Raw genomic sequence first — 72,089 nt, forward strand, 5'->3', positions numbered from 1 at the left:
GGCCACCATTACCTTGATCCCAAAACCAGACAAAGACCCCATCAAAAAGGAGAATTACAGACCAATATCCTTGATGAACATGGATGCAAAAATTCTCACCAAAATGCTAGCCAATAGGATACAACAGTACATTAAAAGGATTATTCACCATGACCAAGTGGGATTTATCCCTGGGCTGCAAGGTTGGTTCAACATCCGCAAATCAATCAACGTGATACAATATATTAACAAAAGAAAGAACAAGAATCATATGATCCTCTCAATAGATGCAGAAAAAGCATTTGACAAAGTACAGCATCCTTTCTTGATCAAAACTCTTCAGAGTATAGGGATAGAGGGTACATACCTCAATATCATAAAAGCCATCTATGAAAAACCTACAGTGAATATCATTCTCAATGGGGAAAAGCTGAGAGCTATCCCCCTAAGGTGGAACGCGGCAGGGATGTCCACTCTCACCACTGCTATTCAACATAGTATTAGAAGTCCTAGCCACAGCAATCAGACAACAAAAAGAAATCAAAGACATCCAAATCGGCAAAGAGGAAGTCAAACTCTCACTCTTTGCAGATGATAGGATACTTTATGTGGAAAACCCAAAAGATTCCACCCCAAAACTGCTAGAACTCATACAGGAATTCAGTCAAGTGGCAGGATATAAAATCAATGCACAGAAATCAGTGGCATTCCTATACACCAACAACAAGACAGAAGAGAGAGAAATTAAAGAGTTGATTTACATTTACAATTGCACCCAAAACCATAAGATACCTAGGAATAAATCTAACCAAAGAGGCAAATGATCTGTACTCAGAAAACTATAAAATACTCATGAAAGAAATTGAAGAAGACACAAAGAAATGGAAAAATGTTCCATGCTCATGGACTGGAAGAACAAACGTTGTGAAGATGTCAATGCTTCCTAGAGCAATCTCCACATTCAATGCAATCCCCATCAAAATACCATCCACTTTTTTCAAAGAAATGGAACAAAGTATCCTAAAATTTGTATGGAACCAGAAGAGACCCTGAATAGCCAGAGGAATATTGGAAAAGAAAAGCAAAGCTGGCGGCATCACAATTCCAGACTTCCAGCTCTCTTACAAAGCTGTCATCATCAAGACAGTATGGTACTGGCACAAAAACAGACACATAGACAAATGGAACAGAATAGAGAGCCCAGAAATGGACCCTCAACTCTATGGTCAACTCATCTTCGACAAAGCAGGAAAGAATGCCAGTGGAAAAAAGACAGTCTCTTCCACAAATGGTGTTGGGAAAATTGGACAGCCACATGCAGAAGAGTCAAACTGGACCATTTCCTTACACCACACACAAAAATAGACTCCAAATGGTTCAAAGACCTAAACGTGAGACAGGAGTCCATCAAAATCCTAAAGGAGAACACAGGCAGCAACCTCTTCGACCTCAGCCACAGCAACTTCTTCCTAGAAACATCGCCAAAGGCAAGGGAAGCAAGGGCAAAAATGAACTATTGGGATTTCATCAAGATAAAAAGCTTTTGCACAGCAAAAGAAACAGTCCACAAAACCAAAGGACAACCGACAGAACGGGAGAAAATATTTGCAAATGACATATCAGATAAAGGGCTAGTATCCAAAATCTATAAAAAACTTATCAAACTCAACACCCAAAGAACAAATAATCCAATCAAGAAATGGGCAGAAGACATGAACAGACATTTCTCCAAAGAAGACATCCAAATGGCCAACAGGCACATGAAAAAGTGCTCAACATCGCTCGGCATCAGGGAAATCCAAATCAAAACCTCAATGAGATACCACCTCACACCTGTCAGAATGGCTAAAATTAACAAGTCAGGGAACGACAGATGTTGGCGGGGATGTGGAGAAAGGGGAACCCTCCTCCACTGTTGGTGGGAATGCAAGCCGGTGCAACCACTCTGAAAAACCGTATGGAGGTTCCTCAAACAGTTGAAAATAGAGCTACCCTACGATCCAGCAATTGCACTACTGGGTATTTACCACAAAGATGCAAATGTAGGGATCCGAAGGGGTACGTGCACCCCAATGTTTATAGCAGCAATGTCCACAATAGCCAAACTGTGGAAAGAGCCAAGATGTCCATCGACAGATGAATGGATAAAGAAGTTGTGGTATATATACACAATGCAATATTATGCAGCCATCAAAAGGAATGAGATCTTGCCATTTGCAACTACGTGGTTGGAACTGGAAGGTGTTATGCTGAGTGAAATAAGTCAATCAGAGAAAGACATGTATCATATGACCTCACTGATATGAGGAATTCTTAATCTCAGGAAACAAACGGAGGGTTGCTGGAGTGGTGGGGGGTGGGAAGGATGGGGTGGCTGGGTGATAGACATTGGGTAGGGTATGTGCTATGGTAAGTGCTGTGAATTGTGCAAGACTGTTGAATCACAGATCTGTACCTCTGTAAAAAATAATGCAATATACGTTAAAAAAAAAAGAAAAAAGAAGAAGATAGCAGGAGGGGAAGAATGAAGGGGAGTAGTTGGAGGGGGAGACGAACCATGAGAGACGATGGACTCTGAAAAACAAACTGAGGGTTCTAGAGGGGAGGGGGTGGGGGGATGGGTTAGCCTGGTGATGGATATTAAAGAGGGCACATTCTGCGTGGTGCACTGGGTGTTATGCACAAACAATGAATCATGGAACACTACATGAAAAACTAATGATGTAATATATGGTGATTAACATAACAATAAAAAATTTTAAAAAAAGAATGCTAATAACAGATTATCCAAAGGTCATCTTTGTCTTTGGAGCATATAATGTAATTTCTTTTGTAGCACATCTTCTTCCTGCTGTGTAACTGAACAGCCAATTTTGTTTTTATTTCTGGAGAATGATCGGTTTAAGGTGAAGGAATCAGGGGCACATTTGGCTCCCCAGCAATTGGGCTCACAGTCCCAGCCACAGGAGAGGGTCCAAATGAAGATAATCATGAGCTAGTGCATATAGTCACATTTACAGAAGCAAGGGATTTCCCAGCATGGCCATGGGAAAGGTTGCATTATTCAGCATTTTGTTTCCTTAACATGTTTCATACCCTCATTTGTTATATCACCAAAGCAAATGCCCAATATAAGTGCCAAGACAGATGTTCAAACTTCAAACAAGTTTGGTCATGGTGAGAAGAAAATAAAAGCATAAAAACAAAAACAAAAACAAAAGTTAAAAAAATAAAAAGGAGAGGTAAAGTTAACTGTGGATGAGCTGGACAGCCCTCCAGTGCACGTAGTCAGCAGGGCTAGACTGAAGGGGAATTGGGCTCACCTGATCTCTGAATAATCGGGCAAATCTGCTTTGTGCAACAACTAGCCCTTGCTTAAGAAGTTACATCAGGGGCACCTGGGTGGCCCAGTCGGTTAAGCGTCTGCCTTCGGCTCAGGTCATGATCCCAGAGTGTCGGGATCGAGCCCCACATCCGGCCTCCCTGCTCAGCAGGAAGCCTGCTTCTCGCTCTCGCACTACTCCGCCTCCTTGTAATTTCTCTGTCTCTCTCTCAAATGAATAAATAAAAAAGCTTTTTAAAAAAAGTTACATCGTACTGGTAGAGGGAGGAGTGAGCTCTGAAAAGAATCACGCTTGGGTTCAAATCTTTGCTCTGCCTTTCTCCTGGTATTTGACCTTTGGCAAGGTATACATGCTCCCTTTGCCTCAATTTCCTTATCTGTAGAATGAGATAAATACTACGAAGGGGCTGAGGTGATGAGTAGATGAGGTGTACAGAATGCCTGGCATTACCAAATTAAAAAGGGGGGAGGGGGAGAGAGGGGAAGGAAGTAAAGGGAAGAAAAAAAAAGAATTTAAGGATCTCTATTACCCTTAAGGACAAGACAAATAAAATTCTCAAATCATAGACTTGAAAGACTGAATATATAAGTGGAAATGGCCAGAATTTATATAAAAGTGGAACTTGGCACAACTTGGAGCACCCAGCCCAAGAAACCAACCTCTCATCTCCAGCAGCCGGCCCAGGAAGGCAGCCCGCTGCACATCGGACTTGTGGGAAGTCAGACTGTCTCTAGCAACAATCCAGGAAACCAAACAATAACTCCTGTCACAATCAGCGCCAAATGGCCAGGACTTGATTAATGACTGGCAGCTTCTCTAATTTCTGTCCCCTCTTCCAACTTGGGACTAAGAGTGAAAGCCAAACATGCTCCCCCAACTAATTACTTAGGATGCCCTGCTCACCTTGAGCTTCCCCAGGCCAAAAGCGTCCATCGGGCGCCCCTGAGCCTTCTCCCCTTGTTCCATTGTAAAGCTCTCCCACTATGCCTGCCTCTGGGTCTCTGCCAAACACAGGTGCTGGTGGCTGACTTCCTTGCAAGAGCAAGATCTGACTAAATGGTCTTTGCTTTGCTCCTTTGGTTGGTCTTCACCACCATGGTTAGCTTCACGTGGACATGGTATGTTCTAAGATACATAAAGGCCATCAGCATCCTTGTCCGGGACCTCACCTCTCAGCTTCAGGTTAGATTTTGTGAGTAAGTCTTTGTTTTGAGCACATTCTCCCAATGCCTCTGCCCTCTTCAAAATTTAAAAGGCAGATCAGATTTCCAGTCAAAGTCCTACAGCGCCTTCCTGAGAGTCCTCTGAATTAAAAGTAGAGAAGTTCAGGAACCATTATGACTCTAGTAATTAAAAGAACAGGAGGGGATTTGTCTTTCTTTGAACGACTTATTTTGCTTAGGGTAATACGCTCTAGCTCCATCCATGCTGTTGCAAATGGCAAGATTTCATTCTTTTTTATGGCTGAGTAATATTCCATTGTGTATATAGACCACATCTTCTGTATCCATTCATCAGTCCATGGACATTTGGGTTCTTTCTATAATCTGGCTATTGTTGATAATGCTGCTATAAGCATTGGGGTGCATATATCTCTTTAAATCTGTATTTTTGTATCCTTTGGTTAAATACCTAGTAGTGCAATTGCTGGATCATAGGGTAGTTCTATTTTTAACCTTTTGAGGAACCTACATACTGTTTTCCACAGTGGCAACAACAGTCTGCATTCCCACCAACAGTGCAAGAGGGTTTCCCTCTCTCCACACCCTTGCCAACAACTGTCGTTTCCTGTGGTGTTAATTTCAGGCATTCTGAGAGGTGTGAGGTAATATCTCATTGTAGTTTTGATTTGTATTTTCCTGATGATGAGTGATGTTGAGCATTTTTTCATGTGTCTGTTGGCCATCTGGATGTCTTCTTTGGAAAAATGTCTATTTGTGTCTTTTGCTCAATTTTTAACTGGATTATTTGGTTTTGGGGTGTTGAGTTTTACAATTCTTTATATGTTTTGGATACTAACCCTTTATATGCGGAATTTAGGAAAGAAAACAGATAAGCGTGGAGGGAAAGTAGAGAAGCAAACCGGAAAACAAACTCTTAACTATGGAGAACAAACTGAGGGTTGCTGTGGGGAAGCAAGAGATGGGCATTCGGGAGGGCCCTTGTGATGACGAGGTGTCGTATGTAAGTGATGAATCGCTAGATTCCGCAGCTGAAACCAGTATTACACTGTATGTTAACTAACTGGAATTTAAATAAAAACTCGAAATGGGGGAAAAATAAATAAATCAAACAACAGAAGAGGGAGAACCACCAGTTTCAACGAATTTCCAGAAGATGTGGACGAGGTGTAAGAGTGTTGACAGGTGATGCAGGTGGGGCAGCCCTGAGAGGATAGAGAGAAAAGGGGGGTCCCTAAGTGGGGAAGTTCCATGTAAAATGTGAAACCAGGGCGGGGGGTGGCAGGAGGTTCACAAAGGTCTGTGCTTGGCGGGTCTGTTGGCACCAGCAGCCCCACCCCATATGCACAGCCCAGGTGGCTCCTATTTATCCCATGGGCAAAAAAAAAAAAAAAAAAAAAATCTTAACCATCTCTTTTTCTAAAGAAACCAAAAGTACTTGTCAAAAATGTTAAGTGTATGGGGCACCGGGGTGGCTCAGATGGTGAAGTGTCTGCCTTTGGCTCAGGTCATGATCCCGGGATCCTGGGATCGAGTCCCGCATTGGGCTCCCGGCTCCTTCAGAGCCTGCTTCTCCCTCTGCTTCTCTCTCTCTCCCTGTCTCTCATGAATAAATAAATAAAATCTTTAAAAAAAAATGTTAAGTGTAGTCCAAAGCGTCTTTAGAAAAATGGTTTTTTTACATTTTCTTTAAGCACCCAAAATCTGCCTCACTTGCCTGGCAGGGGCTGCTAGAATTGCAAATTCCCTCCAAGGGGGATTGAATTTTAAACAAACCAATGTGCCTTTTAGGGAATTGGCTCGATGCGATTTGGTCTGTTATCCTCAGCCTGGATCTAGGCTGTTGCTACTTCAAGTTCAGGCATATCCAAGCATCCGACACAATGGAGGCTAAAGGCCAGATGTGGATTTTCATGAAGCTCGAGGAGGTTCTAGGGAGAATTGAATTGAAGGGAATTCCAGGAGACCGTGTGACCCCATGACAAGGACTTCCTGATCCGAGGACAGAAGTCAAGTCCAGACTCACGTTTTTAGAGAGAAACTGAAATCTTCAAGCTCTGTTTTCACTGAAAGCTCCCAAAGCCCTCCCAGTGCCTGGAGGGGCCACATTGATGAACCCACCCTACACCACAACCAACCCCCCCCCCCCTGCCCCAGGAGTAGCTTCCAGTGCTCCAGGTCGGGGACAAAACCCAGCACACAGCGGTTATCAATTCAACTCAGTGAAAGGTGAAATAAAGCAGAGCCCCTTATGTCCAGGAGTTTTTTTAAAAAATGGAGCCTGGCGACCATTAAGGAGGTGGGCCTGATGCATGTCCTCCCTGGGTGGAACTGTGTACTTTTGAACTAGGCCAAACCTAGAACGTTCCGAGGACTCTGCTGGAATATCAGCAACTTGCTACAGTGAGTGGCTTTTGCTTAGTGATTGCCTTGGCAACTGTAAACCAAGAAGGCCTGTAGGCTGAAAAGCAACCAGAAGCATTCATTTGGGGTCTTAGGGATGGCAACCCAGGAGACCCAGAGGAAACCAAAACTCAAAGCATGCTCCAAGGGAGCAGGGAGTGCAGACTTAGAAAGGCAAAAACCACAAGGTTGCATTGTCTTGAAGGAATTCTGATTGGTGCTGGCAGAATTAAACTGAGTATCTAATGCATGATTGGTTATTAATTTAGCTAGCAGGTGTTGCGTTATCTCTATTTCAACCCAGAGTAGAAGGATGTATTCCAGGAGGGGGGCCAGGTGCAACACAAGTTGCAATTGACAAAAGTCAAAAGTCCACGGTGTTCTGAGAATTGAAACAGGAGATGTGTGCAAGGCTCCCTCCTCCATGTCCTCCCCGCCCTGTTCTGGATGGTTCTCAGCAATGCTTCTTCACTGTGGAATCTTTGTTCACATAAAAAGTTCTGTTGAGCAATTCATTTTCTGCCAGCAACGCCAATCGAAATGATTTGTGAACAGTGTATACAAGCATTCCTTTTTGTTTTTAAAAACGCTTCTCTTGGGTTGCTACCCAAATCTGCACCCCCCGAATTGTAATCCTGAGACCCAATAAATGTCTTTGTTTTATTTCAGTTCGCTTTTCTCCCATCTACAACTGATAGCAATAATCAATCAATACTATATGTAAAGAACAAAGAAGGAAAACCTGCCTAAGCCAAACCTGACAGTCCACTTATTTCCAGCAAAATTATCTATAACTGGGGTGCTGGCTGGCTCAGTCAATGGAGCGGGCAACTCTTGATCTTGGGGTTGTGAGTTCGATCCCAAAGTTGGGTGTAGAGATTATTTTTTTAAGATTTAGTTATTTATTTTTTATCTATAATCAAATTCTCATGCAAAAAGAGAATTTTAATAGCCCTGTAGTTTTGTTGTTATTAAAGAAGTGAGTTCTGCTAAGAAAATAACTGTAGAATTCAAGTCTGTAAGCTAGGTAAATATATTCCAAATAAAAGAAAATGTTACATACTTGTGCAAAATAAATATTTGCTACTTGTTGGTTAATGATAAGTGATCTTTATTCCCTCATTGCCTTATTCCCCATCTCTGTTATGACCTCCTAAAGTCAGCAGTCAAGTGTCATGGTGAAGAACAAAGCTCTGGATCCGTGATGCCAGGATGAGAATCCCATTTCTGCAAAGCGAACTTGGAGGTTTCATATTCTTTGTCTTCAGGGCCTCATTTGTAAAATGAAGGTGAAAATATTCCCTCCATCCAAAGGTTGCTGAGAGGAGTCCATGAGTTAGTATAAGCCTCGCACTTAGCACCTGGTCACTGCGAAGGGTCAATAAACATCATCAACATTATTAGCATGATAGAAGTCAGAACTGATAAGTAGGTTAGGGGCAACCCGGCCCCTTTAACTACCAGCTGAGGGATCTAAATTTCAAAGAACTGTTCCCATCCAGAGCCTGGACTTCCAATCAAGTTTCCTTTCATGCTTAACTGAGTATCCAGGTAAAACAGAAAGCAAGAGTTGTTTATTCTACCAGTACTTTAAAGGCTGTCTTGAAAGAATTCCATGACAACGGCTTAAGATGTTATTCTCTTAGGAAACAGGAGACAAACAAACCTCTTCATCAGGTCTAAGGGACTGTGGGGCACTGTCTCAGAAACCAGATAGGGCAGGGGATTTATATGGCCTCTGAGTGTTACAAACACCCCCAGGGCTGGATTTACAACCGAGCAGGAATCCAAGTCCCAAAAGTCCTGCCCACCCAAAATAACTCCTGCTGGTGTTCACAGAGCCTGAGAACCATCTCTTCGGACACATGGTGCTGTTTCCTGAAGACTCTGATTAAAACACGGAAGTACCTACCCAACACCACATGCCTCAACCCGGAAGCTAATTGAACACCTCTGATTTATTACAAAATAATCAGTTTAAGTACCTAAGTTTATAATTTTCTCTTTTCAAAAATTAGAGCAAACCCCGATGTTTGCCAGTATAAATACTGGTGCATTCTGGTGTGCCTTTTCCAGCTGGAAGAAAGGGGAAACATTACAGCAGGCAAGACGAGTTCCTCCCGTCCTTCCCACACAAGAGGAAGAGTGATCTTAAAATGTAAATCAAATTGAAACACTCCATCTGTTTAAAATTCTGCAGTGGCTTCCCATTCACTTAGAATAGTATTTCAGCCCTTTACAATGGCTCTGCCTTTTCTGGCTTTCATTCCTCCACTCTCTCCTGCTGCATCCCTTCCCACTGTCCTCCAGCCCCTCTGCTTGTCCAATTCCGGAACTCTCTTTTCCCACCTGTGGAAATAAATTAAGAACAATCAGATGACAAGTAGAGGCTATTGATTCAGAGCTCGCTCTTTATTTGGGGGGGGGTGTCAGCCACCATCACCTGCATTTTGACAGAGACTCAAAAGTGGGCAGAGGGGTGGGAAGGATCTATAGTGGGGAAAAGGGGAGGCTTCAGGGGTGCCCTGTTGGCATGGGGAAGGTATATGTGGGCTCATTGCAAGTGGGGCATCCTATGTGATAGGTTCACGTGATGTAGCTGTTGTTATACATAAAGAGGTGATCTGGGAGGCCTCCATCAGGAAGGGATATAGCCGAGGCTTAAGGAAGGGACAGACATTGAGAGGAATCCCCCGCACGAGATAGGACAGCGTCTGCAAAGATGCTGACATGAGCTAGCATGCAGTGCAAGCAGGAACTGAGGGTACCTTTTTCCTGTTGGAGATCAGAATCCAAAGTGGAGAGTAGGGATTTAAAGTTGAAGAGGTAAATAGGGGCCAGATTCTCATCTCAAAAGCCACACTAATGAGATAGACCAATCACTGTCTCCCCATCTCAACCCATATTCACACAGCCTCGGTGCCCTGTTCCGTACCGTGCCATTCTCCTGTCGTCCCCCAGTCCTTGCTGGATGAGTTGTCCGTGGACCAAGCTCACTCGCTCAGGATTTTGAACTGAGAAATACAGAGATAGGGAGAACGGCTAGCCAGACAGATTGATGGCTGCACGCCAAGGTGAAGGTCCATGAACTCACAACATAGTTTCCTAAAGTTACACATGCTGAGGCTGTGGGTATTTCTGAGATCTGCACCCTCATAATCAAACTCCCTTTCATATGAACTTCTTTAAACAGGTATCTGTTCCTTGTAATCGAGATGTCCCAGATAAAACAGAAATTAACACCAGGCAATTAGGTTGTGTGTTAAGCATCCAGCTCTGGCAGAGGTGGTGGGGTGGTGGAGAACCTTGATTTGTAACATCGGCTGACTCCATGATGCAAACAGTCCCATCATGGCCAATTGCAAGCTCCCAGCATGACTTCCTAGAAGGTGGAGTTGCAAAGACATATGTGTAGCCAGCCTTGGTGAGCCAGCATGAAATAGTACACATCAGTGTCAGCCTTCTTCAGCATATTTGGGACAGGTTACTGGGTTATTTGTTATTGGTTCTTGATGTTCCAACAGGAAATAAGATGCTTGATTGTGTCCTGGTATCACCAGGAAGCCTCCCCTTTTCCCCACTATGGATCCTTCCTACCCCTCTGCCTGCCTATGAGTCTCTGTCAAAATGCAGGTGATGCTGTCAGCTGAGCTGATAGTCTGAGCCGAAGAAGTTAGTGATGACCTTTTTACCAAAATCCAAGTTCAACTACTCACCACTTGAAAGCCAATATTTGAGAGAGGAGACAACTGTTGGCTGGAAAGGAAAGTTTGCTTTATTCAGGAGGCCACCAACCTGGGGAGATAGCTGACTGATGTCCAAAGACTATCTCCGAGGTTCTGGGTTAAGGAACAGGATTTTCAAAGGGGAAATTCAGGGGCACCTGGGTGGCTCAGTCGGTTAAGCATCTGCCTTCAGCTCAGGTCATGATCCCAGGACTCTGGGATCGAGCCCCGCATCGTGCTCCCTGCTCTGCGGGAAGCCTGCTTCTCTCTCTCCCCCACTCCCCCTGCTTGTGTTCCCTCTCTCGCTGTGTCTCTCTTTGTCAAATAAATAAATAAAATCTTAAAAAAAATAAAGGGGAAATTCAGGGTAGGAGATTAGATGCATATTGATGAAAGGGGCAGGGAAACTTATGATTATTCATGAGGAAAGATGGAACATGCATACTGAGCAAACACATATATAATATACACCCCATGTTCACTTTGGGATGGAGACTTAACACCAGAACGAGGCAATATCCAGCTCCCGACATCAGTAAGTTACCTTAGGACAAGATGGAGCAATGTGCATGCTCCAAGAGCTGGTATGAACTGGATGGGGTCTTGAGCTCCTTATCTCTAGTAAGGAATGCAGGGCCTTGCTTTTTCTTAGGCTGGAACCATACCAGTTGACCCTGAGTCCAGGCTTCTGCAGAGACAGCTAGTGGATTTGCCAGTGGGGTCTGAAAAGACACAACAGCTCATCAGGGAGAAACAGTTCTCTGAAAAATAGGCTTTGAATGTTCTGCTAGTTCCAACCTCATTAACCCTCTAGGGCATGGTTTCCACTCCTCCTTGAATTCTAATAATTCCTCAATCTCGAGGAATTGGGATGTTGACCAACTGCTCTGGCTATTTCCTTATCTCCTCGGGTGAGGTAGGTTTTGGGTAAAGAGCACTTCTTGCAAATCTTAGCTGTAAGCAAAATTCCTTTGATGATTAACATGTTTACATGCAGGGCTAAGCAGAAGTTTCTAACCTATAGGTCACAGCAGCAAGGGAAATAGAAGCAATATGGAGTCAGACATGCTATTTCTTCCCTCCTACACCATCAGCTAGCAAACATTCGGGAAGAATAAGGCTTTGGGGATCTTTCACCGGAGGCTAAGAATATGCATGGAGAGTGAGCCAGGATGGTAACTTCTTACTATACTGGGAAACCAAGAGAAGAATACCACTGGCAACAGAATGCCCATCTCAAGGTACAAAAGGACACTTGAGGCAAAGAGGTTCCCCTATAGAGCCAACACACTCAGACTGCTAACATCCAGGCTTAAAATTTATCACTACTGTTGCTCAAAAGCTCACTGACTAAAATAATAACTGGGTCAAGATTCTTCCTTGTCCCTTTCCTTGGGAAGCAGGGATTTGCATAACTGGAGAGGGAATCTCTTCTGGGAAGTAAAGGGCTGGAAAATCGGATCCTGAACCTCCTCCACAAGGCTTCCCACTGCATCATCCTTACCTGCTTTGACTTATCCTCTTGCTAGGATGCTGTTAGGGGCTCAGTTGTGTCTCCTAAGATTCATATGTTGAAGTCCTAACCCATGATTCAGAATGTGACCCAACTGGAAATAGGATCTGTATGTAGGTATTGAAGTTAAAATGAAGCTGTGGGGCACCTGGGTGGTTCAGTCATTAAGCGTCTGCCTTCGGCTCGGGTCATGCTCCCAGGGTTCTGGGATTGAGCCCCACATCAGGCTCCCTGCTCAGTAGGAAGCCTGCTTCTCCCTCTCCCACTCTCCCTGCTTGTGTTCCCTCTCTCGCTGTGCCTCTCTCTGTCAAATAAATAAATAAAAATCTTAAAAAAAAAAAAACGAAGCTGTTAGGTTGGGCCCTAATCCATTACGACTGGTGTCCTCATAAAAAGGGGAAATTTGGAGGCAGATATACACATGGGAAGAACACCATGTGTGCATGGAGACAGAGACTGGGGTGATGCTTCTACAATCCAAGGAACAACAAAGATTTCCAGCAAACCACTAGAAACCGTGACAGAAGCAAGGAACAGATAGATTCACCCTCATGGCCCTCAGAAGGAACCAGCCCTGCTGACACCTTGATCTTAAACTTCTAGCCTCAAGAATGGTGAGATGATCCATTTCTGTTGTTCAAGCCTCCCAGTGTATGGTACTTTGTGACAGCAGTCCTAGCAACCTGATACAGAAAGCAAAGCATGAACACGGGGTCTCTGAGGCTCTAGAGCATAGCCGGGCACCTAGTAAATATCCACAGAGATTTTATGAATGAATAAATCAATTGATAAATTAAGAGAATGAGGTCCTTTTGTGACCCAAGTCACAGAATGTCTGTACATAATTTATAAAGACTATATGATGTTGCTTCCTTTCCTTTGAGGGACAATTTCTTTCCTACTTATTGTGCTCCCAACAGGATAGAAATCATGGTATCCACTGCCCTCCCACAGGGACAAGTGCATGACCCAGGAGGGTCAGTCAGGAGAACCACTGGCTCTAGGGATTAGTTCAGAGCTGAGCATGTGTCTCAATCTGAGCCAAACAGGTACCCACTAAGACTTCTCTGTTGGAGTTCAGCGAGAAAGTCTGATTCTTGTCTTGGGGATCTTAATGTTGGAAAGATGAGCGATTGGTAGCCACCTAACCCATGTGCATGCAGGTCCCCCACCCTAAGGCAAGGAAACTAGCCAGTGCACACTGGGAAGCATTGTCCAGGGAGAGAGAATAGCAGAGAGGTGGAAGGGAAATGGATATAACATTTTTTTGGCCAGGCCCAAGCCAGATCAACCACTGCTTCCTGCTTGTAAAAGCCAATAAATCCCCTTTTCTGTTTAGGCTAGTTTATTTTATGTTCCTGTCACTTGCAGGCAAAATTGAATACTGGGGAATTCAATGCCAGTTGTCCATAGGCTGTAGGAATCTATCCCTGTAACTTTCTTAGTAAATCCCTTCAGAGAAACACAGTACACCTGAGTTGCTAACACGTTTTTTCCCTTCCAGCTATTCTCATTCCACATGTGGTTCAAATAACACAGAAACATTCCATGGTCCGGTGCCACACACTTTGTTTCAACTTTTACTGTCATTTAAAACACCGTGGCACATTGAGATTCCTGCAGATGTGTGACTAGTGCCAAATAATTCCAGAAAATGGAAGAAAACCCATTTTCACCCTTCTTTGCCCTTCTTCCCATGGAATACCAGCACCTCTTCTAAATATACATGCAAGAATATTGATTTGAAGATGCCCACGTGCCTCAAGGGGCCCTGTTTCAGGAAGACCCCTGGGGCCACCTCAAGAGATGGGGGCTGGGATGTTGGAATTCTGTGCCCCAGGAGACACCTGGTCAACCCAGGAAGGTCTTCTTTGAATTACATTATATATTGGAATATAGAATTACTTAATATACTGAAATATGTTATAATATACTAAAAGAAACTCTTGCTAAAAATAATTGCTTATGACCCTCTTGGGCAGTAGATCCCAATTAAATACTGATTGCGTTAATAAGCCAATGGGTAGGCACTCAAAAACTGAGGTTAGCACCCCCAGTCCAACATCTTCTGTGCATGTACCAGCAGAGTTCTGTGACCATGGGTCTGCCACGGGTAGTAGAGCAGAGGCAAAGCACTGGTGGCTCAGAGCATGGCATGCCTAATGAATCCCCACTCTGCTAGGAACTAATTGTGTGGCCTTGGACACGTCTCACAAGTATCTTGGCTTCCTAGGCTATCAGGTGCAGGATGGTCATCATGCCTCCTCCCTCATAAGATCATTGTAAGCCCTGAATTCCTCTAAACATAGACAGCGTTGACAACAGTGCCTTGCGCACACACAAAACCTGAGGGAAATCCAGAGCATCTGGGGTGGTGGGTCAGCCTCTCACACTCCACCAAAAGCCACTCAGAGCACACAATGTGTTGGGAGGACAACCATAAGATGAGGGTCCTGGGAAAACCAGAAGGAAAGTCCATCGCGTACATCTGCAATTGTATAGTGTGGGACAGAGTGACTTCTTCTCCTGCACACATTTTCCATTATAAAAAGGGAAGAAAGAAAAAAAGAAAGAAAGAAAAAGAAAAACTCTGACACCATCCGGTGCATCTGTCCCCTGGGTTTTATATGGAGAATGGCTAGCAATGACTAATCTAATATCAGAGGTAGCTTGACAGCCAAGGACTTAATTTATGAAGTGTTTAGTACATTCCTGACAAAAATCGGCTCCAAAATATGGACACACGTTCATTCATGCCTTATGGTTCCCAGCTGCAGTGCTATAGCCATAAACACTCCTTGTTGAGAGCTTGGTGGAGGCTGCAAGTGGATTTCCAGGAAGGCCCCCCCCCCCCCGCGCGCCGGCTGGGGCAGGAAAAGGCCTGAGGATTGGGTCTTGCCTGTGGGAAGGGGCTCCTCAGGTTCACCATCTCTGGAATTCAGAGTCTGGAATTCCTTAGAGGGCAAGGGGCAGAAGTGATTTATTTCTCCCCACTTTGTAAATATGAATGCAAGGACTAGGAATGCAAAGGGTGAATTTGTATAACAAAAGGTGTCAACTATTTAATGGGAAGGAAAAAAAAATGTCTTGAAGGCAATTTGGGACGGAGCCTCCTTGGGGCTGAGAATAGGCTGTTTCAGTGGGGAAACGTTAGCTTGAGTTACCCAAGTCACAATCACTGTTGAAGTTCTGGTGAATGAATGAGTAAGTGAATGGATGTGTACAAGTTGCTCTTTGCAGGGAGAAGGAAGTGTTGTGGAAAACATAACTGGCCTGAGAATGAGAATGGATGGAGTCTAGGCTCGTGGATGGTTCATCCTTGTTTTGTGATGTAGGTCAAACCATTGGCCATCCTTAAAACTCCATTTCCTTAACCGTAGAAGAGAGCAATGTATCCTGACTACATCACGGGGTGGTTATTCAGCTCAAACAAGATAATATGTGTGAAGCACATGGTCAACTGTAAAGCCAAATTCAAGCATGAGGGGATGTGATGTAGGTGAACGGTGCCATCCTGTGGCTGTGGGAAGTTCTGAGCCAGCTGGTTGCAGAGAGCAAAGAGCTCAGGGTACAGAAAACACTGGAAACCCTGCTCACCACATACACCAAGAGAACTCAGGACATTGTCAAAGACAGTGTTAGGTTCAAATAATGGTGGACCTCAGATGAAAGTCTTTTGTTGTTGTTCTTGTTATTTATGTTGTTTTGCTGTTGTTTATTGTATTTATTTATTTAGAGGGGGAGTGCACGAGCAGTGGGGAGCAGCAGAGAGAGAGGGAGAAGCCTACTCATTGCTGAGCAAGGAGCCCAATGAGGGGCTCAATCCCAGGACTTCGGAATCATACCTGAGCCAAAGGCAGACGCTTAACCAACTGAGCCACCCAGGTGCCCCAATAAACCTTTTTATAATGAAATGTAAGAAAATGCTACTGCCTTGGCAGGTATCAAGGGGGCATCTGAATTATAAGAACTGTGGATGGATGGTGGAGAGAGGATTCGTCAATCTATTATTAAATTTCCCTTTGCTTTTTATCTTGTGGGTTTTTTGGTTTGTTTCTTTTTTCCGACTCCTGATAAAGTTCTGTTGTTCTCTGACTTCTTTTTCCTGGCAGACATCTTGGTTGTAGTTGAGAATTTATGCAACGATACAAAAGCATTTTTTTAAAAAGAGAAAAATCAGGGAGCAAGATGGCGGAGGTGTAGGAGACCTGGATTTCGTGTGGTCTCAGGACTTCAGCTGAATAGGGATCAAACCATTCTGAACACCTACGAACTCAACAGGAGATCGAAGAGGAGAGTAGCAACAACTCTCTGAACAGAGAAGCGACCACTTTCTGGAAGGTAGGACATGCGGAGAAGTGACTCCGAGGCGATATTCGGGAGGATAGACGGCGGGGGAGGGGCCTCCGGCGGCCGCTTCTGGCAAGTGCTAGAGCCGCGGAGCACAAAATCGGACCTTTTAGAAGTCGGCTCCGCGGAGGGACGTCGCTGCAGTGGCTAAGCGGGGGGTGGAATCCTCCCGGGACAGTGTGGTCTCAGGACCCTTGGGGTCACAGAGATACCGGGGGTGCCTGAGTGCAGCAGAGCTCCCAGGTATCAGAGCAGGGAAACCGGCTGCAGATACGGAGCAGAGTCGTGGGCTCTCAGCTCGGGGTGGCCATAAACTGTGATCCGCGGCCCAGTCGGGCCACTGCTCCTCCAGCAGGGACCCAACAAGCGGCAGAGCCGCGGAGACTCCCCTCCCTCCCCCGGGAGGAGCGGCGCGGGAGCGCACCGCAGGGATCTGCTGGGTTTGGAGACTCCACACGGGGTTGGGTGCCAGAGATAGAAACGCTCGGTCACAGGCCAGGTGAGCACAGAGTGCGGCCGCAGACCGGGGACACGGGAGTGACTGCTTTTCTCTGGGGGCGCACTGAGGAGCGGGGCCCCGAGTTCTCGGCTCCTCAGGGGCGGAGATTGGGAGGCCACCATTTTCGCCCTGGTCCTCCAAAGCTGTACCGAGAGCTTGCAGGGAACAAAGGCTCCTGAGAGCAAACCCGAGCAGCTTGCTTAGCCCGGACTCACAAGGGCGGGGCAATTCCGCCTCCGGCAAAGACATTTGGGAACCAGGGCAACAGGCCCCTCCCCCAGAAGATCAGCACGAACAGCCAGCAAGCCAAGACCAAGTTTACCGACCAAGGAGAACGGGAGAACTCCAGCGCTAGGGGAATACTGCACATAGAATTCATGGCTTTTTTACCATGATTCATTAGTTTTTCAAAGTTAATTTTTTTAACTTTTTTTTTAAATTTTTCTTTTTCCCTTTTTCAGCCAACATCTAATTAATCCCTTTTTTAAAAAAACATTTTTTATTTTTCATTTTTAGAGTCATATTTTATCCCTTCATAGTAGTTACTCTTATTTTTGGAATATATATATAAGTTCCTCTCTTTAAAATTTTGAGATACAGCAGAGCAAGATGGCGGAGGAGTAAGAGACCTGGATTTCGTCTGGTCTCAGGAATTCAGCTGAATAGGGATCAAACCATTCTGAACACCTACGAACTCAAGAGTAGATCAAAGAGAAGAGTAGCAACAACTATCTGAACAGAGAAGCGACCACTTACTGGAAGGTAGGACGTGCGGAGAAGTGAATCCGAGGCGATATTCAGGAGGATAGACGGCGGGGGAGGGGCCTCTGCCGGCCGCTTCTGGCAAGTGCTAGAGCCGCGGAGCACAAAATCGGAACTGTTAGAAGTCGGCTCCGCTGAGGGAGTCGCTGCAGTGGCTAACCAGGGGGTGGAATCCTCCCGGGACAGTGTGGTCTCAGGACCCTTGGGGTCACAGAAAGACCGGGGGAGCCTGAGTGCAGCCGAGCTCCCAGGTATTGGAGCGGGGAAGCCGGCTGCAGAGACGGAGCTGAGGCGCAGGCTCTCAGCTTGGGGTTGCCATAAACTGTGATCCGTGGCCCAGTCGGGCCACTGCTCCTGCAGCAGGGACCCAACAAGTGGCAGATCTGGGGAGACTCCCCTTCCTTCCCCGGGAGGAGAGGCGCGGGAGCGCACCGCAGGGATCTGCTGGGTTTGGAGACTCCACACGGGGTCGGGTGCCAGAGATAGAAACCTTCGGTCACAGGCCGGGTGAGCACGGAGTGCGGCCGGAGACCGGGGACAAGGGAGTGACTGCTTTTTTCTGGGGGCGCACTGAGGAGCGGGGCCCCGAGTTCTCAGCTCCTCCGGGTGGAGATTGGGAGGCCACCATTTTTGCCCTGGTCCTCCAAGGCTGTACGGAGAGCTTGCAGGGAAGAAAAGCTCCTGAAATCAAACCCGAGCAGCTTGCTTAGCCCTGACCGACAAGGGCGGGGCAATTCCGCCTCCGGCAAAGACATTTGGAAACCACAGCAACAGGCCCCTCCCCCAGAAGATCAGCACGAACAGCCAGCAAGCCAAGACCAAGTTTACCAATCAAGGAGAACGGGAGAACTCCAGCGCTAGGGGAATACTGCACATAGAATTCATGGCTTTTTTTTTACCATGATTCATTAGTTCATCAAAGTTAATTTTTGTTAACTGTTTTTTTTTTCTTTTTCCCTTTTTCAACCAACATCTTATCAATCTCTTTTTAAAAAAAAAAAATTTTTTTATTTTTCATTTTTAGAGTCATATTTTATCCCTTCATAGTAGTTACCCTTATTTTTGGCATATATATATAAGTTGCTCTCTCTTTAAAATTTTGAGATAAAGTTTCTTCTAACAGATCAAAATATACCCTAAATCACTGGTGTATGGCTTTGTTCTAGTCTACTGCCTGATCACATTCTCTCCCTTTTTTCTTTTTTTTTTAATCTTCTTTCTTTTTTCAAACAACTTCTTATCTTATGAAGTCCTTTTATAAAATCTTTTATAATTTTCATCTTTACAGTCATCTTCTATCTCTTCATTATATCAACCCTTATTTTGTACATACATGTCTTTCTTCCTTTAAAATTTTAGGAGACACTTTTTCCTAACAGACCAAAATACGCCCAAAATCTAGTGTGTGGCACTGATCTATGCACTAGACTGATCACATTTGATCACATTCTGCTTTTTTTGTATTGCTCTGTTTTTCTTTTTATCTTTTTTTATCTTTTTTTTTTCTCTTTCTTTTTTCTTTCTTTCCCTTTCTTTTCCCCTGGTTTCAGGTCTTTTCTGATTTGTATACAGTATATTTTCTGGGGACGTTGTAAACCTGTTAGCATTTTGTTCTCTCATTCATCTATTCTCCTCTGGACAAAATGACAAGACAAAAAATTACCTCAGCAAAAAGAACAAGAGGTAGTACCGTCGGCCAGGGACCTATTCAATACGGACATTAGTACGATGTCGGACCTAGAGTTCAGAATCATGACTTTAAAGATATTAGCTGGGCTTGAAAAAAGCGTGGAAGTTATTAGAGAAACCTTTCTGGAGAAATAAAAGAACTAAAATCTAACCAAGTCAAAATCAAAAAGGCTATTGATGAGGTGGAATCAAAAATGGGGGCACTAACTGCTAGGATAAATGAGGCAGAAGAGAGAATCAGCGATATAGAAGACCAAATGATGGAAAATAAAGAAGCTGAGAAAAAGAGGGAGAAACAACTACAGGATCACGAGGGCAGAATTCGAGAGATAAGTGATACGATAAGACGAAACAACATTAGAATAATTGGGATCCCAGAAGAAGAAAGAGAGAGAGGGGCAGAAGGTATATTGGAGCAAATAATAGCAGAGAACTTCCCTAATGTGAGGAAGGAAACAGGCATCAAAATCCAGGAGGCACAGAGAACCCCTCTCAAAATCAATAAAAATAGGTCAACACCCAGACATCTAATAGTAAAACTTATGAGTCTCAGAGACAAAGAGAAAATCCTGAAAGCAGCTCGGGAGAAGAGATATGTAACCTACAAGGGTAAAAATATTAGACTGGCAACAGACCTATCCACAGAGACCTGGCAGGCCAGAAAGGACTGGCAAGATATCTTCAGAGCACTAAACGAGAAAAATATGCAGCCAAGAATACTATATCCAGCTAGGCTGTCATTGAAAATAGAAGGAGAGATAAAAAGCTTCCAGAACAAACAAAAACTAAAGGAATTTGCAAACACAAAACCAGCCCTCCAAGAAATATGGAAAGGGGTCCTCTAAGCAAAGAGAGAGCCTAAAAGCAGCAAAGATCAGAAAGGAACACAGACAAAATACAGTAACATTCACCTTACAGGCAATACAATGGCACTAAATTCCTACCTTTCAATAGTTATACTGAATGTAAATGGGCTCAATGCCCCAATCAAAAGACACAGGCTATCAGATTGGATTAAAAAACAAGACTCATCAATATGCTGTCTGCAAGAGACTCATTTTAGAACCAAAGACACCCCCAGATTGAAAGTGAGGGGGTGGAAAACGATTTACCATGCTAATGGACACCAAAAGAAAGCTGGGGTGGCAATCCTTATATCAGACAAACTAGATTTTAAAAAAAGACTGTAATAAGAGATGAGGAAGGACACTATATCCTACTTAAAGGGTCTATCCAACAAGAAGATCTAAGAATTGTAAATATCTATGCCCCGAACATGGGAGCAGCCAATTATATAAGGCAATTAATAACAAAAGCGAAGAAACACCTCGACAACAATACAATAATAGTGGGGGACTTTAACACCCCCCTGACTGAAATGGACAGATCATCTAAGCAAAAGATCCACAAGGAAATAAAGACTTTAAATGACACACTGGACCAAATGGACTTCACAGACATATTCAGAACGTTCCATTCCAAAGCAACGGAATACACATTCTTCTCTAGTGCCCATGGAACATTCTCTAGAATTGATCACATCCTAGGTCACAAATCAGGTCTCAACCGGTACCAAAAGATTGGGATCATTCCCTGCATATTTTCAGACCACAGTGCTTTGAAACTAGAACTCAATCACAAGAGGAAAGTCAGAAAGAACTCAAATACATGGAGGCTAAAGAGCATCCTACTAAAGAATGAATGGGTCAACCAGGAAATTAAAGAAGAATTTAAAAAATTCATGGAAACCAATGAAAATGAAAACACAACTGTTCAAAATCTTTGGGATACAGCAAAGGCAGTCCTGAGAGGAAAGTATATAGCAATACAAGCCTTTCTCAAGAAACAAGAAAGGTCTCAAATACACAACCTAACCCTACACCTAAAGGAGCTGGAGAACGAACAGCAAATAAAGCCTAAACCCAGCAGGAGAAGAGAAATAATAAAGATGAGAGCAGAAATCAATGAACTAGAAACCAAAAGAACAGTAGAACAGATCAACGAAACTAGGAGCTGCTTCTTTGAAAGAATTAAGAGGATTGATAAACCCCTGGCCAGACTGATCAAAAAGAAATGAGAAATGACCCAAATCAACAAAATCATGAATGAAAGAGGAGAGATCACAACCAACACCAAAGAAATACAAACAATTATAAGAACCTATTATGAGCAACTCTATGCCAGCAAATTAGATAACCTGGAAGAAATGGATGCATTCCTAGAGATGTATCAACTACCAAAACTGAACCAGGAAGAAATAGAAAACTGAACAGACCTATAACCACTAAGGAAATTGAAGCAGTCATCCAAAATCTCCCAACAAACAAAAGCCCAGGGCCAGATGGCTTCCCAGGGGAATTCTATCAGACATTTCAAGAAGAATTAATACCTATTCTCCTGAAACTGTTCCAAAAAATAGAAATGGAAGGAAAACTTCCAAATTCATTTTATGAGGCCACCATTACCTTGATCCCAAACCAGACAAAGATCCCATCAAAAAGGAGAATTACTGACCAATATCCTTGATGAACATGGATGCAAAAATTCTCACCAAAATACTAGCCAATAGGATCCAACAGTACATTAAAAGGAGTATTCACCACGACCAAGTGGGTTTTATCCCTGGGCTTCAAGACTGGTTCAACATCCGCAAATCAATCAACGTGATACAATACATTAACAAAAGAAAGAACAAGAATCATATGATCCTCTCAATAGATGTAGAAAAAGCATTTGACAAAGTACAGCATCCTTTCTTGATCAAAACTCTTCAAAGCATAGGGATAGAGGGTACATACCTCAATATCATAAAAGCCATCTATGAAAAACCTACAGTGAATATCATTCTCAATGGGGAAAAGTTGAGAGCTTTTCCCCTAAGGTCAGGAACGCGGCAGGGATGTCCACTCTCACCACTGCTATTCAACATAGTATTAGAAGTCCTAGCCACAGCAATCAGACAACAAAAAGAAATCAAAGGCATCCAAATCGCCAAAGAGGAAGTCAAACTCTCACTCTTTGCTGATGATAGGATACTGTATGTGGAAAACGCAAAAGACTCCACCCCAAAACTGCTAGAACTCATACAGGAATTCAGTGAAGTGGCAGGATATAAAATCAATGCACAGAAATCAGTGGCATTCCTATACACCAACAACAAGACAGAAGAGAGACAAATCAAGGAGTCGATCCCATTTACAATTGCACCCAAAACGATAAGATACCTAGGAATAAATTTAACCAAAGAGGCAAAGGATCTGTACTCAGAAAACTCTAAAATACTCATGAAAGAAACTGAGGAAGACACAAAGAAATGGAAAAACGTTCCATGCTCATGGATTGGGAGAACCAAAATTGTGAAGGTGTCAATGCTACCTAGAGCAATCTACACATTCAATGCAATCCCCATCAAATACCATCCACTTTTTTCAAAGAAATGGAACAAATAATCCTAAAATTTGTATGGAACCAGAAGAGACCCCGAATAGCCAGAGGAATCTTGAAAAAGAAAAGCAAAGCTGGCGGCATCACAATTCCGGACTTCCAGCTCTCTTACAAAGCTGTCATCATCAAGACAGTATGGTACTGGCACAAAAACAGACACATAGATCAATGGAACAGAATCGAGAGCCCAGAAATGGACCCTCAACTCTATGGTCAACTTATCTTTGACAAAGCAGGAAAGAAGGTCCAATGGCAAAAAGACAGTCTCTTCCACAAATGGTGTTGGGAAAATTGGACAGCCACATGCAGAAGAATGAAACTGGACCATTTCCTTACACCACACACAAAAATAGACTCCAAATGGTTGAAAGACCTAAACGTGAGACAGGAGTCCATCAAAATCCTAAAGGAGAACACAGGCAGCAACCTCTTCGACCTCAGCCGCAGCAGCTTCTTCCTAGAAACATCGCCAAAGCAAGGGAAGCCAGGGCAAAAATGAACTATTGGGATTTCTTCAAGATAAAAAGCTTTTGCACAGCCAAAGAAACAGTCCACAAAACCAAAAGACAACCGACAGAATGGGAGAAAATAGTTGCAAGTGACATATCAGATAAAGGGCTAGTATCCAAAATCTATAAAAACTTATCAAACTCAGCACCCAAAGAACAAATAATCCAATCAAGGAATGGGCAGAAGACATGAACAGACATTTTTCCAAAGAAGACATCCAAATGGCCAAGAGACACATGAAAAAGTGCTCAACATCGCTCAGCATCAGGGAAATCCAAATTAAAACCTCAGTGAGATACCACCTCACACCAGTCAGAATGGCTCGAATTAACGAGTCAGGAAATGACAGATGTTGGCGGGGATGTGGAGAAAGGGGAACCCTCCTACGCTGTTGGTGGGAATGCAAGCTGGTGCAGCCACTCTGGAAAACAGTATGGAGGTTCCTCAAACAGTTGAAAATAGAGCTACCATACGATCCAGCAATTACACTACTGGGTATTTACCCCAAAGATACAAATGTAGGGATCCGAAGGGGTACATGCACCCCAATGTTTATAGCAGCAATGTCCACAATAGCCAAACTGTGGAAAGAGCCGAGATGTCCATCGACAGACGAATGGATAAAGAAGTAGTGGTATATCTACACGATGGAATATCATGCAGCCCTAAAAAGGAATGAGATCTTGCCATTTGCAACGACGTGGTTGGAAGTGGAGGGTGTTATGCTGAGTGAAATAAGTCAATCAGAGAAAGACATGTATCATATGACCTCACTGATATGAGGAATTTTTAACCCTAGGAAACAAACTGAGGTTTGCTGGAGTGTTGGGGGGTGGGAGGGATGGGGTGGCTGGGTGATAGACATTGGGGAGGGTATGTGCTATGGTGAGTGCTGTGAAATGTGCAAGACTGTAGAATCACAGATCTGTACTTCTGAAACAAATAATGCGATATATGTTAAGAAAAAAAAAGAAGAAGATAGCAGGAGGGGAAGAATGAAGGGGAGTAAGTCGCAGGGGGAGATGAACCATGAGAGACGATGGACTCTGAAAAACAAACTGAGGGTTCTAGAGGGGAGAGGCGTGGGGGGATGGGTTAGCCTGGTGATGGATATTAAAGAAGACACGTTCTGCGTGGAGCACTGGGTTTTATGCACAAACAATGAATCATGGAATACTACATCAAAAACTAATGATGTAATGTATGGTGATTAACATAACAATAAAACAATTAAGGAAAAAAGAAAAATCATCTTAGTTTGGGTGTCCCTAAGGAGAGGCTGAGACAAGGATTTGTGTGCAAGTCATTTGTCTGGGACGTGATTCTGGGAGGCTCTGTGAGGGTGTGCGGGGAGCATGACTGGGAAGGAAGAAAAGCCAAGTACTTGTCCAGTATGTTGCCATCCGTGGTGAGTAGCCAGGCCTCCATCCTCCTGGGGACCTTTTATAGACTGTGTGAAAGGTGCCTCAGAGTTGTCTGTTCAGGAAGCAAGGAGGCTGGGCTATTTCACTACCAAGAGCAATTTGTCCCTGCTTCAGTGACTCTCCTGAGAATTCACTCCCTGGTGCTTCTGGTCAGCTGCAGCACAGACTAAGAACACTCCAGAGCCATATAAAATCCTTAGGCAGAGAAAGGCAAGGCCATAAGAAGGAAGTTTTATACAAGGTATACAAGAACCATCCACTGAAGATGCAGGTGGAGGTGTGGTTATGTGCAGAGTAGACCAAGGTCTATGAGAGGGGCAGAAGAGAGTATATCAGACAAAGGAAGCAATCTGGGGAAATAGCCTTAAAATTATCAGTGGTGTGGAGAACCTCATAACAACACCCGACCCCATCTATGACTTTAATGGTTCTGTGGCGCGTGGAACCTAGAACAAGAAGCTGGGGGTTGAAATACCCAATGGAGGAGGCTTTCTTTACTTTCAGCCCAGGATATCCTATATCAGAATCACCTGGAGGGTACCTATTAAAAATCAACATCCCAGGCTTACCAAAATCAGATCTGGGAGGTGGGGAGCTGTGATGCATGCGTTCACAACAAACACCCCAAGGGATCCTAAAAAACACTACGATCTTCAGTCAGCTCCCCCTGAAATCTCCAGCAGCTCAGCAATCCCTTGGAGTGTCATCAGAGCAGTGGAAGATGGTGTTTGTGCAGAGGTACAACCTCTGGGACTTAATCCTAGCAAGGATGCCAGCCAAGGATGCCATATCCTCCTGATGGCCCCGAGCACCTTCCACCAGACAGGTAATGATGCCCAGAGACTCTCTTCACACAGTACCTTCAGACTTAGCACTTCCCTCTCGGGGGTCTGCCTTCCACCTCTGCCTACCTCAGGTCCCTACCTTGCCGCATGTATGCGTTGGTTCCTTTATCCATCTCCCTTGGCTCCTGGGGGAGAGGGCAAAGAGAGAACCCATGGGGAAAGATCTAGCACCTTGTGAAGCCCAACACCTGTGATGGGAGGCCCTTGAGAGCCCAGAACTCTTTAGATTAGACATGCTCTTTCCCAGGTCCTCCCTCCTGTCCGACAGATGCTAAATAAATGGGGAATAAATGAATGAGTCTCTGTGCGTCCTCTGTGTTTTCTGTCTCATTCTCTCTTCCACTTTTTCTCCCCACCCTCTCCACCTCCCCTCCCCCCCCACTTCTAGAACATTCCTCCTGTTTTTGGACTCCCATTTTCCCCCTCAGTCTTCTTTATATGGCTATAATATAGAATTAAGTGATAAATTGATGTGTTATTCTCATTCAAAGTAAGCGTATGTTTCCTTAATTTACAAAGTACATAAGATATTTACAAAGACATTCACAAAGTATATAAGACATTTACAAAGACATTTACAATGTATATAAGACATTTCATTTCTCTGGAACTGGTCTACTTTGACATGATAGTTTCAAAGTGTTTTATTTTTAATATATGGAGTTCTTCATATATTTTTCCCCCAGTCATTGGACATTAGTAGGAAAAAAGAAACTTTTCTGACTCTACTACTATGTGAACACACACACATCAAAATGTCTCAGGGGTAGTACCGACATGGGTTTCAGGTCAAGAAACATGAACTCTTGGTCTACCAACCTGTTTTTGTTTTCTGTCATTCACTCCAATTTCACATTTAACTGAAGATGATTAAATCATTAAGATGATTGGAGGGATTTTTGTTCAAACCCAGAAGAAACTGATGTTGCTTTTAAATTATATGGGGAGGCAGTGGAGAAGACATAAGGATTAAGCTTTATTCCACATTACAAGCTTAATCTCCTGATAGGGACCCCGCACCGCGAGGGGAGAATTATCCTTGACTCACGTGATACCGCCGGTCTGGAGTTTGATTTAAAGAACGGAACATCATTTTAGAGACGTCTGTTTATTATAGCCCTTTTTACATAAAAGTCCATAAATTAAGAAGGAGGAAAAGAGGGATCTGGGTGGGGGCACAAAGGGTGAGTCTCGATGTCTGAAAGGATCAAGGCCTGAATCGTTGATGATTTACAGCTTGTAAAACAAGAAAAGAACAGAGCAGGGAGGGCTTCAAAGGCTCTACTGGCCCAATGCCTGTGATGTGAGGCAGCTCAGAGCCCAGGGACTATGTAGACTACACCTAACTCTTCCAAGTCCATCCTCCTGTTCAAGGCAGTGCTCAGTGGGTGCCCCTATTTTAGAGATGGGAAAACTGAGGATTGTGGAACCAACTACCTGTAGGAGGTCTCTTAGGCTTTAAATTTACAGGCTAAATCCAGAACTTAAAACCACCGGGGCCTTCGTAGTCAGTTTATAAGGAGCAGTAAAAAGCCTTCCCTAGAAACCCGGAGAGGAAGATCGGAAGTCATGGGGGGTAATGTGACCTCTTTGAAAGGGGAGGTGGATGGGGTGCCTGAGTGGCTCAGTCGGTTAAACGGCTGCCTTCGGCTCAGGTCATGATCCCAGAGTGAGTCCTGGGATCGAGCCCCACACCAGGCTCCTTGCTCAGCGGAGAGCCTGCTTCTCCCTCTCCCTCTGCCTGCCTCTCTGCCTACTTGTGCTCTCTATCTCTCTGTCAAATAAATAAAATCTTTAAAAAAAAATAAAACATTTATAAAAAAAAAAAAAGAAAGAAAGAAAGGGGAGGTGGATTTCCTTGGAACATCTAGAACCTCCTCTCCACCTCTCCCAGACCTCAACAGGGAAAAGACACTGCAGATCCCATCAGTGTGCCTCACTCTCTCCCTTCCGTGCAAAGTCAGGGGACAGAAGTTGGGAAGGGGGAGGGGAGGCCTTACTGGACAAGCAGCGGTTACAGGTCCATGACACTAGGCCAGAGAACACAGGGGACAGATTCCTGGCCTGAAGCTTGTCTCTCTTCTCAACCATCAGGGGGAAGGGAGAGGGCATTTTGGTGTAGGTGCAATTGAATCATTTTAGTACCAGCCCCCAGTGATTCAAGTCAGCCCTCAAAGCCACACTGAGGACACACACTCGTGCAAGCTCGTACTCACTGCTCACACCTCCAGGACATTTAAAAGAGGGAAATGGGGAGATATAAAACAGCAATATGGAACTGAGTTCCCAGGCCACACTGCCCTCCATGACACGTTGCACAAAGTAGAAAAGTCACCCTGGGCAGGAGCCTGGCTTGCTGAGCGGTACTCTCCCGAGGTGTCCTCCTCCGTGTGAACATAGTCAAACGGCAGAGTTCATGGGGTGTCAAGAACAGTGTGGGATGAATTCTAACCCCGCCTCACCCCTCTGTGGCACCTTAAAGTAAGCCAGTCACCTGGCCTCGCTTTTTTCACCTTCTTTCTGTCTGTCCCTGCTTCTCAGAGGGCCTAGGTGTAACTCAGTCTGAAATATGTCCTTGCCTGAGATCAAGTCAGCCATTTGTCTGTCATTCTTAATGTGGCCTAGACCCTCACTGCATGCAGCAGGGGGTGGGGGCTGGGGTGGGCCCGATGAAGAGGGAGAGGGGTTTTTCCTAACCTTGGAGAGGCATCCTATTTCCTGTGCCACTTCACCAGGCAATCCTCCAGTGCTTATCAGGGCTGGAAGCTAAGGTCAGCACACATACCCATGTGGCCACACCTGGACCCGAGAAAGCCTACACAACGCGAAGTGAATCATTCACTTCATTCAACAAGCCTGTTTGGAATCCCTGCTACGTAAGCAGCGCGGTGGTACGTACCATGGGAAGAAGAAATGAGGACATCGTCTCTGGCTCTAGAGCTGACCTCAGATAGTGGGACCAGAGAGAATTCCCTAAACCCCAGGGCACTGCCTTTCCTGGCATGAACCCCAGTCTAAAATCCAAGGAAGCCCCAGAGCCCCAAGAGATCCCAGACCGTGGTTCCACCCCGGCCCCCCTTGGTGAAGACTTCTTGGCCAGCCCACTTCCTGTCCTATTAATTATCTGTGTCAGGAGGTAGAAGAAGTCAGGGCAGGGTGGAGGAACCAATGGGTGTGGGAGGATGTAGGAAGGTTTTCTATGAAACATCAAGAACTTTTCCAAGCCAGAAATAAGAATGGAGCTTCAGGAGCCTTTGCTCTCATGTGGTGACCTGTGTCTCCAGACAAGGATCAGATGTTATTTTTCCCCAAATTAAAGTCAGAGGCATCTCAGGAGCTTCCTCCCTTTCCCCTCTTGAAAAAAGCTGGGTTTTGTTAAAATCAAACACACGAGGGATAGGGACTCAGGGAATGCACTGGTCCCTGTCCAGGAGCCAGTTAGCAGGTGCTCCAGCTTCTGAATCCGCCCTGGGTCTCCTTGGGCTCCGCTTCTCTCCCGTGCCCTAGGCTGCTCAGGTCAGCGACCCGAGCTGCTCGTCACCTCCTACCAAGAATCCTGCAAACACATCCCCCCAGTTCCAAGACAAGCCGTGGGCAAGTGTGGGAAATCATTCAAAAGACTGTCAGCCTCGTGCTTTCTGTAGGCGATCTAAGCCGCGGGGTCAGAGCTGCATTGCAGGGAAATCAATGATCATGTGGCATCACGTGGACCCCTCCTCCTAAGCTCCCCAAAGCAATCCCTGCATGAGTGTGCCCCTGCGCACGCGCATCCGCACGCACACACAAGTGCCTTGGGGCACTTTGAGTTCTTGGCTGTCCTTTAAGGGGAAGAGTGGGTGCCATATTGGATCTCAGTTCTCCTGCCTTTTGATTCTTGGTCAACGTCCCATGGCTCATAAATATGACACGCTGGCTTGAAAGAGAAAGCCCCTTGAGACAGGAGAGGCAAGGGGCCTGAGGCAGCAGGTGCAGAGAGGCAAGGGGCCTGAGGCAGCAGATGCAGAGGCGGGTACCAGTGGTGCCTCCCCGACGGCCCTCCAGGATGCCTTTCCTCCACTGAGCAGCTGTGAGAAGCGCACCGACCTGGCTTCCAGCCCGGGTCTGCCCAGTGCTGCGGGAGGGCTTGGGTTGGTGCTTCTCCAGGGTCCCTTCCGACCCCGATGTTGTACGAGTCTGTGATTACCTAGTATTTGTAAAACCAACACAGGGTCTTTTGTGTGCGCAAAAAGAAACAGAGCGTCTGGCTCAACCTTTCCACCCCTAGGAATTTATTCCTAAAGAGAGAATCTCACATGTGTCCAAAGTTGGGGGTATAAGAATGTCCACCGCAGTGTTATTTATGGCGGCGAAGAACTGGAAAACCTCAGTATCCAGCACTAAAAGACTGGTTAACTCATTTCCCAAAGCGTTCTGTGATACAAATGGGTAGGATTGGGGGGGGTGGGAGGGGGATAAAAAGGAAGAATTTTAACATTTTTGGCATTCCATGGTCAAAGACCTTAAATAAGGAACAAAGTCAAAAAGATTTCTTTAATGTGGAATTTCATTGGCCTTTTATGCAGTATATATTAAGCACTCAGTAAAATCTATTAAATGATTAAACAGAAAATATTTATAGTCGGGGGAAAAAAGCTGTTTGCTTCTTTTTTTTTTTTAAGTCATGAAACATCTTGCTTATCAGTCTAGTTTTCCTTTATAGATCCTAAAGGATAGAGGGTACTTGTTTATTTCCATCTTTATTTATTTTCAGCCTTTTTTCCAGGAAAAAACTTAAAGTGGGTGAGCAGAATTACATCTTATAAAGTTCCTGGAGGTTGAGGGATCCTGCCTGGGGCACTCTCTAGATACAGGATGAGTAATTGAATATATTGTCCATGTACCTGTCCCAAAACCCCCTTCTGTTTCCCATAAAAATGATTAGTTCAGAATGGAAATATATATTCATTTGGAATCCCGGATCTCAGAGTCTTCAGCTAGCACCTCCTGACACTGAACTTTTCACAGGCAATATGTCCATTCTAGGGTGCCTGGGTGGCTCAGTTGGTTTGGCAATTGCCTTTAGCTCAGGTCATGATCCTGGAGTCCTGGGATCGAGTCCTGCATCAGGTTCCCTGCTCAGTGGGGAGTCTGCTTCTCCCTCTGGCCCTCCCCCCCTCATGCTCTCTCTCTCATTCTCTCTCTCTCTCAAATATATAAATAAAATCTTTAAAAAATATGTCCATTATAATAAGAAAAGGGATATTTACATTATTTATGACTACGGGCTTTCCTTCCTAGGCTCTTCTCCAGAATCATGTTCCTGGTGAGCCAGGCTGGACCACATGTGAGTTAGAAAGACTTCTTTGTGTTCCTGGCCCAAGACGTAATCTAAAAGTAAACATAATATAGGGCAGAATCAACAGTTTATAAACATCTTAACACACCGGAGTGTAAGACCCAAAGCAAAAAATGTTGTTGGCCACAGTAATGCTAATTAACAATAATTGAGTGCTTAGGGCATGCCAGCATTGTTCCAAGTAGCTTTATGTGGATTAATGCATAATTCTTACAACAGCACCACAAGGTGAATACCATAGTTATCCCCTTTTTTACACTTCAGGAAAACTAAGGAACAGAGAGGTGAAGCAACTTACCCAAGCACACACAGCTAATGATAGAACTAAGATTTAGACCCAGCACTCTGTCTACAGAATCCATGCACTGACCCAGCGCATGATACTGTCTCTTAACTGAGACAGCTAAGTAATTTAAGATTAGTAATCTTAAAAACTGTTTTCTAGAAATATAGCAAATGTATGGGACAAATTGATGAGTTTTTATAAAGTGAACGTACCTCATTAGCCACCACCCAGATCATAAAAGAGAACCTTAGCTACAGTCGAGAAACCTGCCTGATTATTCCTCTCTAATAATCACGATTTTGATCACCATAAGTTAGTTTTGACTGTTTTTGAACTTTATATAAGTGGAATCATAACATATATGCTCTTTTTGGTCATGCTTGTCTTCCATTCATGATTATATCTGTGAAGCTCATTCATATTTCCCTTCCTTTCTCTCTCAAGGAGAGGAAATGTTTTTGTCCAGCCCATGAGCTAAGAATGATTTTTATATTTTGAATGGTTGGAAAAGATTTCTGAAGAATAATATTTTGTGATATGAAAATTATACGAGATGCATATTTCAGTGTTCATAAATAAAGTTCTAGAAACATGGCCATGCTCATTCATTTATGGGTTGTCTGTGGCTACTTTCACACTACAACAGTGGACATAAGTAATTGTGACAGACATGATATGGCCAGCAAAGCCTAAAATGTTTACTATCTGACCCTGTACTGAGAAAGTTTATGGAAACTTGCTGCAGAATGTTTGCATCCCCAAGATTCATATGTTGAAATCCTAATGTCCAATGCGATGGAATTAGGAGGTGGGGCCTTTGGGAGATGACAAGGTCATGAGGGTGGAGCCCCTGTGAATGGGATTAGTGCCTTTATGAAAGAGGCCCCCCCCAGCCCCTCCCATTATGTGAGGTTATGGTGAAAAGATAGAGAGCTAGGAAGTAAGCCCTCACCAAAGACCAAATCTTCCAGCACCATGATCCTGGACTTCCCAAACTCCGGAACCATGAGAAATGATGTTCTGTTTATAAGCTACCTGTCTGTGGTACTTTGTTATAGCAGCCTGAACACACCAAGACACCTGTATATAGTGTTCCATGGTATGAGTGAACTATCATTTATTATCTCTTCAAGTGTTGATAGGCATTTGGGGTGTTTCCAATTAGGGACTATAACAAACAGTGATGTCATGTTGTTCTACACTCTTGTACGTGTCTTTTGATGCACACATGTACACATTTCTATTGGTTTACTTAAATATGGATGTGCTAGGTAGGTGAGTTTATGTTTAATTTTATTACATACTAATAAATAATAATAACAGTTTTCCAAAGTGAGTGGCCCAAACTACACTGTCACCAGTAATGTAAGTGGGAACTTTATTATAAATCAGGTCATTTATAATCATGTGAATCTGTTTCTGAAGCCTCCATTCCATTTCACTGATCAATGTGCCTATACTTATATTAGCAAACCACAGTCTTAATTACTATAGCCTTTATAACGTTGCAAAGTTTAATGATCTTTATTCTTTTCTGACCTTGGCTATTCTTAGCCCTTTGCCTTTCCACATCAATTTTAGAATCAGCTTGTCAATTTCCACAAAAATAAGATCTGCTGGGATTTTGGCGGGGATTGCATTGCATATACAGATCAGTTTCAGGAAAACAAGATCTGATAACAACACTGAATCTTCCAATCCATGAACATGGTATTTCCTTCCATTTGCTGTCAGTAATTATGTGTCATCTTCAATGTAGAAGTCTTGAATATCTTTCTCTGAGCATTTCTTAGGTATTTGATGTTTTGATATTCCTATGAACCCCATCTCTTCTTGAATTCTCTAAATTCCAAACCTCTCTGATAATCATTTTGACCTTCCACACCATAAATTAGTTTTGCCTGTTTTTGAACTTTTCATAGGTAACAATATGGATGAACCTCACAGATACAATGGTGAGTGGAAGAAAGCCAGACCAAAAAGAGCATATGCGTATATAAAGTTCAAAGCAGTTCTCCTCATGGCCCCTGAGCACCTTTAGAACATCCTTCTCCATACCTTATCAGTCCGCCTCTTCTGAGATGTCCTCCTTACTTTTCCCACCTACTAGGATTCCAATTACATTTTAAATTCAGAAAAAAAAATCTATCTTTTTGTTGAAATCCTCACAGACCTCTCCAATTACCTCGCTGCAGTAATACCCCATGACCCTCAATTAGTGACCCTTATTATCTGTGTTGCTATTTACTAATTAATGATCCTTTGATACTTGGCCTCTTTTGGGAATAGATCAACACACAACTTTTGATGTCTCCCCAGAAGTGCACAATCACTGAAGATGGGCATAAATTATCTTTTCCTTTTAGCATTCTTCAAGTATTTCAGAGTAATGTGTTCGGGAGGAACCTTAATGCTAGCTCCTTACTTGATTGAATCCCAAATTCATTTCCCTGTACATAGTTTCACTGGAGATTGATGCGAAGCAGTTATTCATTTCCTATTCTTTCTGTAGTTGATTCATACATTGTACACATAATAATTCATGCGTTTAAAATCTTTTAATGCTTTAAAGCTAAACTTTTCAGTGAATTAAGAGAAACATATTTTTTTGTTTTCTTCTTTCTTTTTGATGAAAGATGTAGGCAGCTAGTGTAAAAAGAGATTTTTTTAAAAACCACTTTATCATTTAGCCTTTTTTTTAGCTTATGAAGTCCCACTGAATGATGCCATGAAGCTACAGAAGATGCAAATCCGTTATCCATAATTTGCAGTTGTTGACATGCAAGACCCCCCTGTATGTATTAATAAATCAGTTTTCAAAATGCCAAGCAGCATTTTTTTGGCTTACAAATGGCAATACTGTGGCCTGTATGACCCAAATAATTTGTTTCCTCAATTGGGAAAGCCTTAGATGTAGCCTGGCAGGTTTAGAAAAGAGAAAAGCAGAAATACAGAGAGGAGGAAGAGGGAAATGGCCAGATTGTGATTGGAACCTATTTTACTCCCACATTGGCTTCCATGAATTGGGATTAGGCCAAATGATGAGGGTGGGGAGATAAATTAGAAAGATTGAGCTTTTGACAAAGGGGATTTTATGGAGAGTCTAGCCACAGATCATTTGGGGCTTATGTTTTGTTTTAAAAAAACATCACACCACAACAACCAGCCTGATCCCTCAAAATGCCCCAGCAGCTGGCTCCAAAAGATAAGGCAGAGGTACTTCACAGTCTAATACTAATCATATTTGAGCATTTCAAGTTAGATTGGACCATACTTTTCTTCCTCTCTCATAATGTTTACTTTTAAGTTCAAAGCAGGAACTTGTTATATATATATGAAAAGAATCTCAAGTCTAAAATACAAAAAAGAGAGAGGGAAACAAGGATGCAGCACAAGGCAGGGTGTAGAAGTTAGAGAAGGCTTGCATCTCTCTCCAACAGAACCTGGTCTTTAACGTTGGAATTCTTATAAAAATCCAGGCTCCCCCATTGAATACCCACATGAGTGGGGGAGGCTGCTACCAGGGTTGCCAGACCTCGGAGCTGGGGAAGGAAAGTTCAAAGACTAGCCATGTCCTAGGATGTTCTAGGACGTCACAAAGAGGAGGACCCAAAGGGGACAAGACACATTTAAATCATGATGATCAGCTTTATCCCTTTGCCAGTGCTCCAGATCACATGCTCCCTTCAGCAAGCGGTCTTATAATTCTACATACTCTGTGCATCATCTCCTTGGACCATCATTGGGAAAAACAAACAAACAAACAAACAAACAAACAAACTATAGTCTATGCTAGAAATGTTCATTACTGATTAGTTTCCTTTTCCTAAAACTATGTCTTCCCAGTCTTGCTCATGTTACAGGCATCACATGTTTTCCTTCGTGCACATTAGACCGGGTATAAGTCAATGACTTCAAGCTACAAACAAATTCCCATCTTTAAATGAGGTCAGCATGCAGGTAATTGTTGGTCATCTTTCCCCCATTCCAGCTTTTTCTTCCAAATCCCAGTCACCAATCCCAAACCCACATGGGATCAGATGAAAAAACCCTCACCAGCTAATCCACTTTACTGCCACACAGACAAAACGTCATGCCCCTACACCTTTGTCATGATTTGTCCTAGAGTTCTAAAAGAGCTTTAACTGCTATCTCTGCTTGTTCTGCTCCTGGTTGTTATTCAAGAACTGTACGAATCATCATCTTCTCAGTGAAAATTTCCCTAAAATTCCTAGAAAGAAAAATCTTTTTCTCCATTGTTCTCCCTGAGCCTTCTCCATATACCACAAATTGTGATACTTGGCAAATAATCTAATAATTATAAATCCATTCAACGTCCACTCCTACCAGACCATTAATAAAACAGGAGGAAAACTTTTTTCAGGGACATCAGTGCATCCATAACTTCTAGCTGTAGTTGGCACATGGCAGATACACAATACAACATTGGATAAGGGGATGGGTGGGTGAATGGATGGATTGGTGCTTAAATGGAACTAGAGGAGGATGGTTGTGTTGGTTTTCCACTGTGAGTAGGAAATAGAGTGTGATTCTATTTTTTTTTTTTTAATATTTGCTGATGGTGTTGAAGTATTACCCCCACCCTATTCCTTTTCTGCCCCACACCTGGTCACCATGATAAAAATGCCTGGGGGCATTCTCTCCCTTGGTGTTGATGAGAATTTCAAACCATGCACAGGAACCCCCTGTCCCCAACTCCTAACCACCATAGAATCTCCACATCAGTCCCCTTTCCCTGCTTTCTGAAGCCATTTTGGACCTGCTTGGGAATTACCCTGTAAGCTCCATTACACAAGTAACAAACTTACTGTATCCTCTTGGTTCATGTGACATCATTAGCCTTGACATCTGAACCAAATTTTGGGTTGGAGTCCACCCTGTCTCTGAGGGCTGGCTATAACATGCTATCACAAATTACCACCAACTGAGTGACTTAAAACCCAGATTTATTGTAGAGTTCTCTGGGTCAGAAGTCCAACATGGGCCTCACTGGGTGGGCTGAATCCCTTTCTGGAGGCTATGGGAGAGAATCCATTTACTTGCCCAATTTCTAGAGGCTGCCTGGATTCCTTGGCTCTCAGCCCCTCCTCCCCCTTCCAAGCCACGAGCAGAGCATTTCTCTGACCCTTCCTCCGTCATCATATCTCTCTTCCTCTAACCACAGCTGAAGAAAGAAGGCTTTTCACTTTTAAAGACTCATCTGATGAGGGTGGGCTCTACCCAATGATTAGAAGGATAATCTTCTAATCTCAAGGTCTGTATCATATAGGCAAAGTTTATTTTGTTTATTTTGTCATGTAACACCTTATTCACAGGTTCTGGGGATTAAGGAAGGTATGGACATCTCAGGGGTGGGGGTGTGCATTACTCTGCCTACCAGTGTAAGCTAAAAATACACATGTGAATACTTGTCAGTCATTTGCTGTAGCTATGAGATTGATCTTTACAAAAATAAAGCAAACTTGAGACTGGGAGAATCCAGGTCAACAATAACAAAAGCTCAAAGAAACAGAACCAATGGTGCGGATAGAGAGAAAGAGATTTATTATGAGGGATTATGGGGCTCATGTGATTATGGAGGCTGAGAAGTCCCACAATCTGTTGTCTGCAAGCTAGATACCTAGGAAAGCTGGTGGTGTAATTCCATCCAAGTCCAAAGGCCTGGGGATCCGTGGGAGCTGATGGTGGAAATCCCAGGCCAAGGGCAGCAGATGACTGATGTCCCAGTTTATCAGTCCAGCAGAGAAAGAGAATTCAGCTCTCCTCTGCCCTTAACAGATTGGTTGGTGCCCACTCACACTGGGGAGGGCAGTTTTCTTTACTCAGCCCACCAACTCAAATACTAATCTCTCCTGGAAACTTCCAGAAATAATGTTTAGCCAAATCTGTGGGCACGCCAGTCAAGCTGACACTAAAATTAACCATCACAGGTAGCATGACATGGAGTCAGCTTTCTGTGGTAGCATTACTTTTCATCAAGGATAATAGGTCACTCCTCAGCCTCTGTGTCCTGTCACTGACATGTAATGTGAGAAAGTGGGAGGTGTTAGGGCCCAGTCTTGCTTGGAAAATTGTTGAGAAGTGCTTGCATCAAACCAGTGCTGCTGGCTTCAGGGGCATCACAGCGGGGAGAGGAGTGCCAAGCCAGAGCACCTGCACATCTGGCCATCGGACCTACCCGTGGCAAGCACAGCAATAAGCAGGTAAATATGCATGGCCTTTATTCACCTCAGCAGATCCAAGAGTAAGATAATCTAACATGCCAGTTTTATAAAGGCAGAGATTCGTGAGGTTAAGTCAATTGCCCAAGGTTACTCAATTACTAAAGGATAGTTCTGGAATTCAAGCCAAGCCCCTGACTCCAAAGATGGGGCGTCCCCACCACCACCACTTACCATGATGTTAGAGGACATTTCACGCACTCCACAGTGCTGGAGATTGATGAGAGGGGTCTGAGCCCCGAGTCTCAGATGGGGCATGTTGCAAAGTGGACTGCACAAAGAGACAGGAAGTCAAGGTTCTGCTTCTCGCTGTCATTTTAATTTATAAGACTTCAAGTTGCATTTGTTTTCTGGAGGTGAGGCCTTGGGATATTAACACATCATTGATTTCAAAGCAGAAGGCCATGTTAGAATATTTTAGTTCCTTACTGCTCTAGGATTTGCTTTCCAGAATCAGATCTCTGCTGTATACCGAAGGCCCTAGATAGTGTCCTTTTAATTGTGCAGTCTCTATATGTAACTTACAAAAAAAAAAAAAGAGAGAGAGAGAAGAAAAAAAGGTTTAGAACAAATCCTCACAGGGATTCACTCTGTCTGATTCAGTAACAGCCAGGAGGTCAACTGTGTAAGAAAGAGCACTGAACCATAAGCCAAGACTCTCCTCTCTTTCCCTCATTAGCTGTGTGCCCTTGGGCAAATCACTTAGACTCTCTGTGCCTCCACTGCCTCATCTATAATATGGGGATAGTATTTGCTGTCCTCTTTTTAATATAAAATAGAGTATCCTCATCAGTGTGGTAAGAAGTCCACCTGGCCTAGAAACCTGCTGCTGGATGAGAGTCTGGGAAGAGAGAAGGACAGGAAGGGACAGGAAGCGAGGAGGCTACACAAATTCACGTTCAGTCAGTATTTGCTTATCATCATCCAGGAGGCTACACAAATTCAAAGAAAGTTGATAATCGCCTTTGTTTGTACCTCGAGACAGCAGTTTCCTTCAGTTCTTCATTTTGTCCCCAGTCTTTTCCCAGCCAAAGCTATACTTAGTTTATTTTTGTTTTTGTTTTGCTCCAGTAAATATCATGATGATGAATATTAACAGGGCACAATTGTTCGCTTTCCCTACGCTGGTGTCCTCCTGAAATCCTCCAAGGTCTTTAAGCCGTTAAAGAGCTATACAAAAGTAAGTCATTGCCATTATTATGATTATTGCTATTATTTCCATGATTATTACCACCTTTGTGATCATTATTAGATTCAGAACAATGAGACAGGGTAGAAGGCGTGCTGAGCCAGGTACCAAGAAGCCAAACTTGGCAGTAATTAATTGGTGATCGTGGGCACATTAGCTGACCCCTCTCTGCCAAACGTTCTCCACATCCAAATGGGGAGTCAGACCACATGACGTCCCGGAGTCCCTTTTAGTCTCTAAAATTTTAGTCTGCAGCATCAAATCATTACTTCTGACACACGCAGTGGCCCACCTAAAGTGTTGGTTCTCAATCTTGTGGCCTGAATGCATTTTCTGTCCTGGTTATTTTTAGCTCTGTTGGTCTTTTTTTGATGTGTTTGCATCTGCAGAAGCACATGTTAGGAGCAGCTGCTGTCTCCCAGGTCTGGCTGCCTGATTAAAAGAACACATCAAGTGAGCACACTCCATAACCATCATTTTGTTGCACTGAATGCTTGTGTTCGAAAGTCAGATGGGGTCACTCCCAAAGAGTCTGTCCAGGGAGTGTCAGCATAGTATACAAGCCGGACGGGCACCTGGTGGTTCAGTCGGTTAAGCATCTGACTCTTAATTTTGGCTCAGGTCATGATCTCAGTCTCAGGGTTCTGGGATCGAGCCCCTCATCGGGCTCCGGGCTCAGTGGGGAGTCTACTTGAGGTTCTCTCCCTCTGCCCTTCCCACTGCTCGGTTTCTCTCTCTCAAATAAGTAAATAAATAAACAAATCTTGAAATAATATGCAAGCAGGGGACTAGGGTTCGAGTCCTGCCCCCTCTGGTACCCCTTAGGAGATTGCGGTCCTACACCTCCCTGAAGCCCTGGGCCAAGACTGAAGAATGTGTGGAATGATACGACCTCACCCACTTCCCTGCATCTCATTTAATCTCTCAATAGCCCTGTGTGGGTTTATACATTTTTAGGAGTCACAAAGATGAATGAGAAAGAGGGAGTACTGGGGCAGAGAGAGGAAGAAGAAAACAGACTGCCCACGTCCACTGTTCCTGGTCGCTGCCGTCTGAGCCGTTTGATGGGCTCAGTTCCATTATTTAGGGTTTTTGCTGCATTGCCCACAAATACAATGAGCCTAAAATCTGCCTTCAAACTCAGCATAAGTAAAAATGTCCTAGGGTGCCTGGGTGGCTCAGTTGGTTAAGCGACTGCCTTCGGCTCAGGTCATGATCCTGGAGTCCCAGGATCGAGCCCCGCGTCGGGCTCCCTGCTCCACGGGAAGCTTGCTTCTCCCTCCCCCACTCCCCCTGCTTGTGTTCCCTCTCTCGCTGTCTCTCTCTGTCAAATAAATAAATAAAATCTTTATAAAAAAATCCCTCAAAGATACACTAGAATAGGGGCAGCTGGCTGGCTCAGTCTGTTAAGCGTCTGACATTTTTTTTTTAAGATTTTTTTTTTTTTTTTAACAGAGAGAGACACAGTGAGAGAGGGAACACAAGCAGGGGGAGTGGAAGAGGGAGAAGCAGCTTCCCGCCGAGCAGGGAGCCCAACGCGGGGCTTGATCCCAGGACCCTGGGATCATGACCTGAGCCAAAGGCAGACCTTAACCGACTGAGCCACCCAGGCGCCCCAAGCATCTGACTCTTGATTTTGGCTCAGGTCATGATCTCAGGGTCGTGAGATAGAGCGCCGAGTTGGGCTCAGCACTCAGCAGGGAGTCTGCTTAGGATTCTCTCTCCCTCTCCTTCTGCCCCTGCCCCTGTTCTCTCTCTCTCTCTTTCTCTTAAAAAAGAAAAGATACCTTAGAATTGTAGAATTTCTGTGCTTCCCATCCAGAAAAGGAATGGGTCCAGTCTGGAATCACACTCATAAAGAATGTGGTTTTATCTGTATTTGATTGTGTTTTATCTGTATGTATGACATTTCCATTTGTAAGTGCTCACAATGCCATCAAACACACTCGCTGTTCGGCAGGCTTGATCAAAAGCTGAAGGAGGGGTTCTGAGGGTAACAGGCTTGCCTCACACGTATTTAGGCAATAGTTGCTATCTGCCCACAGTTCTGCTTACGGTTTGAGGCAGTGACAATCTGGGGGCTCTTGCCTCCAGCTTTCTACTTTCCACCCATGTCCCACAAGCCCTCAATGCGCTCTGGTGATAGTTCTATTCCAAACATCACTCGGGCTTTCAGAAGAATAGGCTAGAGTTTCAGAACGGGATCCATCTCGAGCTCTTCCTAGGCTCTGAATCAGGAATTTTGTATACGAGGACTGAGGATTAAGCTGTACAATTTCGGGAGCCAGGCAATAACATTGGAATTTTTAAGAGACTTATTCGGTACAAAATGTTTGCACAGATGTAAACATTGATCGACTTCACATGTTCATGATCCAACTTGCCACTTCTCTTTGCTTCTCCAGTTCCAGGCAAGGGATTGCCTACACGAGAAGCCTAGTGCCTAGGACAGCTCTGGGTAGAGCTAAACTTATTGGTGATGTTAACCAGAGTTGGCTGCTGGGATCTTAGAGGATCAAAAGGAATTTTAAAAAATTGTGCTTGAGACCAGAAGAAAGCTCATAAAATCACTTCCTTGTGTCTGTGGGTTCCACCCATTAATGGCCTGCCAGACCCAAATACCTGGGAAAAAAACAGGGTACAGAGAGAAGAAAGAAGGAGAAACTGACTCTGGTGGACAAATGAATCAATCCCCAAACTCTGGATTCACTGGCAAATAATAGAGGCCAAGGGGGTGTATCCTTCCTGTGTATATCATTCGTGTATGATTTTAGGGAGAAAGCTACATAATCTTCTATTGCACCAGCTGACATTCTTCATCAGTGTTATAAGAAGTCCACCCAGCCTGGAAACCTGCTGCTGAGTGAGGATCTGAGAGGAGAGAAAGACAGGGTGAAAAGGGAAAAAGGGAGAGACAGAGTTAATTCAAAGACAATGAATGAATATCTCGTCGCTTCCACCCAAAAGCAGTAGATGCTTTCAGTCCCTCATTTTGTCCCCAAGCTTTTCCCAGCGAAAGCTCTGTTTACAGCCTTTATTTTTGTTTGGCTCCAGTAAATATCATGACAATGAATATTAACAAGGCGCTATCATTTCCCTTCTTTACTCTGCCAACCTCATTAAAGCATCCAAGAAAAGCTCTAATTTGTAGCCAGGCTACTTCAAGTTGCCTTTAATCACAAAGCCCACCTCCTCTCAGTTTGCCTTCCCTGGACAACCAGGTAAGTTAAGCAATCAGCTCCAAGGTGCCTCTGTGCCTTTGCAGGGCTGTTCCCACACTCGCATGCTTGTCCTTTCTTACTCAGCTGGTCTCTGGACTCACCCAGTGCTCACTCCGCCATCTCTACAGTCCGTCTCCTTCCCATCCCTCAAAGGGGCTCACAAGCCCCCCGCCTTCCTTTACAAGCCTGTCTCTCCCTATGGTCTTATAACATGTATATTGTTCTGATAGAAGTCTGGTTTTTCTCAACTATGAACAACTCAAAGGCAAGATCCCCATCTTATTCACCTTTTTATTACTAGCAACCAGTAAATGATGGTTGAATGACTGATCTTTCACCGGAGGAAGGCTAGCTCTAATCTTGATCCCATCACAAACCTTGCACCTCATCCTCTGCTTACAGTGAGGACAGATAGTCCATATGCAATGGATGGGAAGAGTCGTGCTAATGGGCAGCACTATGACATACACATGCATGTGGTTCTCGTGGCGGGGGGTTGGGGTGGGTTTATACATGGAGCATAGATGCAATTATCCTCCAGCGTCCATCCATTTATCTGTCTCTTCCCTCTTCATCACATAACCAACACCATGTCCAAAATGACTACAGTGAGAATTGAGGCATATTAAGAGCTTCAGTGCATGCTCAGCAAATGATTGGTAAATGAATTAATTGAATGACGGAATAAATGAATAAGAGCCGTATGATTAGGAGCAAGTTTGCGAGATGTTGGAGCAATTGCCTGCGATTTTCTTTATGGAGTTTGTGCTGAATGGGGCACAAAATGCTTAATAAATGTTAGTCAATGTCATTGTAATCATCATCACCAACATGGTCATCAAGAGTGCCTGGTATTTCTATTTAGCAATGGATCTATTACTATTAAAGCCTGATGGCCATCATTATGGTGAATATTTAAGGTTCTGGGAGTTCCAGCCAACTGCAATCAGACAAGCAATAATAGCAGGCTGTATGTGCCAGGTACTGGGCTATGTGCTCGAGAGGCAACATTTTGTTTAATCCTCAGAAGATCCCTGTAAAATAGGTATCATTATTCCTTTTTACAACTGAGGAACCTGAGCCTCAGAAATTGGATAAATTGCAGAAGATTTGAGCGAGTAGGTGGTACAGTTGGAATTTACCCCAGGTCAGTCTGTCTGGAATAGCCATGCTTTTCTAGCATTATGCTATATTGATCTATATAATAAGAAAAAGAAGTAAATGTTCTAAATATCAACACCCATTTCTTGCAAATAAATGATTATCTCTTTGCAAAGCCCAAGACCTCCAACCTACATGAAATAACGTAATAAAATAACAAATAAAGCTAATTACGAAATAAATGCTCAAAAATTTTGCCTTGTCTATAGATTCCCCAATATTTTGTTCAAGATTGAAGTGGTATTTAAAGATCTCTTTCACGGGGCACCAGTCTTGCTCAGTCGGAAGAGCATGCAACTCTTGATCTGGGGGTTGTGAGTTTGAGCCCCACGTTGGGTGTAGAGATTACTTAAAAAAAAAAAGATCTCATTTGCAACAACAATAAAAAGATTAAAATATCACATCATGTGCCTCAATCCAGAAGCATGTGCTTCCTTGTGTGGCTCCCAGCCCAACTCACCCCTGCCCCCTGCCCCAGAAACCAAGGGCTTCTTAATCTTGAGGATAAAAATTTAACCATGATTTTGGCAAAGTGGGAATGAAACTCATAAGTAATATTCGGGACCTATATCAAGAAGACAACTGAAAAACTTTACTAAGATATATATAATAATGAGAATACATTAAAAGGCCTACCTTATTTCTGGATGAGAAGATTTAATATTGATTAAAAAATCAAGTTTTTGAAAATTTAGTTTTACCTTAATGATCATAAAAACCCTGACAGGACTCTTTTTCTGAAACTTCACAAAATGGTTTTAACATTCATATGGGAGAACATACACAGTAGAGAAGCCAAAAATATTTTGGAAAAGGAGAGTTACAAGGACTTACCACACAAATATTAACATGTAATATATAGCACAATAATTAAAGCAATATGTTACTGGCACCAAATTAGGAAGACAGAGTAATAAAATGGAATAGAAGTATAATAGCAGACCCAAGTGTGTGGGGGGGTACACATATGTAATATTTGATAAAGACAAAATTTGAAACCAGTAAAAAAAAAAAAAAAAGAAAAGAAATAATTCAAGAAATGGTTTGGGGAAACTGGCTAACCCATTTAGAAAGTAAATGTAAATACCAAACTCACACAAACTACACCCTAGATAAATTCCAGATGTGCTAAAATTTTAGGTGTCTTACAAAAGTAAACTATAAAACACAGTAAACATTTCTATGTTGTTTCTAGGAGAGCAGAGCCCAGGGGTCTTACCAAGAGCAGAAATCTAAAAGGAAAAAAAAAAAAAAAACCCAGAGATTTGACTAAATACAATTTTGTGATGTTTGTTAAGTAAAAGAAAAAAAAAATTGAAGACCAAATGACAAACCCAAACAATCTCTTATAAGTTATATGGTAAAGGCTTCATTCCTCCACATGTAAAGATCTTACGTGAGTCAATTAGAAAAGGATAAACATGCCAGAGAAAAGCTCAGGAAAAGCAAGTCACAAAAGAAACGCAAACAGTTGTCAACCCTACCAGACTTCCAAGAACTGCATCGCAAAACAGCTTTGAGAGGATGCTGCTTCAGTGATCAAAGGGGCAATTGATTTCCTGAACCGTTGGTTAGATTTGAGTAAGAGTCATTTTCATGCCCTACTTGTGAGGAGTATAAACTTATGCAGGCTTTCTGGACCTTAATTTTGTTACCAATATAAAAAACACTTGAAATTAACAGTAACCTGCTCTGGAAATAAAAATAAGGAAGTTGACCATACATGCAAATAAACATTTAGCTTTTAGAAAGTTTACAGAATCATTGTCATGGTCACGACAGGCTAGTGGTTTGAATTTCGAACTTTAGGGAAATGATTTTATTTTATTTTTTTTCTTTTTTTAGAAAAATGGTTTTAAAAAGTGGTTGTACATTTACACCATGGAATACCGTACAGATATATGAATGGATAAAGAAGATGCAGTGTATGTATATTTATATAGAATATATAAAAATATTTTTTATCTCTTTTATTTATTATTTTATTTAGTGTATTTATATTCCATTATAGATAATATATATAAATGACACATGTTTATATATAGCGGAATTATTTATTTATAATATAGATTATATATAATATATTTATAATATATCATTTATATATGTATATTTATATCATTTATATATTATAAATAAGTGGTCATTATAAAGGATACTCTGTTGTCATATTTTATGACACAAAAGACTTTCACGATCAGTGAGACAAGATGCTAGGTTCCATATCTGCGAGGCCCGACAACCGACCTGAGTGAAAGGTGGCTGGTGCTACTGAAAAATGGAATCTGTACTTTTAATTACTTTAATTAAGTCTTTTTTTTTTAAGTTTTTATTTATTTGTCAGAGAGAGAGAGAGCACAAGCAGGTGGAGGGGCAGAGGGAGGGAGAAGCCGACTCCCTGCCGAGCAAGAAGCCTGATGAGGGCTCCATCCCAGGACATTAACTGAATGAGCCACCCAGGCACCCCATAATTACTTTAGTTAATTCTAATCTGAGCAGCCACGAGGGGCTATTGGCTGCCGCTGAGGGCTGTGAGGATCTGGAGTTTGATCCTATTTTTATCTACATATGGACCTGCAGCCATAATAATCGGAAAGATATCTACTGGAATGTAAGCAGTGGTTACCCTTGAGGACTGGGACCGGAGGTGTTTTCTTTGTTTAAATATGTTTAAATTTGTTTTAATAGTTAAGGGCAGTTCTTTGACAAATAGGAGCACAAAGTGCTATGAACTGCTCGGCAAACACTTCTGTGTGTGGGGAGAGTGGTGACAACTCGGGGCTGCTCACACGGGTCCCTGATGGCTTTGTCTGGCCACCCAGACGGAGGCGTACTTAATTGGGGGTCCCCAACTGTCTCTGAGGATGGCTCCAGATGTCACTGCCCCATCTCCCTGCACACCCAAGATCGCTTCCCCCAGAGTGACGGCCCCGGGCTTCGGTCAATGTGCCTTTACCAACCGTTTCCTTAACTGATGGGTGGAGAGTGAGACAGACTTGTGTGGATGATGGGACGGGAGGAGGCCTGGTTTTAATAGAAGCCATGCGGACGGGATGGGCCGCACTGCTCCCATTCTGCAAGGCTTATCTCATCCACTGTCAGAGCTTTTCATCACATCATGCGCCCCAATCCGGGGAGATTTGCTTCTCATTATGGCTCCCAGCCCAGCTCCCCATCCCTGGAGGCAGGCCCCGGCATGCCTCCAAGATGAAAAATTATCCAAGCTGCTGGGCACTGGGTGTACTTAAGAACCCTCTGGTATTGAGGGAGTGAGAGCAAGAGGAGTTGTGCCAGATGCTTGGACGTGGGGCTCCCCCACAACTCTTGGGGGCCGTTATGGAACACTCCTTTTGTCTTCACATGTCTCTGCTTCCCCCCAAGACTGGTCCGGAATAATCAGGCGTGAACACCACCCTCTCCTCCTGCTGGCTGTTCATTGATCAGTCCCAGTGAGGACTCAGCATCCTTCTCAACCCATCAAGAATTGACATATCAAAAGAGAGCCGTCTGGCCCCCAGAAATTAACATTTGTTTTCAGATTGCTCAGTGACAGCGGAGCCCCTGGTGAAACCAGAGTCTGTATTTTTTGGATATTTGAGAGCAAAATCTGATGTACATCTGCAAAGCTCAATGACCCTGTGAAATAGAGAGAAGGACGCTGATTCTAGCTTTTCGCCCCAACATGGCACTTCTGCTCCGCCCAGCTGGCGGCAGAAAATCCCGAAGAGACCCAAGGCTGCCCACACCCAAGAACATACCAGGGGAGTGGTGGAGGCTTGGTCACTCTCTAGCGTTGGGTTCAAAACTTGGCCTCATGGTTTCCTAATTATGTGACCTTAGGAAATTTCTCACCCTTGGTAAATCTCAGTTACCCCAGCTGTAAAACGTGGATAGTAAAATCATCTCCTTCCTAGAGTTGTGAAAATCAATCACATCACACTGTACCTGGTCTATGGTAGCACTCAGCAAACAGAAGCTCTCCTCCTTGTCCTAGGAGGACAACCTCAGGAAAATGGCCCATCTTCCATTATAGGAGGAAGATCTTTGTACCTTGACCCACCAAGTCAACTGCATAAAAGACCTATACATCACCCAGAAGAGGACTGGGGTTTGGCCAAAGATGAAGAAGGAAGTAGTTGCAAAGTTATTTTTCGGGTTCCGGTTGAGGCAGATGGAGATTGGCCTATGGCCTTGGGGAGATCAAGGCTGGGGCCCCAGGACTGAATGGGACCCATTGCGCTCAGAGGTGTGTGTGATATGTCATAGCTGGCTCTAGTAGGGTGCTCTGGAACTATATCAGGTCTCGTTGGCCTGGTGCAGTGAGCCACTGCCCCTTCTCTTGGCCTCGACCTTATGCCCAGAAGAATTAAGCCTTCTCCCCCAAGAAGGTGGCTCATGGTAGTGTGCCACCCAGTGGCCACAACTGGTAAGTGCAGTCTTACGGTTGGCCAAACACATCCGCGTTTCAGAGGGAGGTGGGCGGCAGCCTTAAGAGTGAGTAACTTTTTAATCTTATAATGATGAAGTTTCTAGGAATACTTTGTGGTAGAAAGTGGGGAGCATTTATAGCCTAGTTATGGTTTGATTGCATCCCCCATCATTGCTACATCGGCTGGGGAGTTTGCCGCCGGGAGATGCAACGCGCCATCACCGCCAAAGGCCCCCGGGAATGCCACGAATGGGAAATCCTGACCCCTGTCTGCCGGGTCCATTTCTCAGGGCTGGGTTTGCAGCAGGCAGCCTTCGGGGAGGAGGTCACTCTCTAGCGTTGTCCTCCTAGCCGGGGAGCAGGCCTACTTACCACTCTCTAGAAAAACAGTCAGTCCCCCAAGCTCAGGATTCCTCTTCTTTAATGCAACCCACTGTTTGTGAAAACGTCATTCTAGCTCATCGGCATCATCTCCCCCATGAGACATGGGAGGCCCCGGGGAACGGCCAGTAGCTTGGAGCTGGGGCCTGCCCCCCGGGCTCTAAGAAAGGCTTTTGGCTCTGAACCAGACCCATCACCTCTGACTCCTGTCCTCTGCCAACATCCAGGAAATAGAAAAGGGTTCGCTTAATAGCTCGCAAGTAGCATAAACTCCCAGAACCTTTATAGTTCTTGGCACGTAAACGTCGCCTCTTAAACAAAATTGAGCATTTTGTTGGGTTCTGTCTTGGATGGTTTGTGAACTGGGAGATATTGTACTAGACAGGACCACCCTAGTACCTCCTAGCCCCCAGACTCTTCTAAATGAGGCAGTCCCGTGAGACGGGCCAGGTGACTATCCCCACACTTAGTGACAGCTCATTGGACCTGGAACTGAATGCAGCCGATTCCTGAGCTGTCCAGCAGTGTGTGACGTGGGTGAGCACAGAACATGAGCTGGGCCAGGTTGACTGCATCAAGAAACATGCAGCTAGTCGTGATAGCTGAGCTGAGGTCTCATTGCAGTCACACGCCTAGCATCACAGTAGGTGCTAGGCGTGAACAAAACCAATGAGGCAGACAAAGGGTACGAAGAATCAGGGGATGGAATCAACCAGGTAGTAATTAGACAGAAAGTATGAGACAAGGGCTCTGCTGAATTATTATGATTAGCATTAGTGGTGGGAAACAGAGCAAAGACTCACCAGCTCCAGCTAAGAAAGTCCACTGAGGCGTCTTAGACCCCAAACCACCCAATACTTCCTGGCCTTCTGGAAGCTTCCTTGTCTGGCTTTTCCTGGGGTTCTGCACTTTTAATAAGCCCCCATTACACGAGGTAACTGAATTCCCCAGTAAAAGAAACACGTACGCACCCCATCCCTTTGCAGGATAGACGTTGACGCGCGAGCGTATTTTGGTCTTTGTTCATACAGCAGAGGCATGGTTTGAAGAAAGTTGAGTGGGAACATCTTGGGGTGCTCCCCTGGGATGAGCGTGCCTTTCAGCCGACACTTGCCTGAATGCCTATCCTGCGGCTCCATGGACAGGCATCTCCCAAGGAACCAGCAAACCCTGTAAGCCTTCTAGCCTTTTCTAGTATTTCATGGTTAACCTTGGACAACTCTCAGGCGCAAAGTAATATGGCACTCCTTTCATATAAAAGAAACATAGCATATCTTTGTGAAAAGTGTTTTAAGCCCGTGTTAGCATACAAATATGGGAATCATTTAATTAAAATGCCAATACTTCTTGGGGTACTTGGGTGGCTCAGTCCGTTGAGGTCCAACCCTTGGTTTTCGCTCAGGTCATGATCTCAGGGTCCTGGGATCAAGCCCCACGTCGGGCTCTGTGCTGAGTGTGGGGTCTGCTTGGGATTTTCTCTCTCCCTCTGCGTCTGCTCCTCCTTGCACTTGTGGGCTCTCTCTCTCTAAATAAATAAATAATATCTTAAAATTAAATTAATAAACAAATTTACAATACCTCTCAATACTTGCTTTTCAAGTTAATATATGGTAAGTTTGTCCGTGTGTGCATTCAGTTATCTGAGTAAGTAAAGATCTGGGTAACCCACGCTACAGTGATGATGTGGAATAATTGTGTCATCTCACAAAATTCCTCCATGCTGCCCCTCTCAGGAAGTTAGACCCTCATCTCAACCCTACCTATTGGCAACTACTGGTCTGTCATCATATGCTCCTGTCTTTTTTAGAATATCATGTAGAGGCGCCTGGGTGGCTCAGTGGGTAAAGCGTCTGCCTTTGGCTCAGGTCACAATCTCAGGGTCCTGGGATCGAGCCCCACGTTGGGCTCCCTGCTCAGTGGGGAGTCTGGGTCTCCTCCTGCCTCTCCTCCTGCTTGTGGTCTCTCTCTCTAATAAATAAATAAAATCTTAAAAAAGTAGAATATCATGTAAATAGAATTGTATAATATGTCCCCTTTTGAGATTGGCTTCTTTCGCTCAGCATGAGGCCTTTTAAATCCACCCGTGCTGTCGTGCATACCGACAGTTTGTCACTTTTATTGGTGGGTAGGATTATTGGTGAATGTTCTACAGTTCGTGAATGCATTCCCCTTGCCAGGGCATCCTTCCAGATGCTCCCTGTTTTCTGCCACCTGCCCTCTCCCATCAGCTCAAGGAAAGAGGGAGCTAAGGTGGGTGTCTGATTCTTGGGGTCTTCCTGTCTCCTCCCAGACACATGCTCTTTCTTTTCCCAAACACTGCTATTTCCACAGTGAGGGACGATACACTGTATGTACCATTGCACTTTATGCATGTGTCTTCCCGATTCTATGTGTGGTCCTATATACAGAACCCTATTATGGCTTCTCCAATTTCCACATTTCTTCTCCCCTTTCAGATTAAAAAAAAAAAAAAAAAAAAAAAAAAGGACAGTATTGACCCAAATAGTAGCAGCTACAACACATGATTCACAGCCATGACAATATGAACTGACATTTTTTTTCACGTTCTCGTTTCCCTCGTTCCCCAGCTTCTGTCCTACATTTAGCATCATATATGACAAACCACATCGGCACGATCCAGTCCAAACCACACGTCACTCTGGGGGAAATTAGTAACAGCCTGAAGAACAATAATAGCAGGGCTGAGGGACTAGCTGCGTTTAAAGTAAGTTTTAAGTCATTCCAATTGAGAGAGTCAGTAAACCATCCGGTGAAATCAAACCCAGCAGTCCATGAGGATTGAGAGCAAAGGATGTTGTGATCGTTTTCTAGAAATGAGAACAAATGCTCCAGGTCAATCATAGTCCAACTTCGTCCATAATGCAGGTAGCATCTGTTGAATATGAAATCCCCTTCTGAGCACCAAAGAGCACAGTTAACATTTCAAGGCTGATGGTGTCTTGCACTATTTTTAACCACCTCCGTTTGAGATTTCTATTATTTTGTGGACAGCTCGACCCTTATTTGATGAGCCATTTGCAAGGGACACAGTGTGCTCTTATCTCAATATCCCCAAAGCCATCAATTTCTCCACGAAGCACATTCTCTCCACCAAATGAGTTGTTAGAAGGCTTGACCGATTGAGGAAGCAAATCAAGCTTTAATGGGCCACCGCATAATTACAAAACAAAACAAAAACAGTTATACGCATTAAACATCCCCACATATCGACAAGGACTGAGCAAAATTCCTCTTCCAAACCCATACCAGTTCCCCAGCATTTTAATTAGGATGAAACAGTCTGGTTTAGTATCAGATTTCTTCTTGCAAGGGATCCAGCTTCTGCAGGAGTGAGTCTGTGTTTTATAAAGTCTCCTTTCCCCCAGAAAATGCTATTTATCTTCATTCACATTATATTAAGGCAGTATGGTAGAGTTACTATTCCATGAACAGCAATTATCGAGAATTAGCCTCTGGAGACAAACTTACCTGAGTTCAAATCCGAGTTACAACTACCCGTGTAAACTCAGACAAGTTACTTAGTCTCTCTGGCCCTCAGTTTTCTCGACCCTAAAATAGGGACAATTTTGTTTGCCTAATAGGACTATGGTGAAGATTAAGTGAGTTATTAATGTCAATCGCTTAGCTCGGTACCAGGCACATGCGATGCATTCAGTAAATATTAGCTACCTACCGCCCAGAACATTCTTTCTTGTTTTTACCACCATGCACTAAGGTACACCCAGATCTCAAGAGACCACAAAGAACCACCTTCCACTTGAAGAAAGGGTCTCATTGGTTTCCCTGTCTGTCCCCTGGAGGTTCATGGAGCCTCCAATGTATAGAGAGAACTCTGAACAGTTGGGTACAGCCTACTGGATTTGATGATAGTTGGCTCTCCCCAAGTTTGGCTTCAGAACTGTCATGGTTGGATTCTGGTCCCAGCCCCAGTGGAAACATTCTTCGTCCCGATGGCCAGATATCAGGTTACCACCGACTCCATTCAGCCTGACCTTTTGTACACTCAATTTTTTAATTAACCTTGGATCAGCAAAGCAATATCTGTTCTCCAAATACAGTCATATTTTATGCAAGTAGTGACAAGCTAATTAAGTTAATTATTATAACACCTATCTGTGTAATGAAACTAAGGTTGGATGATCCCAGCTGCTTCTCCTTAAAGTGCATCCCAGCAATGATTAAAAAATAATTAATATTTCACCAAAGACAGGAACAAGAAGTTAATTAAAAGACGGAGGTGCAGTCTTAATGAAACATATTCAACTGTGTTCACCACTGCACTCCTCAGCCAAATCCCTCCTCAGAATGTAGATGAACACCAGGGAACATCAGGCCTTCCTCGAGAGCCTGTAGAGATCATTAACATCTCCCATTGCCCCATCCAGCAAACATTCTAGAAATTTCTCTTTGCCTTTTAACGAGATAAAGGCAACACTTTTATTTATTTGGTCAAAGCCAACCAATGAATTCCAAATTTGAACCAGTAATATGACATTTGGGGGGAATTACTTCCTCAAAACGGTCACTTCTCTGAAAGTACTGCTGACAGACATCCCAATGGGTCTCAGCTCTATGGGAGAGCTCCCACTAGTGCCAGTTTGTCTAGCTGATTGTCCTAGCTTCAAAAGGGAAAGACTACATGTCATGGTTGAGAACATTTAGAATTTTCCTTGATTCAGCTGGTTCGACATAGGTCTTTTGCATTGCAGGCGCTGGTTTTCTTGCCGAGGGGGACAGAGATGCCCAAGTCAACAAGATAGCTTGTGTCCTGGGCCCACGGCACCACGATGACTGAGGTGCCACAGATATTCCAGTTGGCAGAAAATTCCAGGGCCAGAGCCACACTTGGCCCAATCATCTTGAGGCTTAGGAAGTTGAGACTGGAGTCATCTGCGGTAGGGGATGGGGATTGGCCAAGTTCTATTTCAGCCAAAATTAGAACCAAGAACAATGCCCCTCAAAATTGGAAGACCACGGTCCCAGTCCTCTTTCAACCGCTGGGCGATTTTGTGTCCTTGGACAAGACGCTTTGCCTCTTGGAGCATCTGTTGTTTGGTTAATAAAATGAGGGGGTTGGACCTAAACTCCGGTAATGGTGTCACTCATGGATCTAAGACGTCATCTGAGAGAGTTCCTCGAAGGTTAAAAGGAGATAGGACTGGGATTGTTAAACCTATTTTATAGACCAGAAACCTCCTACTCCTACAACTTTCAGAACCTCAGATTTCCAACTGAACACCAGAGACCCTGATTCCTCACCCAGTGCCCAACTGTTGGTGCTGAGAGCAACCGCATCCATCAGCAAGGTCCCCAGGTTCTTTTCCTATCAGGAAACCCCTTCCTAGATCTGGTCACGAGCTCCACGAGACACCACCGTGGGTAAACCAGCAGGATTGCCGCTCAGCTGCAGAGCAAATCAGGTGGAGTCGGTTTCTCTTGCTTGGCTGTGTGTTGTTTTCCTCCTGTGGGATGCTCCCTAGCCAAAGGGGAGGGAACGCTGTGAAGGGCCACCTCTGTAAAAAGCAAGTAATGGAGTCAATCCATACGGGACTTCGCTCCAGTCACAGACCCTGTGGCGCTCATCATTAACACCTCATTTGCAGCAGGCTCTCATGGTCTTCCTCTCAGGAAGCAATTACACACACATGCACCCCGCCTCGCCTCGAAATTGTATCCTTGGCTTCAGGTGGCCGGGGCACCAGCAAAACCTGGCAGAAAGGGGTTCCTTTCTCATTTATTTGGAATGGGGGGTTTCGGGGCTGGTGTCACGTGAAAGTGAAGACATTTTCGAAAGGCCTTTGGTGCCTGAAGAGGGATGGGTAAGAAGAAACGGGGAGGGAGTAGGGGGAGGCTGTTCACTGTGGAGGAGGGGGGGACCCACATATGTAAATGAGAGTCTAGAAATCCAGCTTGAGGAATGCCATTGTTCCCGAGGCTTGGGAAGCAAAACAGCCTGACATCCTTCAAGAGGGGCTCCCTGCTGCCCGTCTCCCGGGGCTGTTTTCCCCTTAGTCCCTGTTACAAAAGGACCATGAACTCATTCCCAGCCCCAGAGGAGCGGGCCCGCATGGTCACTAGGCGCTGAGAAATCACACGCATATGTCCTGGGGAAGAAAGACCACATAGAAAAGAATCTCATCTTTGTAGGGAGTCAAGACTGGCTGGGCATCTCCTTGCTGCCCTCCCCACATTATGACTTGCCAGTGGGCACAGCAAAGAATGTGGAGCTTTCCAGACATCACTTATTTAATAAAATGTTCCCAAGCCACTGTCTCATGTGAGCTGCCTACAGATAAAATGGCTGTTACCATCATCCCCATTTTACAGATGAACTGAGTCCCGGGGAGGGTAAGGGGCTTATGGCTAATGTTACATAGATCCTACGGGGTTCAAGCATTTCTGTGGAGCCCTAACCTGCAAACACTCCTCTCCCTTCACCCACTAGCCCTTTCCCCCCAACTCCCCAGAAGGCTGCACCTTCTGAGGCAGAATTCAAGACATGCGAGTACCTTTAGAACCAATGCTACTGAGTCCATTGGACACCATCCTTGTACTGGGGCTTAAGATAACTGGGTCTATCAGGACTGAAATTAAGGGCACTTGAGAAGGCATTTTTGCATTCCCTAAGAAAACCATGCCTTCCTTTCTGAAAGAAACCCAGGTCTTCTCTATCCCCCCAAGATGCTCTGCATGTCAGTTCTCCCCTTTATGACATTTTAGACTTTCCCTCCATGTGCTACATGGAGGGGTCCAAATGGCAAGAGTCAATTCAATAAGCATGTGCCAAGCAGGAGAGCCCGCTAGGGAAGGGCGTGGGCTCTGGGGTCTGACCCCTGGGGTTCTGATCCCAGCTTCCCATGCAATACATGGAATTTTGAGCAAGCCACTTCACCTCCCTGATGCTTGGTGTCCTCATCTGTAAAAGGCAGATAATAACACTGCCTTCCTCCAAGGGCCCTCTGAGCTAGATCTTGTGCAAATAGTGTTAGCACATCATCTGGCATACAGCAAGAGCTCAATATTAGCTATTACTATTAAATTTCCACAGCTGCTCAGAGTGCCTCGCTCAGAAGTAGGTAAGTCCTGCCTTCAGGGACCTTACAGTCTAGTGGCTAAAATCACATACATCACAGGACACTAAGTGTGGGAGAGAAGAGCAGTTCTCAGACTTGTGTGTGCACCAGAAACCCCTGGAGGACTTTCCTGTGTTTTGGTTTGGTCTTAGAAGCTGGGCCCAGCCCCAGAGTTTCTGTTTTAAAAGGTCCAGAATGGGGGCGCCTGGGTGGTTCAGTCGGTTAAGCGTCTGCCTTTGGCTCGGGTCATGATCTCGGGGTCCTGGAATAGAGCCCCACGTCAGGCTCCCTGCTCGTCGGGGAACCTGCTTCTCCCTCTGCCCTTCCCCCCAACCCAACTTGTGCTCTCCCTCAAATAAATAAAATCTTTAAAAATAAAATAAAATAAAAGGTCCAGAACGGGGCTTGAGAAGTTCCCGGGTGATGCTTCCACTGCTGCTCTGGGGACCACGCTTTGAGAACCATGGGTCTGGGGAAAAGATCAGGGTCTGGGAGCACAAAATCCTGGGCTGCCACTTCAGAGACATGGGAGTCTGAGCAGGTTGTGTGATGCAGTGGAGTCAGCATTTCTTCTTTTGTGAACGTGGGGGAAGGATTTGAACGGAAGGAGAGTGCATAACTGAGCAATCAGCATATACAGGAGAGATGGGCCCCACTGTTGGGTCATACTTGCCTTGGCCAACTGGGCATGACGTAGCAGAAGCTATAAGGAGGCACGGGTCCCACCTGGCAGGGAGGGAGGTCTCAGGGACGGCATTAAGTTTGAGGAGAGTCCTAAACAGTTGGAAGTCCTAGTGATGGTAACATGAATGCTTTGAACCCTTGAGAACATGCCCTGGGATATTGAATATGAGAGTGATTCGAAGCATATTTCACGCTATCTTGATAGACTTGGACCCTTCAGGACTTTGAAATAAAGAGCGATGGCAGATGACCAAGAGGGACCCAATTCTCTCCACCCAGGATCTCCCTATAAAGGTGGCCACATACTGTGGCTGCCTGTGGCATCGAGATGGGATTGATATTCCAGGCAGCCAAACATCAGAAACAGTCGTGTCAGACCAAAGAATTAAAATAAAACGCGGAACTTCTGTTACCCATGCTAGTTGGCTGTTGGCACTGGGATCCATTCATCTCACTCACTCATTGTTCCAATTCAACACTTCGCTCACTCACAGTTTAAAAATGTTGATGTAAAATGTGGCAGACATTTCCTGAACACACCAAAAATTTGACAACCAACTCCTGGGGGAGTCATTTGAACTCGCTCAACGTACTTGCCCACAACAGACTCCAGCGCCCTGCGCTCACACTGGGTTTTCGGTGGTTACAATCCCCTCCTTCGTGGACGTTTGCTTGGATCTCGAAGCCATAAAATATGAAGCGATTTGACATCTGGCACCTCCTGCAAAAAAGCAAAGATGCAGGGTGGGAGAGGAGCAGGGTGGGGGTGGGGGTTCACACACAAGAGAAGGAATTGGGGCTTTGTTTGCATAAATTCGCAGCTTCCGGGCGCCTGGGTGGCTCAGATGGTTAAGCGTCTGCCTTCGGCTCAGGTCATGATCCCAGGGTCCTGGGATCAAGTCCCGCATCGGGCTTCCTGCTCCTTGGGAGCCTGCTTCTCCCTCTGCTTCTCTCTCTCTCTCTCCCTCTGTCTCTCATGAATGGATAAATAAAATCTTTAAAAATAAATAAATAAAAAATAAATAAATTCGCAGCTTCCGGAGGGAGCCAGGTTAGTCCAGCCTGGATGGGACGTCCTGACCCTGCAACCGGGGGAGCCATTTCCCACTTCCTCCCACCATATTCTCACTTCCTCCAACCATATTCCCACTTCCCTGCCCAGTCATCATCCGTCTCTGGTCTTCAGTCCGTATGTTCTGGAATGTTCTGGCTGGTCTGTCCTTGTCTCCTCTCCTTGCCCACTCCATAAAAGAGGCGGTACTGAGCAAAAGCATGAGTCCCAAACCCTGACCTGCATGGGACTCACTTGGGGCTTTTGTGAAGATACAGATTCAGATCCCCCTCAGGGAGGGGGCCTGAGCTTCTGCGTTTTTGGACAAGCTCTCAGGTGATGCTGATGCTTCTGGTCTGCAGACCAGACTTTGAAAAAACACAGGTATGGAAGATCATGGGAAAGGTATTAAACCAGAGCAGAAGTGCCCTATTATTCTGGGTCATCCACTGGGATGTGGGGGTGGGAGGTGATGGAGTTAAATGTATGAATCTCACCTCAGCGATGGATGGATGCAAATAGATTTTATTTTTGTGGCAATCGCCCATTATTGTGTTCAACTTAGGGGTTCTGGATGCTACTTGGTTGTCCTTCTTGAGTATAGTGACAGTAGAAGGGAATTACGGGAAATGACGCCACCCAGTGTGGTGGGGTAGAAACCTGAGCGGCCCTTGGAATCAGAAGACTTGGCGTCAGAGTCAACCTGTTCCCATTGCCAATGGGAGCTCCACACGTGGCTGAGCCATTTGACAAATGGGACAAAATCATAACTGCCCTACTTAACCTAAGAGGCAGCTTTGGAGATGGAGCTAGAGAAAATATGGGAAATTCCAATGCAATTTCAAATGATAAAGTATTTACCACCCCGTTGGGCTCAGTGGAGTATTAGCAAGTCTGGCATGCAAAGTAACCCTCTTACAAAGAAGGCTGCAAACGTTTTCACTGCCACAAATAGCAACGCCTTATCCTAAACTGCATTTTAATACGCTACCCCGTTTTACTATCCTTCTTACGGGATAATAACGGCGCTTGTAGCCAAAGAAGATGTTGTATTATCATTACAGCATTCACATAAAACATAAAGTGATCAAACATCCTGGCTCATTTTCTTAATATCGTAACAGTGAGACTTATACAAGTCTGCTTAATTCAGGCTTAGCCGGCTTTCCAAATGAACTGTCTCCAAAGATTGGCCCTTCTGAAAAATGGCTCACTTGGGCCCCATGTGAATTCCTTTCTAATGTCAAGCCCTTAAGGAAATCATTACTGAAAGTGTCCCAGCCAACACATCCAAGTGTTCCTCTTTGCTCGCAGGAGGGTGTCACATTCTTGGACCTGTTTCAGGAGGACCACAAAAGATGTTAATTTTTGGAAATGGTCATCTAAAAAAGAAGCCCATCTTCATGAGGCTGAAGTCCAGTCAAAAATGAGGTCTCTATAAAAATAATCATCCCTGGATGAGTGCTTGCCAATGGGCCCAAGCTTCTGCATCCAATTTGGATCTCAGTGAGACAAGTGAGGATACGGCCCTGGGCTTGTATATTACTCAATTACAGCAATGTGAGTTTCATTATGTTACTAAAGTGCTAGTTGTTATTACGTTGGCCATGGAGTCATACTCTCTGCAGATGTTCTTCCAACAACACTGTTGTTGCTGCCACCAATGCCGTTACCATCACCAGAATTTCCCGATCCCCATGCCACGTTTGTCCTGGGAATACAGAATCCTGGTGGGGTTCACAGGAAATCCTGCTTAGTCCCCTGGATTGTTTCTGATTGGGCTCAACTTCTGGGAGAAACTGGACTCCTGCAAAGCCCAGCCAAGTAAACAGAATTCTCCCTCCTGGTCATCGTTAACCCTTTTCTCAGCAGGCAGCACTTCACACAGATTTAAACCAGATGGGGGAGAGTCTTTGCAAGAGGGAGGAAAATGTACATGGAAAACGAATAGGGGTGTGTTTCATGCATCGGTTGTCTGTTTCAGGAAATCTGTATTGAGTATTACATGGAGTTGGCTGGAGGTTCAGAACTAGTGGGGGAAGAGGTCTTCACCAATCTCGGGTAGAGATGACCCCACTGACCATCCCAACAGCACTTGGGACCAGGATGTTAAAGGTCAGACTAGGTCCGTCGCCAATCAAAACTTTGCTTGATACTATCAGTTTAATCACTCAGCTACCATTTATTGTGTTTACTCAGTGCAGAAGGGTCAACGGGCTTCAGACAGGGTTCAGCCCCAGAATTTTAGGACAAGGTCAGAAGATGTCACCTGCTCAAACTGAAGGTAATAGAAGTAGCATGGGATTGGAGCTATTAGCCATCTGCAGGGGTAAGCTGCCCTTTAGCATTGCCTTACAGATGAGATTGGGGTGTTCCCTAAATCTCCACCTGGAATGGAGACCTTGGAGGTCTTCATAGCAGTTCAAAGAGCAAACTTGAAGGACTATAACGCAGCTGTGATTGTGAAGTGCTCAGAATTGGGGAAGGAGCTGCTCTACCTAGCCATGCTCCTGGCAGATGAGCATCTCAAAATTGAAAGGGGCAATTTATCTAGTTGCCCCACCTTGAGGGAAATAACACCTGGGAGCAACCAATGCCCTTTGACTTGGCAAATTTTGTACTTGGCAAGCCAGCTCTCCCTACTGATTGACACCATTCACCCTTACTCAAGATGGTTCCCATGGTGAACTAATAAATTAAAATTCCGGCAGGAGAAATTCACCTGAATTTGAGGAAAAAATTCACACTGATTAAGTCTGAATGTCCCTGAAGAGATTTATAAAAGTGAAACCTGAACCAGTGAGGACCATACCAAAAAACATTCATTCATCCATCCATCCATCCATCCATTCATTCATTCATTCATTCAATCATCTATTCCATGAACTTGTAATAGTGAAATTTCTGTTCTGGATATTGTCTTGGACATTGGAGAAGTCAAGTAAATCTCAATGTTCCTGCTCTTAGGAAGCCTCCAGTACATTACAGTGTTTTTTCAATCATGGTTTGTGCTCAAGTAGAGAGTTATGAAATCAATTTAGCTGGTTACAAACAGCAATTAAAAAAAGATTTTATTTATTTATTTGACAGAGAGAGACATAGCGAGAGAGGGAACACAAGCAGGGGGAGTGGAAGAGGGAGAAGCAGGCTTCCCGCCGAGCAGGGAGCCTGATGTGGGCTTGATCCCAGGACTCTGGGATCACGACCTGAGCCGAAAGCAGACGCTTAACCGCTGAGCCACCCAGGCACCCCATAAACAGCACTTTTTTTAAAAAACGACTTGAATAGAACGAAAATTGATAGAACAGAATAGAAACCATTAGTGTATATTGCTGTTTGTCATTTTTATGTCCCCAAAACCACCAATTCTCCAACTCTCTGACACAGACTGGTGTCCAAAAACTCAATTCAATTCTGACACTACCTAGAATTAGTGCAGATCCCATAGGTGAGGGGCTCAGTCCAACTTCAGATGCCAACCGCAAAGGGGGTCTCCAGGCACCTGCACTTCTACCTGGCTGACTACAAATTTGGGGGGGTTCCCACGACACCCTTCAGCTTTGCTAATTTGCTAGAATGACTCACAGAACCAAGAACAGCCTTGATAGACTATATCCAGGATATAAATGAATAGCCAGATGAGAGGTACACATGGGATGAGGTTGAGGAGGGTCCCAGACGCAGAAGCCTCAGTCCCCATGGTGTTGATGTGGACTACTCTCCTGGTGCATGGGGACATTCACCAACCCAGAAGCTCCCCAAACTTCATCATTCTGAGCCTTTTACAAGATTCATTCTGTAAGCACAATTGATTAAATCATTTTCCACTGGTGATTAACTCAATCTCCAGCCCCTCTCCCCTCCTGGGAGGTCAGAGGGTAGGGATGCTGGTTGTATCCTTGGTCACAAGTTTGTACCAGCCCCCATGCTGAAGCTGTCTAGGGGCCCAACCTAATGAGAGTCACCTCATTAGCATAATGAAATGGCTGAAAGGGGCTCCTTGTGAATGACAAAAGACACTCCTCTCACTGAGGAAATTTCAAGGACTTGAGGAGCTGCTGTGCCAGGAACCAGGGGCAAAGACCAGATCTACTTTTCATTGTATCACAGTTGCATGTTGTAGGGATTAGTCTTATTTTGTGGCAGTTTTGTTCTCCATTGTTCATTTTTGTGTATATGTGTGTCCTTCTACTGGATCTTGATATAAGGGTATTTCTTACTATGGATTGTCATGAAGAGTTTGAAAGTTCAGGCGTTTGGGGTTCCTATGATGAATCTCGCATTCCATAATGTGTTGTTAGAGTTTGAAAACATTTTGCTAGAGGAAACATTATATAGCATTTATAATGATTTGTGTCCACGTCTAGGGGTTCCACTGAAACTTGTAAAACAGACGAAGAAATGCAGACAAGGAGTGATGTGAACAGGTGGAAAGTCTCCTTGGAAGCAGGAGTAACATTGACCGTGGTCTTGAAAGCCAAGCAGGCTCCCCACCAGTGTTAATGAGAGCATTATTCATGACCCTCATCAAAAATGATAAGGAAGACTTTAAGGGGAACCATCTAGATAAATGTAGGGACCTCTGCAGTCCAGTTGAGAGGCTGGGCTCAACTTGGAACACAACAAGGAAAAGTGGGAATTGATAACCAAGGAGCTTGGCGGGGGTCAGCGGAATGAAAAAGTACTAAGAAGAAATATTGTATTTGATGGTAATATTTTTCATTACACAGACGTTTTCCTGTATTAGAAATGGAGACTCAAGGAAGTGAATAGGCAGCCCTGAGAGCTTCTCTGGCATTTCAGCCGAGAGCGATACATCATGGAGACGTGAATGAACATCATAAGTGTCCTTGACTATCTTTTGTAATAAACAGGTGATCAAGTAAGTAAACCGGACAAGACAAAGGGAAAGGGGCCATGAATTGTGACTAGGACAAATATGGAGGAAACGAAAGGAAGATAGGGATAATCTTAGTGGGTTTGTTTGTATAGATTCTTCTCAGAGTGGACTCCCCTGTTCTGGGGATAGGGTTCTCCTTTTCCCACTACAGTAGCAGGGAAGGGAGCTCTCTGTGATACTGCGATTTATAATAAATACATAGTTTGGTCTTTGTTCCTGCTCTCGGCTCATAAATGGGGTCTCCTAGGAGGTAAGAGGAATGGGAGCCTCTTTTGCCGTAATATTTGGTCTCTCGTCCTCAGTTCCCCAAATCACGTCAGAGCCGTAAATGTGATACAGGTGTCTTGTTAATCATAACCAGCCCCTTGAAACCACACCTGAGTCTAGGTCATGAGGTGATTCTTGGAAATCCCCTAAAGATGGGGGTTACTTTGCCAGGGGAACCAACCATGGTTAGAGGGCTGGAGTTTTCAGGCCCACCCCTGACCTCCAGGGAGGGGAGTGGGCTAGAGGTTGAATCAATCCCAAATGGCCAATGGTTTAATCAACTGTGCTTCTGCAATGGATTCTCCATACAAACCCACACAGAGGGGGTTTAGAGAGCATTCACGTTCACGCATCCATGTGCTGGCTCTCAAACTCCACAGGGACAGAAGCTCCTGATCTCGAGAACTCACGCTATGCATCTCTTCATTTGGCTGTTCATTCATATCTTTTAATGCCCTTTGTAACAAAGCAGTGATCTAGTAAGTAAACTCATTTCCTGAGTTCTGTGAGCCGCTCCAGCAAATTAATCGAACCCAAGGGTAGGATCACTGGAGCCTCCCGTCTATCGCTGGTAGGTCAGAAACACAGGTGACAACTTAGACTTGCCTTTGGCATCTGACGTCGGGGGGAGCGGCAGTCTCACAAGCCTGAGCAATCTCCAGGTAGAAGGTATCAGAATTGATGTGGATCACAGGGTGCTCAGTCGTCTCTGAGAATTGCTTGGAAAAACTATACATTGGAATTGGTGTGAGAATCGTACTTCCTCGCGGGAAATTTATGACCTGCTTGAAGGTAGGAAGGGGGAGGTCAGCGAGCCCTTCCTGCATCGGCTGATTCACAATTGCCTCCAGCAACATGGCATGTGTTGGGGTGGCATGGTCTGGTCCCCTTCACAAACAGTGAGGAAGCTGGTCCCGAGGGCAGGGCTGAGCACAGAAGGAGGCAGGCTCTGGAGGGGCATATGCGTATACATGGTGGTTGGCAGGAGGGACGCCATGCTAGTTGTGTGACTGGGATGGCTTCTGATCCTCCTCATGTCTCAGTTTTCTTGGCTATACAACAGGAATAAAAATGGCATTTGCTTCACATGATTGCCAGGAGGGTTAAAGGCAGTTAAGGGTATAGAAATGCTTTAGGAAAGTGCTTGGCAGGATCAATATATTATAGTATTTGAACAAGGAGACAACCTTTTTGGTTTGTGTACTAGAAGTGTAAAGGCAGACAGGACTGAGCAGGTGGACGTGGGCTGCATGACGGAGGGCTGACCTGGGAAGCTCAGGTGCAGGCTTTGGTCCCTCCTGTGCGGTGTGAGGGTGGTGGGCCCCCCAAAATGTCTACGTCTTGCTGCTCCCCAGAACCTATGAATATGGGACCTTCCACAGCAAATGTGTCTTTGCAGATGGGATTATGGTAAAGACCATGAGATGGGGAGATTGGCCTGGATTATCCAGGTGGGTCCAGATAATCACCAGGATCCTCATAAGAGGGAGGCAGGAGAGTCAGAGAAGACATTATGAGGAGGGAAGCCGAGAGCGGGGTGACCAAGGACATGAGCCAAGGCGTGCGGGCCCCTCTAGAAGCTGGAAGACACAAGGAAATGGATTCACCCCCCGAGCCTCCAGGAGGAACACAGCTCTGCCAACCCATTTTAGACTTTTGAGCCCCAGAGCCCTAAGAGAACAAATCTGTGTTGTTTTAAGCCACGAAGGCTGTGCTCATGTGTCACATCAGCTCCAGGAAGCTGATCTAGTAAGCAAACGGAGAAATGTGGTTTAAGACGCCTGTGCCAGAAGCCGGCTGGGGCCGAGAGGAGATGTGCCCATGAAGGGGCCCTGGGGACCATGGGGGCCATGCAAATGCTCCAAAGCCTGATTGCAGTACTAGCTGGGGGCGTGCCGTTGCAGAAACTCCTCAAGCTGCACTCCAAGTGATAGAGTGGGGACATTTCTGTCTGAAAATTATAGTTCAGTAAACTCGAGGGCCAATGTTAGCAAAAAAAGAAAAGTGCCTTCCATTTGTCAAACACACTCCTTCTCCCTACTAAGCAGAGAGGCAAGAGCGCCTGATCCGGATCTTTACCAGGGAATCGGGTCCAACATCCACACTCCGCAGGTGTGGGGACGGAGGCCCAGAGAAATGAAGAGACATGCCTCAGGTCACATCTCATTCTGCCCCAGCAGGGGCAAGAGCTGAGTAAACATTTTGCTTCCCACCCAGGGCTCTTTCCCCCCACGAGCCCCTGCCTCTCCCATCTGAGGCTGGAACAGGGAGGAGAATTAGCCATGCCCCTGCAGTGTGTGCTGCTCACTTTTCAGCAAATCCGGGAACTTTCCTGGTGCACGTGCTCTCTCCCCAATGTGCTGAGACCTCCCACTCGCCTATTTCCAAGGGGAACGAGGCTCAAACCAGCCTTTTCTTGGGTTCCCCACTGCCCAACAGCTGGCTCAGGGCAGAGAAGTTACAAAGACGAAACTGACTTCCTCTCTCGAGATCCCATTTGCCCAAGTCAGGGAGGCGCCCGCCTTTCTACCCCACCCCATCCGTGTGTCTTACCCTTTTCCCCACCGGCCTGGCTCCCGGCTGCAAAGGGCCCCCACCGTGATGTGAATTTGGCCGCCACCCTAGTTGGAAAGTTCTAACCTCTTGAAGAGGAAAGCGGTGCCTGCCCCAAAACTTGGGACAATTTTCTGTCCTCTGGAATATTCCACCCCACATCTGCTTTGCAGGAGCTGCTTTGACGAGAACTCAAAGCCCTTTTCGTTTCCTTTCCCACTTTTCCCACCTCTCAAAAAGGCAGAGAATGGCAAAGATCCGTCTTTTGATTTTGAAGGTGGACAGAGAAAGGCCAAAACAGAAGAGGGGAAAAGAGAGAGTCCCAGAAGTAAAAAGACAGAAGATGACCCGGGGCCAGCCTCTGAAAGCCAGTCACTACCCTAGTCATGTTCACAGGAAGGCCCAGACACCCGCAGGGGGCTGTGCCAGAAGCTTCCATGAGGAGAAGGGATGGGGGTGGGGGGTTGGACCCGCATCATGCCAGGACCTCCCAGGGGGCCAGTGAGACTTCCCAGAACACTCTGACCCCTGACAGCACACGTGAAGCCCTCAGCCAGGCATTCGACGTGTGTGAGGTGGGTGCCATCACTTTGCAGGATGGTGCTTTGCGGGTCAAGTGAGCAGCTCGGCAGAAAGCTGTGGGGACATCGAATTTGGGGTTTCAGAAATTCTTAGGGGGTCTTAGCTATTCCTTGGTCAAACTGTAGGTGCCGTCCATGTAAAAGGAGCACAAAGGAGAATGGAGAGAATATCCCTTAGCACCAAGCCATGTGGTTCTTCTGAGCAGTGTTGAGCGGCATGGTAGAAAGGTGGAGACAGACAGGGAGGGAGTAAGCACACTTGGTTGCCCTGGATACCATCTGTGGGTGTTATGATGCTGTCAAACCCCCTGGTCTCCCCGCCTTCAAAGGCCAGCCCATTGTCTTTTGGCTTCTGGGCAGAAAATCATTCGGTCAAGCATCCAAAATGAAGAGCTGTTGCCCAGCATCTTTAAACATAGCAAAGGATGGAGCTCAGAAACATGGACATCATGAAGCAGTGGTATTGGTTGGTTTTGTTTGAGTTTGTATGGGAAAGCAAGATTCCAAGAGTTTCTATGATGGAGGCTCTGGGGAGCGGCCAGGCTGCGTGCATTTCCATAGAGGATTCAGGGTTCCTGAGGCTTGAGAACTCGGTGCTACAGGCTTGCCCCCCAAGTTACAGGCCCCTTTGAGAATCTGACTCAGGCCAGCAGCTCTCCCCAAGAAAGATAGGCAAGCAAAGACTTTTGCATACAGTTTTGGGAAAGGGGGGGGGGATGGTCAAAGACCTCCATGAAGCTCATTCACAAAAAGCCTTAAGCATCCAGGGATGTGGCCCAGAATGGCCATTCTGCAGATAGAATAGAACCATCTATCCTTAACATTCATTCCAGTTCTTTGGATCTGGACCCAGACAGGTCAAAGTGTTGATCATATTTCATTCGGGCGGCTGGAACCGCCCCCTTCCCCCTCCCCCCCCCCCCCCCCCGCCGGCTCCTCGCAGCAGCAGAGCAGGTCCTCAAGCCTGCCTGTCATCACACACCCCACCTGGGCCTCTAGGAAACCGTGCAGCGCGTCCCCCCACCCTCAGCTTAACGGCTTTCCAGAAGGGGGAGGAGGAGGAGGGGCATAGGACAAAACCTTGTCCTAACAATAGTTTTGGAAATCAAAGCGCAGATTTAACGAGGGAGGAAGAAAGACACGTTGTCCCCCCCGCTCCGCTCCGTGGAGAAACAAAGAGTGCACCAACCCATCGCCGCCACTAGATGGCGGTCAGAGAGACAAATGCTCCACCAGGCCAGACATTCCTAGGGGCCCAAATTTGGCTTCCACGCATCTCTTTCTTGGCTTGCGGAGTTTTTATACATATTTCCAGGAAATTTCACAGAAAAATCTAGGTTTCCAGGCTCTCTTGCAAAACGATCCCAAGATCTGGCACTCTCCAGGCCTGCATCTCTCCAGGCAACCGTCCCTGGGAACTCCACTGGGCTTCTGGTTTGCCCCGGCTTTTCCTGGCCCTCCCTGCGGGTCACTCCTCCACTGGACCTGCCTGGCCTCTGTATGGCCACCCCGGATGGCCCGATCCCACCTAACAGGGTGTCGGGTGATGTACAGAGGTTGTTTTCAGAGTTATTAATTCAGAGCAGGAGAAGGAACGTTGAGAATTGCCCGCCTGTATTTTTCTGTTCTAACATTTTCCCCTTGACTCTGGTTTTACTGACTACATCTGCATTCAGGCTCCCATACCCCAAGCTGGGTGAGGGGCCCCTGATATGTGCCCTCACAGCTCAGCACACCCAAGGGCCCTTTCATAGGGCTTACCACGGAATCATCAAAGGTCCAGACTGTCCCTCTCTCTCCCATTAGTATGTAAATTCCGTGAGCGCAGGGACCAAGCTAATCTTGTACCTGGCTCTTCAAAGGAGTTCAATAAACAAGGAAGGAAAGAAAGAAGGGAGGAAGCGATGGAAGGCTTTACACAAACCCATTAGTTCTCAAACCTCAGTAGGCATCAGTATTTCCTGCAGGATTTGTTAAAGCATGAAACAGCTGATTCATTGAGTCTGGGGTGAGGCCTGAGAATTTGCACTTGTAACAAGTTCTTGCGTGATGCTGATGCTGTTGGACCAGGATCCACATTTTGAGAATCTCTGCTCTTGGCGCATCTTTTTTTGGAAGACCAGCTTCTATAAGTATTTGGCAGATTTTTAAATAATGCTCTCATCTCTGCCTTTTTATTTTGGAATCTCGTGGGTGCTCAATTAATAGTGGTTCAGTAACACAGACGTGCGTGGTTTTGCTGCCCCTGCCTGCCCTACACTGGAGGAAAGGAGCTGCTACGGTGATTTGCTTGCATCTGCAGCTCGAGCGCAATAGGGCAGAGAGACCGTGTATATAATGAGGAAGGCTCACTGCCCTTTCCTGAGCAACAACTTTCAGGATGCAAAATGTGGAGAGAATTGGGGTGGGATGGGGGATATAAAATGATACAGATCAGAGCAGGATGATGTCAGGTAGCAGGTACCTCCCACTGCCCTCCCCAAATCACATGGTAAAGTAAGAGGGTAGCAAATACGGAGCCAACATTGTCAATCAAGCATCGCATTCCTGTTTTCTGAGCTTGGATGGTAAGGCCTCAGAGTCCTTCTTAACACTCAGAGCAACAACTCAGAAGTAATCTGAGTTGGCACACAAAATGCAAACTACGTTGTGCCTGATACCCTCGAAAGACACTGGAAGGAGATTCCAGCAAAGAAATCACTGCCTTTCTTAAATCCTGGACCCCAGAATAGAGCAGAGAAGATGGACAAATCCACCGTGTCCTGCTGGGAAGGAGCTATTCAGCAAACAGAACCCTGAGTATCAGCCGAAGGTTTGGTTACCTTCAGGTTCTTGGTCACAGGAATGCAGTTGGCAAAGGAATTCTGTGGACAAGTGAGTAATGTATGTCAAGTGAAGCCCCCTGAGAACAGGGTCCCAAACTCTTCCCTCTCCTGCCGCTGCTCAGCTGCAAAACAGATGGAGTGGGCAGCCACATTCTTCCTCACAAGCCTCAGCCCATGGAGAGAAAAAAAAAAAAAATGAGTGTACGCTGCCACCAAGTGGTCAGGGCCGGTAACACGACGTGGCTAAGGACGTAACAAAAACCAGTCCAGGCCTAATGAATGGATGCGAGAGAGGAGAAAAACTATCATTATTTTATTTTAGTCTTTTCCAGCAAACTGGAACCCGCATTCCCATTTTCTTTTGTATATAAAACGCAAGTATCATTCCCCTTTTTGTGTGTGTGTGTGTGTGTTTTGTATATAAAACGCAAGTATCCAAGAGTCAGAATCTTTTAATATCCCTGACCAGAAAGAATGGATGGATTGGGAATTCAGTTCAGGCCCCTTTGGATCCCATCCAGATGTTCAACCAGCTGGTCACACGGAGTCCCCTCCAGTCAATTACTTTTCTTGATGTTTCTAATCAACAGTATTATATATGTGATGCTATAAACTTTTATATTTAATATTAGCTCATAACTCAGGATCCTAAACCAGATGTTTTGGGTGAGGAAGACATTGATGACTTATCAGTAGATTGAACCCAGGCCACTTGCAGCTCTCCAGGCATTTTGCCAGCCGAACTGTGAAGCGGAGTGGTTGCTACCAGCTCTCTTTAGGTGTGGAGGGGGCGGGGCAGGCGGCGGGGCGGAAGAAGGAACAGGAATATGAACATAAGGCTGCACCGAAGAAGATCTTGATGAGTTTTTTTCTCTCTCTCTTATAAAACAGGAGTTTGTAGTGCCGTTTTAAGTAAATCATAGGTATTTGCAATCCGCTGATCCTGCCCCCTCCCCTTTCTAGCATTCTGACGCTGGCGGGGGGAGACTGGGGGGTAAAGAGAGAAGAAAGAAAAATCTGTGGCCAAGAGAAGTTGACAGCGTTGACTCCCACGAACCAGGGGGAGCACGTCTTTGGACTTTTAATCGACTTTTCCTCCCAGAGTCTCCCTCTTTGCACTTCCCCCATCCAAGCAGTGGACCACTCGGGGGGATTAGGCAGAATGGGGAGCAGAGGTCAAAGGAGCCTTCCGGGTTTTAAAGATTTTATTTATTTGTTTGGCAGAGAGACAGCGAGAGAGGGAACACAAGCAGGGGGAGTGGGAGAGGGAGAAGCAGGCTTCCTTCCGAGCAGGGAGCCCGATGCGGAGGATCGTGACCTGAGCCGAAGGCAGATGCTTAACCGACTGAGCCACCCAGGACCCCGAAGGAAGGAGGAATTCCTGCCCCACCACCCCTCTTGAGAAACGTCCTCTGATCCGTGGGGAGAGGACCAGAATTACTGGTGGGTCCCCAAGAAAGAGGTTTGGTGGCTGGCTTCCTGGATCAGAGTCCTGGGGGAGGAAACAGAGCCCACACAGGGGCCTGGGTGATGCCAAAGGAGCTAATCCCGGAAAAAAGCAAGTGCGCAACACGGTGCTGGGTACATAGCAAGTGCTCAAGAAACTGTAGCCCTTAGTGCTTTTTTCGGGGTCCTTACATCTCAGATGACATCATCATCGCCAAAGCCAAGTTCCCTGTGGGATGTTCCCTCAGCAAGGGGCAGTAGGCATACGTCACTTCTCCCCATTTCTACCTTTCCTCCTAACATCAGTCAAGACTAATTTTTTTTTAAAGTTTTTCATTTATTTGACAGAGAGAGAGAGACAGCGAGAGAGGGAACACGAGCAGGGGAAGTGGCAGAGGGAGAAGCAGGCTTCCCGCGGAGCTGGGAGCCCCATGTGGGGCTCGATCCCAGGACCCTGGGATCATGACCCTAGCCGAAGGCAGACACTTAACCACCTGAACCACCCAGGCGCCCCCAGACAAGACTACTTTTAACTCAGTGTCTAAAGCAAGCCAATCTAAACCAATATGGGATGGTGAATGGGAATGTGTCCACTTCGCTAGGCCACAGTACCCAGATATGTAGTCAAACGTTATACTAGATATTTCTGTCAAGGTATTTTTTAAGTAAGGGAAACATTTATATATTTTTTAAAGATTTTATTTATTGATTTAAGAGAGAGTGAGAGAGACCACAGGCGGTGGGGGTGGGGCACAGAGAGAGAAGCAGACTCTGCTCAGCAGGGAGCCCGATGAGGGGCTCCATCCCAGGACCTCAGGATAAAGCGAGCCGAAGGCAGACACTTAACCAACTGAGCCATCCAGACGCCCCAAGGGAAACATTTAGATCGGTAAACTGAGTAAAGCAGATGACCTTCCAGAACATGGGTGGGCCTTGTCCAATCATTTGAAGGCAAGTGGCCTTTGGATTCATCTGCAACTCTTCTGGGTCTCTGGGCTCTTGGCTCACTCTGCAGATTTTGAACTTGCCACCTTCCATGATCACATAAGCCAATTCTTTAAAATAAATGGTTCTCTTCCTACTCCCCCTACCAACACACACACATACTCTCTCTCTATTGGTTTCTTTCTTTCTTTCTTTCTTTTTGAAGAAGGCTGACTAATACACAATGATTCCGAAAAACACTATGGAATCCACATAAATGGTTTTCCTTGGGGCCATACCACTCTGCTGGACTGGAAGGCAGAATATGGGATGTCTGCTGGCAAAATGTTGGGAGAATAAATCTCTCTGCAGCTCAGTTTCTTCATCTGCAGAACCAGGCGATTGGATGATAGCAGGAAAGGCAAATAGATTTAGGTCGCATGCCACCTGGAATCTCTGAGTGGTGCCATCCAGAAACAGTGTTAAGAAGGATTCTGAGGTAGTGTCTGCAATGAGGGGGAGGGTGCGCTAGGATCAGCCCATGGAATGTGCGAAGTGGGGGTCATGTGACCACTCCCGGCCCCTCCTGTGTTCTTGTGGAGCCTGACCTCTTGGCATCTGGCAGCTTGAATTTGCCCTCTTCGCTTTAGTACATTCTTTTCTTTCTTTGGTTCTACTGGTTTCCATCTGACTCCCGCTCAGCCCTTCCTCACTGGCTCAAACACCTCTGCTCCGGTTTGTGGTGTTGGGAATGTTGCTGTGTCTCTGGGTTTGAATGTCAACGAATGCCAAATTTACGCTGACACCCTTAAACTCGTCTTGAACCCCGGTCACGCATGCCACTACCTACCTGCTACACCCACCCACGATTGGCAGCCCAAACATAACGCGACGGAAATGGGACTCTTGCTACTCTCCCTAAACCTCCTCTCCTCTCTGCCTTCCACCATCCTGCAAAAGGCAACATCATCTGCCTGCTTCACCAGGCCAAATCCTTGGAGTTCCCCTCGATTCCTGAATTTCCTTTATCCCCCGCTTCACCCTGCATCCACCAGCGGATTCTGAGGACCCCACTGCAGACCGCCACCTGGTGCGGGGCCAGGAATGCACCGGCTTCCCAGCCAATGTCCTCCCCATGAGGGCGGCACAATGTAGAGCGGGAGGACACGTACAGAATGACAATCCAGTGAGACAGAGGGGAGGGAGGGAAGGATGAGGGGGAGACCGCCGTGCACTAATATTTGCTCCGTTTGGGCGCCTGGGTGGCTCAGTTGGTTAAGCGACTGCCTTTGGCTCAGGTCATGATCCCGGAGTCCCGGGATCGAGTCCCACATCGGGCTCCCTGCTCGGCAGGGAGTCTGCTTCTCCCTCTGACCCTCTTCCCTCTAGTGCTTTCTATCTCTCATTCTCTCTCTCTCTCTCAAACAAATAAATAAAATTAAAAAAAAAAAAGAAGTGGACTGTGAGGCTGGAGAGGTAGGTTGGGTCCAATTCTCAAAGAGCTTTGATGTTGGGGCGCCTGGGTGGCTCAGTTGGTTAAGCGACTGCCTCCGGCTCGGGTCATGATCCCGGAGTCCCGGGATCGAGTCCGGCATCTGGCTCCCTGCTCGGCGGGGAGTCTGCTTCTCCCTCTGACCCTCCCCCCTCTCATGTGCTCTCTCTCTCTCACTCTCTCTCTCTCTCAAATAAATAAATAAAATCTTAAAAAAATATATTTGCTCCATTTGCAGGCCTTTACCTCTACCGCTTCCTATAATCCTCACTGTAGCCTGGGGAGCTACGAAACTTGCCCCAGGTTACCCGGCTGGTCTAGTTCATGCCCAAGACCTCCAGAGTCCATGGAACCCCAACG

General features: G+C 45.2%; 1 non-coding gene across 1 annotated transcript; it reads right to left on the reverse strand.

The window, feature by feature from the left end:
* Positions 1-38,411: 38,411 nt before the first annotated feature.
* LOC114197876 (small nucleolar RNA SNORD44) lies at positions 38,412-38,460 on the reverse strand. Its single transcript, XR_003606975.1, has one exon. It is a non-coding gene; the product is annotated as a small nucleolar RNA SNORD44 (small nucleolar RNA).
* Positions 38,461-72,089: the final 33,629 nt, after the last annotated feature.

Source organism: Eumetopias jubatus, unplaced genomic scaffold (genome assembly GCF_037043125.1).
Source record: "Eumetopias jubatus isolate StellerSeaLion01/CBP00866 unplaced genomic scaffold, mEumJub1_p1.0 scaffold_10, whole genome shotgun sequence".
In the NCBI taxonomy this organism is placed as follows: Eukaryota; Metazoa; Chordata; class Mammalia; order Carnivora; family Otariidae; genus Eumetopias; species Eumetopias jubatus.